General features: G+C 36.7%; 2 protein-coding genes across 2 annotated transcripts; one reads left to right on the top strand and one right to left on the bottom strand.

Annotated features, from left to right (window-relative positions):
* Positions 1–5,114: 5,114 nt before the first annotated feature.
* THAP6 (THAP domain containing 6) lies at positions 5,115–19,560 on the bottom strand. Its single transcript, XM_019720689.3, has 5 exons — positions 19,441–19,560; positions 18,407–18,509; positions 16,988–17,195; positions 12,959–13,084; positions 5,115–8,111 (listed from the first exon to the last, which is right to left on the bottom strand). Exons 2-5 carry the CDS (start codon positions 18,484–18,486, stop codon positions 7,872–7,874), a joined length of 654 nt encoding a protein of 217 aa, XP_019576248.1. The 5' UTR covers positions 18,487–18,509; positions 19,441–19,560; the 3' UTR covers positions 5,115–7,871.
* RCHY1 (ring finger and CHY zinc finger domain containing 1) lies at positions 19,273–42,509 on the top strand. The gene is made up of 9 exons (XM_019720670.3): positions 19,273–19,763; positions 23,917–24,036; positions 24,271–24,386; positions 36,851–36,929; positions 38,492–38,536; positions 38,642–38,700; positions 38,792–38,818; positions 39,716–39,836; positions 41,841–42,509. Exons 1-9 carry the CDS (start codon positions 19,674–19,676, stop codon positions 41,976–41,978), a joined length of 795 nt encoding a protein of 264 aa, XP_019576229.1. The 5' UTR covers positions 19,273–19,673; the 3' UTR covers positions 41,979–42,509.
* The last annotated feature ends 13,138 nt before the right edge of the window (positions 42,510–55,647 follow it).

Raw genomic sequence — 55,647 nt, 5'->3', positions numbered from 1 at the left:
CTTTTTCACTCACCCCCAACACCTCTTTCCATCTGGTAACTATCAAAATGTTCTCTGTACTATGAGTTTGTTTCTGTTTCATTTCTTTGTTTATTTTGCTCTTTAGGTTCCACTTATAAGTGAAATCATATGACATTTGTCTTTCTCTGTCTGACTTACTTACTGTCATTCCCTCTAAGTCCACCCATGTTGTTGCAGATGGCAAGATTTCATTCTTTTTTATGGCTGAGTAGTATCCATTGTATATATGTACCACCTCTTCTTTATCCATTTATCCATTCAGGGGCACCCAGGTTGCCTTCGCATCTTGGCTATTATAAATAATGCTGCAGTAAATATATGGATGTACACATCCCCTTGAAGTTTTGGGGTTCTTTGGATAAATACCCAGTAATGGGGTTACTAGGTCCTTCTTTTTCTCTTGTGATAGCCTTTGTTTTAAAATCTATTTTGTCTGGTATAAATATTGCTACCCAGCTTTTTGTTTGTTTGTTTGTTTCCATTTTCATGGAATATCTTGTTCCATCTCTTTACTTTCAGTCTAGACGTGTCTTTCACTTTTGTAGGCAGCATATGTAAGGATCTTGTTTAGTTATCCATTCAGCCACCCAATCTTTTGATTGGAGCATTTAATCCATTTACATTTAAAGTAATTGTTGATAGATATGTAGTTATTGCCATTTTATTATTCATATTTTTAATTTTTTTTCTTTTTGTCTTGAAGTCCCTCTAAGATTCTTTGTAATACTAGTTTGGTGGTGATGAACTCCTTTAGCTTTTTCTTGTCTGGGAAGCTCTTTATCTGTTCTTCATTGTAAATGATAGCTTTGCTGGGTAGAGTAATTTTGGATGTAGATCCTTGCTTTTCATCACTTTGACTATTTTTTGCCAATCCCTTCTGGCCTGCCAAGTTTCTGTTGAGAAATCAGCTGACAGTCTAGACTGAAAGTAACTAGTTGCTTTTCTCTTGCTGCTTTTAAGATTCCTCTTAGTCTTTAACTTTTGGCATTTTAATTATGATGTATCTTGGTGTCGGCCTATTTGGGTTCATCTTTTTTGGGACTCTCTGCACTTCCTGAGCTTGAATATTCATTTCCTTTTCCAGGTTAGGGAAGTTTTCAGTCATTATTTCTTCAAATAGGTTTTCAATTCCTTGCTCTCTCTCTTCTCCTTCTGCTACCCCTATGTTGCGAATGTTGGTATGTTTGATGTTCTCTCAGAAGCCCCTTAAACTGTCCTCATTTTTCGCGGATTCTTTTTTCTTTTTGCTGTTCTGATTGGGTGTTTTCTGCTACCTTATCTTCTAAATTGATCCTCTGCTTCATTGAATGACTGTGGATTCCCTCTAATGTATTCTTCATTTCAGTTATTGTATTCTTTACTTGACTGGTTGGTTTTTATGTTTTCAATCTACATTTTATGTTCCCTATCTTTTCATTGAAGTCTCCCTGAGATCACTGAGAATCCTTATAACCAGTGTTTTGAACTCTGCTTCTGGTAGACTGCTTGTCTCCATTTGGTTTAGTCCTTTTTCTGGAGCTTTGTTCTGTTCTTTTTCATTTGGTACATGTTTCTTTGTCTCCCCATTTTGGCTGCCTCCATGTGTTTGTTTCTATGTGTTAGGTAGGGCTTCTATGTGTCCTGGTGTTAGAAGAGTGGCCTTATGTAGCAGGTGTCCTGTGGGGCCCAGTGGCACAGTCTCCCCGGTCACCTGAACCAGGTGCTCCAGGTGTGTCCCTTGTGTGGGTTGTGTGCCCCCTCCTATTGTCATTGAGCCTTGGTTGCTGTTTACATATTAATGTGAGGTATTGAGCCTCAGGCTCATTGGTTGTGAGGACTGGCTGTGACTACAGTGGATGAATTGTGGTGCAGGGCTGACTCTACAGAGCAGGATTTGCTTTAGTAGGGTTCTGATGCCTGCCCAGTCTGCCCTTTGGGTGTGTTGACCTTGGAGGTGGTCGGGTGATCTCTGGCTCTGTCAGAAGCTTACCACTGCATGGGCCAGCTCTGAGGTTTCCTGGGAGGGGACTTACTGCAGGCCAAGTTTAGCCAAAGGCTGTGCCCTGCCCGGGGCCACCTGGCATAAGCCACAAAGCAATCTGCAGATGGCCATTGCCCACATTATGCTTGGAGGTGCCTCGAGAGGCCAAGCTGTGAACCCAGGCCTGCTGTCACTAGTGCCAGGCATAGGGCTGCTCAGTCAGAGGTATGGGACACACCAAAGCCAGAAGCTTGTTTGAGTTTTGTGGATACCTTTGAGAGATTTTAGGAAAGTCTGCAGCATGAGCCAAGGCAGGTCCTTTCCCAGAAAAGCCACTGGAAGTGGCTTAGGTGTGCCTGAAAGTTGGGTGGGGCAGGGTCTCAGAATCACTAGGGTGGGGCAAATGAATGCTGCTAGCCAGGTTGATGGAGACTCAGATATGGCAGCTGCCTCTCTGCATGCCAGGACTGAGGAGAGCTCAACAAAGAAATAATGACTTCTGCCAGCTCTTTTGTCTTGGAGTAAGGTGCCCCTCAAGCCCTTGCCCTGCAGCCATACATCTCAGTTCCTTCCCGTATGTCCCTGGCACCTTTTGAGCTGCTACCCCAGTGCTGATGTCAGAGTGAGTGAGTCTGTCAGCAAGTAAGTCATGCATGGACCCTTTAAGAGGAGTGCCTGGGATTCCAGCTGCCCTTTATCTCACCAAGCCACAAATCTCTGCTGGTTTTCACAGCCAGAAGTTATGGAGACTTCTCTCCCCGTCACTGAAACCCTTGCTAGGGAGGCTGGTGTGGGGCTGGGACCCCTCACTCCTCCAGGGGGGACCTCCACAGCTGAGATATCCCTCTCGATTTTTTTTTAAGGAGGGTGCAGGTCACAGTGGCCCATGCGGGGATCGAACCAGCAACCTTGGTATTATTAGAACAATGCTCTAACCGAGCTAACCAGCCACCTGCTCCCTCTCGATTTTTAATGGTCACATGTGGATGTGGGACAACCCCTTTTCACAGCTCTGCCCAGCCTACGAGTCTCAAGTTGATTTTTTCTGCATGGCCTTAGTTGTAGGGCTTTGGTTCAGCTAGACTTCAGGCCATTCTCAATGACGATTGTTGTAGTTTAGTTGTCATTTTAATGTGGCCATTAAAGGAGGCAAGCACAGCATTAACATAGTCTGCCATCTTGACCGGAAATCAAAACCCCTGTGTTTTAAAAACCATTAGGCTCAGATCTGCTGAGTCAGATGTGATGTTATCTTTCAGCTGCACAAGCTCTACCACAAGCATTTGGGAAGTTTATTATCTGACACTAACCTGTCAGGGATGCCTCTGCTGTCAACTGACCACAAACCAATGAGCTAAGGTTACTTCAAAGATTATCTATTTAGTAAGTGACTGGATACTCTGAGACAGTGCTATTCAAAATAGCTAGCCTATGAACTCTTTTTTCCTGGTCCAGAATGAGAAAATGTGCTTGTTCCAGAATGTAAATATTTCATTCACTAAGAAAGTCTTGTTATGAAAAAAATGTTGCCTGAACTAGCCAGTGTGCTTTGAGATGTAGTTTATTTACATTCTGGTGCATGCTCCTTAACTTGTACACTGGTCTGTGAATCACATTTTGAATAGTGGTATCTAAGGTGCTTTATGAAGTTGAATGAATGAATGGATGGATGAATGAATGAATGAATGAGACATATCTAAGATGGATTAAATGACTCTTTAGGGTTGAGGTCAGAGGAGGGAAAGGTGGATGGTGATTAAATAAAAATTTCTCTTTCAGTGGGACAATGTTCCTTTCCTGTTTTTGAGCTGCCACAGGAGGAGATGGTTATTTAAGGCACAAATAGCCTACCTGGGCACTGTTGTCTACACCACTGTCATTCCCTAACAAACGCCATTTCTTCCTCTTACTTTTTACCTTTCTTCTTGTTATGTCTGGCATGGGATTTAAAGAAACAAAAATAATATATGGATGGCTCACTGTAGTTTGTTTTGTACACAATTAAATACAATTCTCACAACTGGGTGAGGAAACTATCATTGTTCATTTTGTAAATGCTCAGAGAGGTTCAGTAACTTGGCCCAGATCCCATACGTAATAAAGTGGCAGATATGGGTTGGAACCTAGGTCTGTGTGGTTCTCTCCTGGGTGGTTTGGTCTCCTGTTCTCACATCCAAGGAGAGTGCTAACAAAATCTAAGTCCTAGGACAGAGTGCTTACATTGACACATTAATGTTCCATTTTGGAATTTTGAGTCTCATTAATTTCACAGTCTTGGCGCCTTCTTTCATTGCCACAGTCCTCCCCATTGCCCACTTCACTGTAGTTGTATTATATACTTGTATGTCCCTGTAGGTTATCAATACCTTCATCTTATCATCTTTGTCTCTCTCACAATCGTGTATGAGGCTTTGAAAGCATTAAATATGATAGGTTAGTATATTAAATGTTAGTCTATAAACTTCTTTATGTGCCTAAGGTAAATAGTAAATAAATGAGACTAAATGAGACTCACTTAAATTTTAAGATGCTGTGGTATGACACCTATTGTGTATGTGTGTCATTCAATAAAGCAGTACACAGTAAAGAGAAAGGCAACAGGCCCTACATCAGTAAAATTTTCAGGGAAGAGTGTTTAGTGATCAGCGTCATGCTAGGACATCCCCTCTAGTAGAAGACAAATTAGTACCATTTGCATCTCTTACTATGAAGATGGAAGCACAATGCCTAACAGCCCTCTTTGGGTTCTGAAGGGAGCATATTTCACACCTAAAAATACTGCTCTCTGCTCTGTACTGGGTGACATGAAAGACTGCCAGTTTTGAGGGAAGCCCAGAGCAGGAAAAGGGTCTAGGACTGGTTTTACTATGCACAGTACAGTTCTTCCCCAGGCTAAGAACTGTTCTCTGGGATCAGGGGAATGAAGTATATAGTGTGTTCAGGTATTTGTTGTGGTAGAAGCAGGCTTGCCACTTGGGTTATCTAACCCAGCAGACTCTGTGATATTAGAGTTAATGGTGGAGGTAAAAATTTGGAAGGAATGAAAGCAAAACCACTGTATATGTACACTTGATTTTTTTCTTCTCATTTTATTAAATAACTAAATACATAAAAAGCACATAGAACACATTCTAGAGAAAATACTTTATTTTTCAAATATATAATGGATTCTTCACCTCTCAATTATTTCTGTAATAATTTTCTTTTTATTAAAAGTAAATATATATATTTTAATACATTTCATCTTTTCTCAAATTAAAGACTACAGTATAATTGTGATTATCTTTAGTAACCAAAGTCTAAAGATTTAAACTTGATATGCAGAAAAATGCCATGTCAAGTCCATCATACCTGATTTGTTGCTGAGGTTCAACTAATGTATTGGTTTGTTCCAGAATCCAGAGGCCACTCCAAGCTTTAACACAGAGTGAAACCCCTAGGTTGGCCTTGGTTGCCTGAGAAACCTCTGGATGGGGATGACTGGTTTTGCTCTGCATGGCACAGTCCTCCCCAGGCTAACAACTGTTCTCTGGGAACAGTGGACTGAGGTATATACTGTGTTCAGGTATTTGTTTGGGGAGGCAGGTAGGGAGGACCCTATTTTTTATGTCATATTTCTATTGGTAATCATTTCTCTATAAAAATAAAGAGCAAGTGGTTTGCTCCGGGTCCTTGATACCAACATTTTGCCCACAGTTATCTCTCTCAGTGATACTAAGACCAACAAAAAAGAACACAGGGCTGAATTCATTGTGAACACAAGTATTAGAAGTGACTGGCAACTGTGATATGTAGCAGAAACTGGGACTTGACTTTGGGAAAAGTCTCTCAGGCTTGATTTGCTCAAAGCAGCCTATAGAGAGCTAGAATTTGGATACACTGTTTTGGATCTATGCGTTTACTTTTCTCCATTGTCCACTGACTTTAATTTTTATACTAAAAAATAAGGTGAGGGAAAAAGTCTCCAACTTTATCACAGAATCTCCATAAAACCTGAGGGCATGCTCAAGCTTCCCATCAGAGTGTCCATTATAAACTCAAAAGTAAATAACTGAAATAAATAATGGGTAGCTAATGAGAGGTTTTTTTTTAAGGTAGTAAAATAACATGACCTCAGTGATTTCTTAGCATAATGCTGATCTCAAATGTGGGTAAAAACCCATTTAGAAGGAAGGTTTGGAATCTTACATAAAAATCAGAATATAACATGCATCAACACAGAAAATTCTTAAATACAAAAAATTCAAGTGACCATATCCTTACTGATATTAATACAAATTAAATTACAATGAACATTTTAGTACAAAATGCAGTTCATTTCTAGTTAACACATTGAAATAACTGATACTCAAATTCTAACGACTATAGCACAGATGTCTGAAGAGATTCACATATGTACATGTGCTTCAAAGTAGAATTTGGCTTTGGGCTAGTAAATTTATTCTAATGCACAGTATTTATGACTCTTAATTTTGGTTGTTTTTACTAAGAAGTTAGGAGAAAACAAACATTTCTGACACTTGGATCAATCAGAAAATAGCTAAGAGTTATTTGTATATTTAGTAAGAAACTATTCTAAAGCTTTTGTTTTACTTACCTATTTGTCTAAATAAAAAGCTCTTGGGTGGTACCGTGTTTCCCCAAAAATAAGACCTATGTGGACAATCAGCTCTAATGCGTCTTTTGGAGCAAAAACTAATATAAGACCCAGTATCGTATCGTATCGTACCGTACCGTACCGTACCGTACCGTACCGTACCGTATCGTATCGTATCGACCGGGTCTTATAGTAAAATAAGACCAGGTCTTATTTAATTTTTGCTCCAAAAGACGCATTAGAGCTGATCATCTGGCTAGGTCTTATTTTTGGGAAACACAGTAATCTACTGTTCTAATTAAAGGAAAATATTATAACCCTTTCTCCAATTCCTATTTCAACTGGAAGAGTCACATCATTATTTTTTTTAAGGTTTCTTCTGTATTTCATATTTTTAGAAATGTCAGCAATATTACTTTACATAAAATACAAAGCAACATTAAAAGTATTCATTTAGTACTGGCATTCAGATTTTGAAGATATACCTTTATGATGAAATAACAGTCAAAAAACAAAATGTTCAGAGGAACTGTCAGAGTAACTAGCTATTTAAAAATCAGATTTATGACCCTTTATAAAAAATGTTAAAGCTATGCAGGTTTACACCAATGTGCTCCTAGATTGGAGAATAACGTACTGTACCGAAAAACTGAGACCTCATCATGGGTCTTCTTAACTTGACTCCAGACAACTTTAAAAGCCAAAATATCTACACCATATGCTGTTCTCAGGGTCAGTACTATGGGATGTCTTGTAAAAAGATATTTTGGTATTATCGCTAACAAAAACACCTTGGACTGGATCCAAGATGCACATGTGTTATAAATAAATTCTGCTTTATGGTAAGATATGTTTAAAGTACAATTTAACAAATTTACCATAAAGTGTACCTAAGTAAATAATAATAAACTACTCCTTTAAAGTAAAAAATCTGATGCTGCTGAAGAAATATCCAGTTCCTAATACCACAGTTTAACATGGCTGATTTGATATCATTCCCTTAGTCCTGTGGAAATTTCTTGATCTTTTAACATCTTATAATAGTGACTTGGCACTAGTTTAGGTCTACAAAAACATAATTGTCACAAGTCACACAAAAACACGGTAACTAGCACAAATTTCTGCACCGCTTTAAATAACAACTATAATGCATAATGCTGCAGAGAATCCAAAGCAGCACTCTAAATGCTGGATATTATTGAATGATGGTAAATCAGAATTATTTTCTAAAAAGTGGTACTAATGTTAATTTCAAGTAGAACATAACATGAAATTACTTCATGAAATATAGTCTCACTCTATGCTCTCTTGACAATACTCCCAACAGAAAGCTTCCAGTCTATTTGCTGTTTCTTGGCTGATGAGGCATTCATCCTTTAATTCCCTGATTGTCTTCCTCAATGATTTTTGGAAACGTTTTTCTCGGTCTAAAACATTCTGCAGACTTTTCTTGGTATCTTCTAGCTCGCTGATCACATGATCTAATTTATGCTTAAGTTTCTTTGGGCTGTCCATTACACTGTAGCTATGTTCCTAAAAACATAAATACCAAGTTAGTAAACCAGACAGACAGGTAGTTAACTAAAAGCTTAGACAAGTAGTTAACTAAAAGCTTATAAATAGACCTCGGCTGTTTCTGCATGTACTTTGCTTAGAGAAAATCTTTAAGTTGGTGATCTAAGAGGTTTAAAGAACATAGGAAAAGGATGGGGGTGGAAGCAGTATTTCAGGTGCTCGGGCCTCTTTCTTTTGTCTAAGGCTAGGCACATGTGAGCAGTGCAGAATCCTGTAGAGGGAAGCACTTCTCATTTGGAGGTTGGTATCTGCTTATGAACACCATGACACTCACAATGCCTATATACACAGCTTTTAGTCCCTAAGTGTGGGGTTGCTAAGTTTTGGTTTCACCTATCAAACAAACTTAAATTGTTAAACTAGTGACTGAGTTACTTTATTTTGAGGAATAGTTGATTTTATGAGAGAAAACAGGAAAGGAACATTGGCTCAGGTCCTCAGGCTGGGTGCTATGGATTTAGAGAGGACTCTGGCTTTGGATGTTTAAAGAGATCATTTAAGTTCTTTCAATATTTATTATGGTTATGATTATGCTTGCTGGGTATACATTTTTTCACTTGAAAATAGGGAAACTAACACTGACATATCCTATAAAGGTACTATAAAGTACTTTTGAAAAGCTGTTATTTAATACTGAAATTGGTGAAGAGGACTTTTGCTTCCAGCCAAAATGAAATAACAGAGACTGGACTGATTCCTATCTAAAAAAATCCAACACACGGCCAAAGGCATACAAAAAGTTTTGAAGATAATGGATATCAGGCGAGGAAGGCAGCAATTGTGAAGAGATGGGAAACAAAGAAATGACCCTATGATCGCCCTGGCTTACTGCTTTGAGAGAGTTTCTAGGCCTCAGTGGAAGGAGGGGAACCCAGATCTTCAGAGGCGTCCCCTACAGCATTCCTCTGAGTAAGATCAGAGCATGTGTGTGGGGAACTGCTCAAGGCTGAGGAAAGAACGACCAGAAAAGATTAGGAGTGCCCTGTACTCACAGGGCATAGCCACTACTTCCACCAGCCAGACTAGAAAGCTTCAAGATTCAAGGGGCATTGAGTAGAGGACACAAAAGGGTCTTGCCTCAGGAGTGGAGAACAACAAGCCCTAAACTGAGCACTGCCCTAGGCCTGCCCAACAAAGCAAAATCTGAAAGGATCAAATAACTTAATGGCACACAGAACAAAGCTCAAGAATATAGGATACAAAAATATCCAGCATCCAGAAAAGTAAAATCCACAAATTGTGGCACACAAAACTTACCAGGCATGTAAAGAAACGGAAACATGAGGCATAATGTGAGATAAACCAACCAATAGAAACCAACCTAGAACTGATGCAAATGTTAGAATTAGTAGACAAGGGAATTAAGAAAGTTATGAAAACTGTATTCTCTATGCTCAAAAAGTTAAGTAGAGACATGAAAGATACAAAAAAGAATCAAACAGAACATCTAGAGATAAAAATTACAGTGTGTGAGGTAAAAAATACATTGGAGGGAATTAATGGCAGATTAGACATTTCAAAAGAAAAGATTACTGAAGGTGAAGATACAACAATAGGAACTGTCAATAATGGACAAAGAAAGAAACGGGAATATTAAAAAAATAAATAAGCATAGCATCAATGACTGGTGGCACAATTTCAGACAGCCTAAGATACATGTAATTAGAATCCCCAAAGGAGAAGGAAGAAAAGTTGGGATAGAAATAAATATTTTAAGAAATCACAGCCAATATTTTTCCAAGTTTGATGAAAACAATAAACCCATAGATAAAGAAGTTCAACAAATCCCAAGCACAAGAAACGTGAAGAAAACTAAACTAAGGCACATCATAATCAAATTATTCAAAATCACTGGAAAAGAAAAGTTCTTAAAAGCAAAGAAAAAACAAATGATAGGTACAGAGGATAAAGATAAGTATGACAGTAGATTTTTCATTAAAAACAATGCTTGCGAAAATACAGTGAAGTAACATCTTTAAAGAATTAAAATCAACAAACAAACAAACCCCCAAACTATCAACCTAAAATTTGATATCTAGTGAAAATATCTTTTTAAAAAAAGGGATAAGTAAAATATCACTAAATGCTGATATTAAAAAGGAAGAAGCCTCAAGTCAATACTTCAATTTCCATCTTAAAAAACTAGAAAGATGAGCAAATTTTACTGAAATAAGTAAAAGGAAATAATAACGATTCATAGAAATGGGTGAAGCAGAAAACAAAAACAACAACAAAAAAAGTGAGAAAATCAATGAAAGCTAGTTCTTTGTCAAGATGAATAAAATTTATAAATCTCTAGGCAGACTGATCAGCAATAGAAGAGAACAGAAACAAATTATTAATATCAGAAGTAAGAGAGATATCCCTACAGATTCTATAGGTATTAAAAGGATAATAAGGAAATATTATGAACAATTTTAAGCTAATAAACATCACAACTGAGATGAAATGGATAAATCCCTTGGAAAATAAACTGCCAAGAAAAACATTCCCACAAAGAAAACTCTGGACCTACATAGCTTTGTTGGGGAATTCTACCAAATATTTATAGAAGAAATAATTTCAATTCTATATTAGCTTTTCCAGAAAATCAAAAAAGGAGGCAATATGTTTTACTTGTTCTCTGAAGTCAGCATTATGCTGATACTGAAACCAGACAAAAACATTAAAAGGAGAGAAAAGTACTGACCAATATCACCCTTGAACAAGAAAAGATTCTAAACAAAATTTTAACAAATCTAATCCAACAATATACAAAAGGGATAATACATAATTAAGAAGTAGGGTTTATTCCAGGAATGCAAAGCTTGTTTAACATTGAAAAATCAATTGATGTAATCATATTAACAAGCTAAAAAAGAAAAATGATACGATCTCTCAATAGATACAAAACAGCATTTGACAAAAACTAACATTCTGTTCTGATAAAAACTCTCAGCAAACCAGGAATAGAAGGGCACTTCCTTAACCTAACAAAGGGCATTCACAGAAACCTACAGTTAACATCATATTTAATATCATATTAATGTCCTTAATGGTGAAAGACTGATACTTTTCTCCTAAAATCAGGATCAGGGCATGGACATTAGCTCTCAGTGCTTCTATTCAGCATAGCCCTAGAGGTTCAAGACAGTGCAATAAAGCAAGAAAAAGAAATGAAAGGCCGGCCCCGTGGCTCAGGCGGTTAGAGCTCCGGGGTCCTAACTCCGAAGGCTGCCGGTTCAATTCCCACATGGACCAGTAGGCTCTCAACCACAAGGCTGCCAGTTCAATTCCTCGACTCCCACAAGGGATGGTGAGCAGCGCCCCCTGCAACTATGATTAAACACAGCACCTTGAGTTGAGCTGCCGCTGAGTTCCCAGATGGCTCAGTTGGTTGGAGCGTGTCCTCTCAACCACAAGGTTGCCAGTTTGACTCCCGCAAGGGATGGTGGGCTGCATCCCCTGCAACTAGCAATGGCAACTGGACCTGGAGCTGAGCTGTGCCCTCCACAACTAAGATTGAAAGCACAACAACTTGATTTGGGAAAAAAGTCCTGGAAGTACACACTGTTCCCCAATAAAGTCCTGTTCCCCTTCCCCCAATAAAATCTTTAAAAAAAAAAAAAAAAATGAAAGGTATTCATACTGGAAAGGAAGAAGTAAAAAACTTTTTAATGACAGACAACATGATTATCTATGTAGAAAATCTGACAGTCTTTACAAAAAAAGCTTTGATCATTATTAATATGTGAGGTTAGCAAGTTTGCCAGATACAAGATCAAAATATAAAAATCAACTGTATTTCCAAATACTAGCAGTACGTAAAACAATACCATTTATAATAGCACCCAAACATATAAAATACTTAGGGATAAATCAGTGAAAGAACAATACACTGAAAGCTACAAAACATCTCTAAGAGAAGTTAAAGACCTAAATAAATGAAGAGATATAATGAGTTCATGGTTTGAAAGACTTAAAATAGTTTTATTGAGATGGCAATTTTTCCTATATGAATCTGTAGATTCAAAACAATCCCATCAAAATTACAGCAGTCATTTTTGTAGAAATTTAGAAAGTGATTCTAAAATTCATATAAAAATGCAAAGGACCTATAATATCCAAAACAACTTTGAAAAAGAACAAAGTTGAAAGACTAACACTACCTGATTTTAAGAATTATTATAAAGCCATAATAATCAAGATAGTAAAACAGATCTGTATTCTAGGCCTGGTTCTAACACGAACAGGCAATGAGATGAATAAATAAATGCAAGCTTGAATATTCCGTATGTGTATGACTGTTTTTTTTTTTTAAAAAAATCTAAAGACATAACTATTTTTTAAATTAGGTATTTCCATGCTGAAAATATATGGGTGGTAGATGAGGGTGAACAGGATCAAATATATGATGATGGAAGAACTGACTCTGGGTGGGGAACACACAATATGATATATAGGTGATGTATTACAGAAAGGTACATCTGAAACCTGTGCGACTTTACTAACCATTGTTACTCCAATAAACTTTAATTAAAAAAGAAAATATAGTATCTAAAGGGAGGAATTAATTATTGCTTTTTCTTGGTTCAAATATCCTTGTGAAAGCATTCTTTGAACTAAAATGTAACCAAAGGATTAACTACCTCTATATTATTGAATTATAATGTAAGCAATATTATTTTGGATATTATGTATTTTAAAAAATCTCACACATCTCAACACCTAGCTTTTCAATAAAATTTTGAAAGGTTTAATACTAATGGAGAGGACAAATTCATCTTTAGAATATCAACATTAGCACAGTAAGTAATTTTACTTACAAAAATGAACTGGGATTGAAATTCTTCAGTACGCGAGGAAGCACCACCAGTTTGGTGATTGTGGTTTGTGACTGGAAGGGAGTTGAGGGTGAAGTTTTTCCTACAATGAAGCTTTTCACTTTTCCCCTGTTAAGAATAGTTAATAACAATTATTATAGATACTTCTGCCCTGTCTTAAATTTTTATCCCTTCTTAACTTTGTGTAGTAAAATTAATACATTTCTTTTCATGGAAACTATTTTTAAAAGTCAGTAAATTTTAAATTGCTCTGAGATTACTCTAAAGGAACTTCCCCCAAGTTATTCTAAAGTTCACCTGGAAACACAAATTTTCCTAAAAAAGAAGAGTGATAATGAGGGAAGATATGCCCTTCCGCGTATTAAAAACATATTACACAGTAACAATAGTAAAAATAGTTTGTTACTCTCCTAGACAGAAAAATCTAGAAATAGGTCAAGTAGGTAAAAGCCTTTAGGATAAAAAAAAAAAAGGCATTCTAAATAAGTGGAGAAAGTCTATAAATCATGTAAAAATAAACTAATTAAGAAAAACAGTTATACATAATAAAACATGATGAAATTGTATGTACTAAAAATTTATGTAAAGATGAAAACCATGAGGAACTAGAATAAAATACAGGAAATATTTATATAATCTTAAGGTGGGGAAGGCTGAAGTTAGACAACACAAGAGAAAATTAGAATTGACTACTTAAAAAAGTACGAATGAAAAAACAACAAACCAACCCCATTAATTAGAACTAAAGACAAACAACAGAAAGTAACTGTAACAGAGGTGGCAGTTAAATGATTCATATCCTCAATATATAGTATTGCTACAAAATAGCTTAGAAAAAGCTGAAAATAAGAGGAACCTGAATAAGTAACACACAAAAAAAGAAATATAAATGGCTAAGAAACACATGAAAAAAATGTAGAAACTCACTAAGATTCAAAGATGAATTAGAACAGTAAGATGTCATTTTTGCCTATCAATTTTAGCAAAGGTTAAAAACACAACTAATACTGAGGATTAGGGTAAACAGACATTTGTATGCATTGTTAGTAGGGGGTAGATTGGTACAAGCTTTGTGATAGGTCTTTGGGAGATCTGTATCAGAAGCAAAAGACTTAAAAATGTATATAATTTTTGATCCAAAAAGTTTATTTCCAGGAATTTAGTTCGAGGAAATAGGGTACAAAGATTCAGCTACAATAATGTTCATTATAGTACTGTTTAAAATTGTGAGAGATGATAACATACATATACAATAGTGAGGGCTGAGTACATAAAACTGTTGTTCACATAGGATCAACTGCTATATAGTCATCTAAAATGTTCTATTTACACCGCCAAGCACTACCGAGTATCCCTGAAAATAAGACCTAGCTGGACAATCAGCTCTAATGCATCTTTTGGAGCAAAAATTAATATAAAACCCGGTATTATATTATATTATTATATTAAAGACTCGGTCTTATTTTACTATAATATGATATATGTAATGTATTACAGAAAGGTACACCTGAAACCTGTGCAACTTTACTAACCATGTCAGTAAACACAATACTTATTTTACTATAAGACCGGGTCTTTAATATAATATAATAATAATATATTATTATTAATATATTTTAATTTTTGCTCCAAAAGATGCATTAGAGCTGATCATCCGGCTAGGTCTTATTTTCGGGGAAACATGGTATCAAGGATAATGAACCAGAGAAATTTATATGCTGATGGTGGGGCTATAAATTGGCAAGACACTTTGGAAAATTAGGGCAATATCTTCACCTGAACATACACATCCCTAGAACCCAGCAACTCCACTTCTAACAGAAGTGTACTATACTCTGCAGAAATGTGTACGTAAGTGCATCAAGACAGACAAAAATGTTCATAGTTGCACCATTCACAATAGCCCCAAAGTGAAAGCAACCCAAATGTTCACCAACAGCAGAATGGAGAAATTATAGTTTAATTATACAATGGAATATTGTATTCCATAGAAATAGTGCAAGGAAAATAAATGTACTACTATCAGATCCTACAACATGGATGAATCACACAAACAACATGTTGAGCTAAAGAAGCCAGAATACATACTGTATGGTTCCACTTATATAACTGACAGTGATAGAAGTCAGGTAAGCAGTTCTCTTTGGGGGTGTAGTGGTTGGGAAAGAGCATGAGGGAGGCTTCTGGGGCCTCCCTGTATATCTCGGTATGAGGGGAGTTACATGAGTGTATTCACTTGGTAAAAATTCACTGGTCTATGTACACATGATGTGTACACTTGTCCATATATATATATCATACGTCACTGTAAAATTTAGTTTAAAAAAATCATGTTCTCTATAGTATTCTCTTAAAAAATGTGATTCATGGATCTGCAACACAATTATGTGGGTGCTTGTTAAGTGCAGACTCCTAGACTCTAACCCAAGCTTACTGAATCAAACTCTGAACGAGGGGCACAGGATCCTGCATTTAAACAAGCTCCCTGGATAAGTCTTATGTAGGCTAAAGTTTGAAAGCCATTATTGTGAAAAAATATTTAACATGGTGGTTAAGAGTGGATTTGTCTGGGTTCAAATCTAGCCTCTGCCATTTAATAGCTGTGTAACCTGGGGAAAGGTATTCTGCTCTCTGGGCCTCAGTTTCCTCAAATGGTGAAATGAGAATACTACTAGCATTTATCTCATATGATTGTTGTGAGGACTAAATTAGTGAATATATACGTAAAGTGCTTAGAATAGTGCCTGGCACATAGTAAGCACTATATGAATGTCAAAAAAAAAAAAAAAAAAAAAAAAAAAAAGGGAGAGAAGCAAATTAAAAAAAAGGATAAACATACAGTGTAATTCTATTTTTGTAAGACTATATAAATACCTATATATGAATTTATATACAAACATACACATGCATATGACTGGAAAGAGACACACACATCAGAGTGTTAACAGTATTATCTCTGTGATTATTGTTCATTTTTATTTTATTTTCCTTTTATCTAATTCCCTATAATGAAACATTTCTTTATTAGGAAATAATTTTTGAAAGTTAGTAACTTATGGTTTATTTGATTTACTAGGCCCACATTTATTAAGGTCCTCTTAATGTTACAGATACATAACACCTTACTATAGGACAAAAACCCTTTAGAGCAAATTGTACAAGATATCGTATAGTTATTAATATGGAAGAAAGTGAGGCAGTCTCTACTTGCTAACTCAGGTACTGCAATAGGAACAACTTCAGAAAGTGACCAAGACTATATGGGAGCAGGTACACTTCTGGACTATTTCCCTTGTTTCCAGCTGTCAGGAAGGAGATACCTTTCAATGGAGATTCATTACTATTGTGGGAACCCACAGGTTCTCCCTGAAGGTTCCACATTGGAATCAGTCAGTCTATAGTATCTGGAAGCAAATACACTTTGGGTATGTGAAGTCAAGAGAGGTCCTAAGGGTGAGGCAGCCAACCTACGGCACTAATCACTGAGAAAAAACATAGAATTCAACTAGAGTTTACTTATACAACCCTTTTATTTCCTTTTTTCTGATCTCTTCTATCCTTTCTTTCTCCTGTTCTTGTCTCTTGGTTTTCTTCCTTTCAGTCCGTTCTAGGCTTTAAGCGTGAATGTATGTGGCTCTAAAAGTGGACTTTGGTCATGTTAGAGGTGCTGCTCTTCACTTTTGTTCCAGGGCGAGGAGGATTGCCCACTTGGAACTTCACTTCAACCCTCTATGTACCTCCATTTTTTAGACATAACTCTTGAGTTATACCAACTCATAAAGTGAGTCCACTCCACCAAACCTTAGTAATGTACAAATATTTCTGAGTGGATACTGGTAAAATACTCTTACATATTACAAAAGCTGAAGTAGCAGTTTACAAATTTAAAAACAAAGAAAGGGCTTTAAATGAATAAGGAAACAATAAAAAACGTTAGCAAGTGTGGTAAAGCTTCTTCAATTTTACCATAAAGAATGAGTAATGATGGTAAGCAGTATCTCATAAACAAACCTGTAAATGAGATGGGGAATCAAAGATAGAAGGTATGACTCCAGGTTTCAGTTTAATATTTGGAGCACTTTTGTCAAAATCTGTCTTCTTAAAGTGCCTTGAACACAACACATCTCCTTTCTTAGGCTCCCAAATGCCTGAAGAATTCACATCAAGTCTTTTCATTGCTAATACCCATTTTCTTTTGATGTTTTCATCTGTGGGGAATCTAGTAAAAAAATTACAAAAAGTATTTTAAAATTAAACACTATAGATATTATACTTGAATTAAGGCTGTGACTGAATTGATCCCTTAACTAGTTTGCTGTTACTCTTGGGAAATGGACTATTCAGGAAATCATCAAGATTCATGCTTTAATAAGTTTCAGTTTTAATCGATTTTTCTACCAATCATGCTGCAGACATAAGGCCCTCAGTAAATTTTTCTCATCAAGAAGAAAAGTTGCAAAGGATACTTAACACCTTATAGTAAGATCCACAACTGAAGGTTTTTCTTTATCCATAAGTGATAAAGAATATCACTGGGGCCTTTTCCTATCTGAAGTGATATCCAGAATTTATCTCAGATGAACAGAGCCCCTTGTATTTTCATTCTTCTGTCAGCATTAGAAAATTGCTTAGTACAGCATTTAATACACTACAGGTCTATAAATGCTTAGTGAATGAATGCAGAGAATACCTGCAGACTTGCAGTTCTGGAGATCAGAACTGTTTTGAGATCTTGTGACCAATAACCGTATCTTTTCCAAATTTTTTAAGCTGATTCAAATCCTTTCCGGAATAAGGTAGGGTACACAAACTAACTTTTTATTTCCTCATACCTAGCAAAGTAGTAAGTATATTTTCGCTAGCACATAGCATAATGCCTGGCACAAAAGCAGCAAAAAAATCCCTTTAGCAAATGAATTATTATTAAATCTTATTGCTCCTTCTTTCCTGTGTTGTCAGAAGCATGGCTAAAATAGTATATCAGGATCAACTTGATTTATCTGCATTAAAGCAAAAGAAACGTTGGTTTCAACTTGTAGTTTGTATTTTCTCTCTTACAACCTAGGCTTGACCTATTCTAAACAGAAAGGACTACATTTGGGCAAAGATCCTTCCTTCGTTTAGATTGTAAACTACATGTAAACAACACTGAATTTCTTTGAAGGTATGTTAAAATGCAAAGTAATATTAACAAATGTGAGTTTGATGATATTTTTGTTAACCAGCCTCTGATACCTTGGCAGGTATCTTAAACTTCTAAACTAAATTATAAAAGGTGTAAAGGTATCACTGTAACTTCAAATTTAACTAAAAATGTTATTTAAAATAACCTGGGAACTACTAAAATTCAAAACTGAAGATTGAAGTAGAACTGTCTTTTGCTTTTTATAATAGTCAAAAGTACTTGGCTTAACTACAGCAAAATCTTACACGTGAAATGTCAGTCCTTTTAACTTGGAATTTGGCAAACAGCGAGAAGCACATCCAATGGCCGAGCAACATTTCACCATGATTTTAGCAACTCATAACAGAACTGAAAGAAAATTAAAATGGTCAGAGTTAGTAACTTCAAAGCTAAGGGGTACATATTTACCTTTCCCAGTACGTTTTAGGTAATGTGAAATCATGTTAGAAAGCCAAATACAAATATTTTCTTCCAACACCTGCAGCTTTGCTCATAAAATTTTCCAGGGATTTGGATCTTTAATAAGGCAAGTCATATTTAGCTTTCCACTCTGCGCGTTTGCCTTTAAATTTGTAGACTTGTACATTTCCCTTCCACGGCTTCTTAAAATGACCACGGTTCTCTCTGTCACATGGCTTTTGCATAATAAGCATACTAACTCACCTTTCAGCTCAAATGTTGCTTCCCCAGGGAAACCTTCCTGACACCAGATTGTCAGATCCCCTCTAGGTAATAGCTCTAGTAGAACACACACTTCTCCTTCCTAGCATTTCTCAAAGTTGTAATCTTATATTTATTTTAGAAGTTCTCTAATTAATGTCTTTCTCTTCCACCAGTCTGTGAGTTCATGATGGCACGGTGGAGCGTGTGTTTTTCCTCACTTTTTGTCCCTACGGCTTAGCTGGTGACTGGCATATAGTAAATGTAATACCTATTTTGAAGGAATGAGGGGCAAGTAATGGGGAAGGGGACAAGAGGAAGCAGTTCCAAGCTCCGGTGAGCGCCTGGGCGACCAGCAGTAGCAGCGCGCGGGAGCAAAGATCTGCTCTTAGCCCAGAGGCCCGGCCGAGCTCCGCCCCTTTCTCCAGGCTCCGGGCCTCCGCCGGGAGAGAGGGAGGGGCCGCCCTGTCACAGGTGCGGATGCGGCCGGAGAGGGTCCCTTCCCCGGGGCTGCCGGGCGTCTCCGCGCCGCTGCCATCCTCCTCGCCCCGAACCACGCCCAGGGGTTGGGCGGGTAGCTATTGCGGGGGAAAAGAAGAGGCAACCTAAGAGTTATTACCGTTAGCAGCGAAGGAAGAGACTAACGTCGACGACAGAGATTGCATCTCCCTTCGCTTCCGCCCTGTCGCCCCGGGAACCGGAAATCCGCCTGCCCCGGGTCACGTGCTTAGCCGCCATATTGGCCCTGGTGGCTACTGCAGCCGGGAGGGGCTGTGCTAGAGCGGCACTGCTTCTCGGCGTAGTTTTTATCCTGGGAGAAGGGTCGTTGGAGTGTGAGGGGAGGTGGAAGAGATGGCGGCTTTGGTGCGGGAAGATGGCGCCCGAGGCCAAAAGAAAGGGCGGCGGGGCTGCGAGCATTATGACAGAGGATGTCTCCTGAAGGTGACGACTTCACTGGGCTCTTCCTCTTCGAGCTTCCGCTGGGCCGGGCTGGGGGTGAGGTGGGAAGAGCGGTTAAGTTTGGGCTTAAATTTGAGGCTAAGCTGTTTATTAGGATACCTTTTCCACCTTGAACCTGGTTCCTGCTGTAGAGAACGCTTTTGGCAAGGCGTCCACAGGACTTACCTTTTCTCCTGGTTTGTACTTTGCAAGCACAACCCTTGTTTGGGAAGAGCCTGGGCTTGCCCATCGGCCACTTTATCAAAGGGCTTATTTATTTAGTCTTTTGCTGCTGGAAGTAGACTGAGGCAGCCGCAGGCTTGTGCTGGCTTTTTCCCAAGATCCCTTCCAGGTGTGTGATGAAATAATTAAAGAGGGATAAGGAAGTGGAGACTCAGAATACGATTTCAGCTCCTGTAATAAATAAGTTTGACAGCTTGCCAGCTTCTTTTAAGAGTCAATCAGTTTGCTTAAACCTGTCAAGGAGAAAATGTACGTGTGAAACAGACAATCATGTAATTGTCACTAAATAGGAAATTATGGGTAGAACAGTGCCTAGTATGCGTATATTGTCACTTTTGCTGTTTACTTTGAGAAAAATTCCAGGTCAATCTAGAATTTTTAAAATTTGGCGCCCATCCAAGTCAGTTACCTGATTTTTCGTGCAAAAAGCAGTTAAAAGATTTTGCTTAGAAAATTTGAGCTTTGGAGTCCCACTGGGCTACACCCAAATCTTAGTTAGCTCTGTACCTTAATAACTCATTGCTTTTGAGCAAACTACCCTTTAAGTGCCCCACAGATAAAATACGGGTAATAGAAGTTCCTGTTTCATAAGAATATATGCGGCCTTTAAGGACAACCTAAAGCCTTTTCTGTAGGCCTTGGTTTGGGTAACATTCCTCCACTGCACTCAATGAAGCTTTTTTAGTATATGTGCTGCCCAAGCGAGCACCCGATGAAGCCTTTTTAAAGTTGGGCATTTACGAAGTGTCACATAAGGAATTGAATGACCCTTATGATTCCATTTCCACTGAGATGTTCTGTTACTCTTTCAAACTTGAGATGTAAAACAGAAATCAACATGTTGGCCCTCTTTTCAACTCCCAAGAAACCACACAGATATTGTATCGTTTCACAGCACAGAGATACTGGGTTTGAGTATCAAGTGCTTTTTTGTCCTTCCTCTCTGACTTCTTTAAATACCAGAAGGCAAGTGAAGAGTTCTGAAGAGGAAGTAATCAACAAAATCAAATGCTGCTGTTTGAGTAAGATAAAAACTAAAAATTGACCTTTAAATTTGACAAGGAGGAGGTAACAGGTGATCTTGAGAAGTGTCTGTGGAGAAATTAGGACAAAACCTGATTGGATGGATTTAAGAGAGAATAGGAGTAGTGGGATGGGAAATAACCTTTATCGACAATTTTTGGAGTTATGCTGTAAAAGCAAAAATATGAGGTTACTGGAAGATATGGGGTCATGGGATTTTTTCCCCTTTAAGATGGGAGGTTTGCAGCACGTTTGTATATACTTGGAAATGACCCAATAAAGTGAGATGATTTTGTAATTCAGGAGGGAGAGGGAAAACAGTTGGAGCCAAAGAGAAGCCAAAGAGAAGATGGGATCCAGTGCACAAGTAGAGGAGTTAACTAAAAGCATGGACTGTAGAGTCTGTAACAAGGGAAGACAGACTAGGAAATACTTTGGCTCTGAATGGACCACTGGTGATTCCTGAGGCCCTTTCGGGATTCTCAAGGTCAAAACTGCTTTCTAATACTTGTCGTTTTTTAGTGTGTTCAAAACTAATGATTAAAACTGCTGGCACGTTAGCATGAATCAAGGCATTGGCACTGAACTGAACTGTCCTACACCTACAGTTTTTATTTTTTCTTAAAAAGCCGGGTTCACTTAAGAATGTCATTGATAAAGTTAAAGCAGAAAAAATATTAACTTTATAAAATTTCATCTGTCGAATACCTCTTCTCACATGTTTGAGGAAATGGGATGTTTTCATCAAGGACTTCTGTAAACTGAAATTAGATGGTTTTGTGAGGAAAAGCCCTTGTGCAATTGGATTGTGGACTGAACTAGTCGCATTTTTCATGGAACAACTTGTTTTTGTTTACCTGAACTATGATTATTCAGGCTTAAGTATTTGGTGGACAGTTTCTCAAAAGGAGGTGAGACTATCACTATAAGGAAAATAACAGTGATACTTTTCAAGCTTTCATGTAAAGATTAGAATTTTGGAAAATTTATGTTAGCTTCTGTGAGCTTGAAAGCTTCCCAATACCTAAAGACTTTGCCGATGAGATAGGTAGTGATATTAATGAATATGATTTTTTTTGATATTGCATGTCAAACATGGCAACATTTGGAAGATCTTCATAACTCCGTGAACTGATACTTTCCAAAAGACCAATGCATGCATAAAAGATCCATTCAAAATGCAAGAGAGATCAATGGATTTTAATGTTTAACAGAAGGAGAAAAGTTTACTGATGTGATTTCAGAGTCCATGTTGCAACTAACCATTTATAAGCATTGTTGAGTTTTTGTGTATCAGAGAATATCCATAAATCTCTGGAAAAGCTATTAAAGTACTTCTCCCTTTTCCAATTAAATATATGTGTGAGGCCAAAATTTCTTCATATACTTCAACAAAAACTGAATGCAGAAGTAGAACTGAGAATCCTCTATTTTGGGGGAAATATAAGTTATTTTTCATTACAGTATGTTTATGTTAAGATGTTATGGGTTTGTTATTTAAAAAAGTAATGAATATTTAAAAACCTACCAGTTTTAATTTATAATATGATGAGTATAAATAGATATAATTCCCATAAGCAAGAGCTCTTTGGGATCCTCAGTAATTTTTAGGAGTGTAAATGGGTCCTGAGGCCAAAACGTTTGAGAACCACTCTGCTGTGGTATGACTGAGAATATGTGGCTGAGGAGGTTTGGAGGACAAGGCCATTGGAAGTGCGAAAGTAAAGGAACTGAGAGTTCTGAGCATTGGAAGGATTGTCATTGTGGATTTGCAGATTGCTAAGATTTAGGGCAAGAGTAGTGTTGGAGAGAAAGGCAGCCAGTTGAATTAAAATCTTTAAGGAATGAACTATATTATGCTAAGTCACGTTATAAGAAGTCTTCAGAAATGAATGGATCTGAAAGATCATAGTGTAATGGAAAGTATTGGCTTAGCTTACTGGCCTGGTAACTTCCTGATGCACTAGTTAGGGTAAAGCTAAACTGCTGTAACAAAAGGACTCAACAGTAAGGTGGGTTAAAGAATAATGAATGAATTTATTTCTTCCTACCTAACAATTTGAAGGTGAGTGATCTGGTTTGGTGATGAGGATGTTCCATATGGTCACTAGGACAAATTTTTTCCATTGTATTATTTTGCCGTGTTTTAGGGCATATAGTTATCATCTGGGTTGTTGCCATGTCCAGATTTCATCTTGTGGAGAGGGAAAAGAGCATGAAGGAATCATGCCCAGGTTCTTAATATTCAGGCCCAGAAGTGACACTGATATCCTCTGCTCATATTCTGTTGGTAAGAACTTAATCATTTGGCCACAACTAACAGCAAGGAAGGCTGGGAACTGTAAGATAGCTGGGCTGTCATCAGCCCAGGAGGAAGGAGAGAATAAATTTTGATGGACAGCTGTCACTCTTTGCCACTTTTCAAACCATTTGTTAACATTTATTGCATGCTCTAAAATATCAGGCATATAATTGACGATCAATAAACACATATGAACTAAAATGTATAATATTTAATGTTTAGGGATTGAAATGGGTAAATGAATTTATCTGGAAATGTCTATAAGAAGTTACCTACCTGCCATTTAGGCTGAGAATGAGTTTAGGGTTTTGTGGATTAGGTTTTCAGTCTAGGGATTTTCATCCTTCATGATTCGTTTGTCTCTAAGGACAAGGTTGTATTCAACTTCATGTAGACATATAAATGTTGAAGAGAATAGTTACAATATGCCAAGAAACTGTGAAATGTTACGTTTGGGATCGGTTTACCCAACTGATCCATTGGTTGTAATTTTTTACTTTGTTTCAGGATGAGGAGGAAGAAAGTTTCTTTTTGCAGTACAAACTTGTCTTTTGCTTCTTATAACTCTTTTTTTTCCCCCGGGTATAGGCACCTTGCTGTGACAAGCTTTATACTTGTCGGTTGTGTCATGATAACAAGGAAGATCATCAGCTAGATCGCTTTAAAGTAAAGGAAGTGCAGTGCATAAACTGTGAAAAGATTCAACATGTAAGATTTTATCACCTTTTTAAAATTTTTCACTAAGGTGGTTTAAAAGTTTTAATCAAGAATAGTGCATGTAAGACAACTCTTAAAGTAAGCAATATCTTTGATTTAAATGTTTAAAAACTTGTAAAAATAAAACTGCATATACTTTAACATAAATTCTGGATATTTTAATAATAATTCAAAATGTTTTGGTAAATTTTTATCCCAGTTTTTACTTACATGTATTTTTTTTAGGCCCAACAGACTTGTGAGGAATGTAGCACATTATTTGGAGAATATTATTGCAGTATATGCCATCTGTTTGACAAAGACAAGAAGCAATATCATTGTGAAAATTGTGGAATTTGTAGGTACTGTATGTAAAATGTTCTTTTCTAATTACTTGTATTTGGGCAACAGTAGTTTTTTAAAATCAACTTTATTGGTATATTATTTACATCTAATAAAATGCATACATTTTAAGTGTCCAGTTCAGTAAATTTTGACAAATACATGTAACTCTGTTACTACCAACACAATCCATTATTCTAAAAAGTTTCTTCATGGTTCTTTTGCAATAATCATTTAATTAGCCCAACTATTATGAGGCTATTTAACATTTTAACTTTGGGATATAAAATACCCTCGTATATGAAGTGTTCTATAGGCAACTGAGGTAGGAAATTAGGGTGGATTTTTCCCTTTTAAGAATTAGTTTTTAAAAAGATTATTAAAAATTCAGATGAAATCAGAAAACACAGAAAAGTAGAAAGAAGAAAAGTAGACTATAGTCCAATCACCCTCTGACAAGCTACTACTGACATGTTGGTATATAGGAATTTTCTTTATAAAAAAATGCTGAAGTATTAGATATATACAAAAGCATACATGTAACATATGTATGTTTTAAAGTATAGTAATACAACAAATAAGCCACTCAGTTTAAGAAATAGAATGTTACTAATATTGTTGGCACTTTAAGTGTTTTATGTCAATCCTTTATCTTCCTTCTCATTGTACATAACCACTGTTTGAATATTTTAAAGCACTCTTGCTTTTGTTTTATCGTTTGTTTTTAAGGAAGGATAATATACCAAGAGATGCAGAAATCATAACCAAACAGCCTTATGAATTTGCTCATGAACACACCCTTTTAACCATCACCCAGATCAAAAAAACAATAGTCATAACACTGTAGTAACCTTTCTTGTGCCCCCTCCAAGTCAACACACTCTAGTCTAACTTTTTGTGCTTTTTATAAATGGAATCATATAGTACATGCTCTTTTGTGTTTTATATTTTAAGGCAATATCATTAGGTGCATACATAGAATTGTTGTATTTTCTTTTATGATTGATCCATTTATCATTATATAATGTCTTAATGTTATATAATGTTTCCTGCCTTAAGATATATTGCATCTATATCAGCTTCCTTTTGTTTAATTATTGCATTTATATATCCTTTTTCATGTTTTTTATTTCCAAACATTGTGTATACTTACATTTAAGCATATGTCTTGTAAACCGAATATAATTGAGTTTTACGTTTTTATTGAGTTTGATAAAGACTCAGTTTTCACTAAAGTATTTAGTCCATTTGTTAATATATATTAATTTCAATTTAGAATTTTACAATTTTATATTGCTTTAGTATCTATCTGTATTTTTTTCTCCTTTCTTGACTTCTTTTGGATTAATAAACAATTCTTCTATTTTTATTCTCTGTAGCGTATTATACATTCTTCCATTATTCTCTGTTTATCTTAGAAATTATAATATACATCCCTGGCTTACTAGCGTAATATGTTTGTCATTTCCTGGACAATTTAAGAACCTTAAACATTAAGAGGATTTACATGCTGTTGTTGTCATGTATCTTAATGTATGGGTTTTTAAAAAATACTTTTATTAAAATATAGCTAACATACAGTATTATATTAGTTTTAGGTGTACACCATAGTTATTCAATATTTACATACCTAAAGAAGTGATCATCATGATAAGTCCAGCAACCATCTGATACTATGCCATGTTATGACAATATAATTGACTATATTATCTATGCTGTACATTATATCCCCATGACTTACTTGTTTCATACCTGGAAATTTGAACGTCTTATGCCCCTTCACCTTTTTCCCCCCTTTTAAAATTTTTCAATTACGGTTAACATTTAGTATTATTTTATATTAATTTCAGGTGTACAGCATAATGGTTAGACATTTGTATCATTTAAGAAGCGATCCCCCTGACTAATCTAGTACCCAACTGGCACTATACGTAGTTATTACCATATTATTGACTATATTCCCTATGCTTTAATTTTATTTTATATTCCCATGACCATTTTGTAACTACCAATTTGTACTTCTTAATGCCCTCACCTTTTCACTCTGCCCCCAACCCCGTCCCATCTATCACCACAATAAATCTAGTACCCATCTTACACCATACATAGTTATTACACTGTTACTGACTATATTCCTTATGCTGTACCGTACATCCCCATGACTACTTTGTGACAACCAATTTGTACTTAATCCCTTCCCATTTTTACTCACCCCAAACCTCCTCTCTGGCAACCATCAAAATGGACACTGTATATGTGAGTTTGTTTCTGTTTTGTTTGTTTATTTTGTTCTTTAGATTCCACATATAAATGAAATAACATCGTATGCATCTTTCTCTGTCTGACATACTCCAATACTCTTCAGGTCCATTCATGCCGCTGCAGATGGCGAGAATCCATTCCCTTCCCTAGCCTAGCAATATCCCATTGTATGTATGTACCACCTCCTCTTTATCCATTATTCTATCAGCGAACACCCAGGCTGCCTCTACATCTTGGCCATTGTAAATAATGCTCCAATGAACATATGGATGCATAGATCCCCACAATATAGCTTTTTGGGTTTCTTTGGATAAATACCCAAAAGGGGGATTACTTGGTCCTTCTTTGTCTCTTTTTATTTATAGCCTTTGTTTTTAAGTCTGTTTTGTCTGGTATAAGTATTGTACCAAATTTTTGTTTGTTTGTTTCTATTTTGTGAAATATCTTTTTCCAACCCTTTACTTTCATTCTGTGTGTGTCTTTCGGTCTGGAGTGAGTCTCTTGTAGGCAGCATATGTAAAGGTCTTGTTTGCTTATCCATTCAGCCACCCTATCTTTTATTGGCGCATTTAATCCATTTACATTTAAAGTAATTGTTGATAGATATGTAGTTATTGCCATTTTATTCATATTTTTTATTTTTTTATTCTTTTAGTCTTCAAGTCCCTCTAAGATTCTTTGTAATACTAGTTTGGTGGTGGTGAACTCCTTTAGCTTTTTATTGTCTGGGAAACTCTTATCTGTTCTTCAATTGTAAATGATAGCTTTGCTGGGTAGAATAGTTTTGGTTGTAGAGCCTTGCTTTTCATCACTGAGTATTTTGTGCCAATCCCTTCTGGCCTGCCAAGTTTCTGTTGAGAAATCAGCTGACAGTCTTATGGGTGCTCCCTTGTAGGTAACTACTGCTTTTCTCTTGTTGCTTTTAAGATTCTCTCTTTGTCTTTAATTTTTGGCTTTTTGATTACCGTGTTTCTCTGAAAATAAGATCTAGCCGGACAGTCAGCTCTAATGCGTCTTTTGGAGCAAAAATTAATTTAAGATCTGGTCTTATTTTACTATAATGTAACACTGCATATAATATAATACGATTAATATAATTAATATAATAAATATAATATAATATAATATAATATAATATAATATAATATAATATAATACCAGGTCTTATATTAATTTTTGCCACAAAAGGCGCATTAGAGCTGATTTTCCGGCTAGGTCTTATTTTCGGGAAAACATGGTATGATATATCTTGGTGTTGGCCTCTTTGAGTTTATCTTGTTTGGGACTCTCTGCACTTCCTGGGCTTGTATGTCTATTTTCTTCACCAAGTTAGGGAAGTTTTCTGTCTTTATTTCTTCAAATAGGTTTTCAATTCCTTGTTCTCTCTCTCCTCTTTCTGGTATCCCTATGATGAGAATATTGGTATTCTTGATGTTGTCCCAGAGGCCCCTTAAACTGTCCTCATTTTTTTGGATTCATTTTTTTGTTTGTTTGCTGTTCTGAGTGAGTGTTTTCTGCTGCCATCTAAATTGCTGATTCGATCCTCTGCTTCATCTAATCTACTGTTGATTCTTTCTACTGTATTTTTCATTTCTGTTATTGTATTCTTTATTTCTGACTTTTTAAAAGTGTTTTCTATCTCCAATTTTATGTTTCCTGTCTCTTTGTTAAAGTTCTCCCTGAGATCATTGAGCATATTTATTACTAACATTTTGAAGTCTGCATTTGGTAGATTGCTTGTCTCCTTTTGGTTTAATTCTTTTTCTGGAGCTTTGCTCTCTTCTTTCATTTGGAACATGTTTCTTTGTCTTCCCATTTTGGCTGCCTTCCTGTGTTTGTTTCTCTGTATTAGGTAGGGCTGCTATGTCTCCCGGTCTTAGTAGAGTGGCCTTATGTAGTAGTAGGTATACTGTGGGCCTCAGAGGTGTAGTCTTCCTGAGATCAGTCTTCACTTGAGCTGGATGCTTCAGGTTTGTGTGTCCCTTGTGTGGGTTGTGTGTGCCTTCCGGTGTAGTTGAGCCTTGGTTGCTCTTTGCATGTTAATGGAAAGGATTGATTCTTGGGCTCATTGGTTGTGAGGACTGGCTCTGACTGTAGTGGAGAAGCTGTTGTGCAGGGGCTGACCCTACAAAGCAGGGCTCTGGTTCCTGCCCAGTTTATCCTTTGTGTGTTGTCCTTGGAGGTGGCCGGGTGATGCTCCAGCTGGGTCCGATGCTGGCCACATAGCATGTCAGCCCTGGAGCCTCCTGGCAGGGGCCCTGCCACAGGCTAAGTTCAGCTGCAGGCTATGCCTTGCCTGGGGCCACTTGGCATGACCGACAAAACAATCCACAGATGCCTGCCACCCACGTTGGGCTTTGAGGTGTCTCCAGAGGCCAAGCTGTGAACCAAGGCCGTCTGTTGCTATTGTCAGGTTTAAGGCAGCTCACCCAGTACTAATGGGACAAACCAAAGCCAGAGGCTGCTTGTTTGGGTTTTGTGAACCTTTGAGAGATTTTAAGACTGTCTGCAGCATCAGCCAAGACAGGCCATTTGTCTGGAAAAGGCTGGGGTGTGCCTGTAGTTTGGGTGGGGTGGGGTCTCAGGGAATTACCAGGTCAGGGCAAATAAATGGTTTTAGCTAGTTTGATGGAGACTCAGACATGCCAGCTGCCTGCATGTGTGCACAAAGGAGGAGGGCTCAACAAGGAAACAATGCCTCCCCGCCCAGCTCCTTTGTGAGCTAGCTACCCCCTCCAGCCCTTACCCAGAAGCCAGACAACTCAGTTCCTACCTGTCCGTCCTTGGTGCCTTTTCAGCTTCCACCTCAGCACTGGAGTTCAGAGCGAGTGAGTCCATGAAAGAGTAAGGCTATTAACGGGCTTTTAAGGGGAGTGCCTGGGATTCCAGCCAACCTACTGTCACTCAGCCACAATCTCCACTGGTTTTCATAGCCAGAATTGTGGGACGTCTCTTCCCAGCACTGGAACCCTGGGCTGGGGAGCCTGGTATTGGGCTGGGACCCATTGCTCCTCTGCGGGGGGGGGGGGGGGTCCCCCGCACCTGAGATACCCCTTTAGATTTTTAATGGTCACACATGGGTATGGTACCAGCTGATTCTGTATCTCCACCACGAGTCTCGAGGTGGCTTCTATTGTATGACTTTAGTTGTAGGGCTGTGGTTCAGCTAGACTTCAGGTGATTCTCGATGTTGTTGTGTAGTTTAGTTGTAATTTTGATACGGTTGTGAGAGTAGGCAAGCACGGCATTTAGTACTTTGCTGTCTTTATGGGGAAAATGACATATAACCTATGTATATGTTAAACTCTGTAAGACATTGTTTTGAACAGTCAGTATTCTCTTATATTTACCTATGTATTTATGATTTCTATTGCTCTTCTTTTCTTTTTCTATCTCCTTTATCTTTGGTATAGTTTTCCTTTGAGTTGAAGAATTCTCTTTAGTATTACTTTTCATGACCCTCTGCTGGTGTCAAATTGTTTTTTGTCTTTTTGCAAATGTCTTTATTTTTAAATTTTATTTTTGCTGGGTGTAAAATTCTAAGACAGTTACTTTCCCTTAAGACTTTAAAGATATTCTTGTGCCATGGTTTCTATTTAAAAGTCACCTATCAGAATTATTATTACCTCTATGAAGGTAATCTTGTCTTTATGCGCCTCTCGATGTTTTTAAATCATTAAATTTTAGCAGTTATTCCACAGTGTGTCCAGGTGTGTGTGTGTTTTATTGAAACAAATGGAGGAAAGTGTGGACAAACTCAGAGAATGAGTGGCCCAGGTGTGTGTGATATTTATCTGGCTTGCAGTTTTTCAAATTTCTTGAATCTGTGGCTTGATGTTTTTTGTCAGTTGTGAAATGTTCTTGGCCAGATGATGTTTTTAAAAATATTCTTAGCCAAATAATTTTCTTCAGGCAATGTTTCTCCCCTGTTCTCTCTCTTTTGGGAATCTAAGTACAGACCTTTTCTCTCTTAAATTTTTCCCACTTATTATCTTTTTTTTTCTTTATGCTTAAATTGGATAGTTTCTACTGATGTATCTTCTAGGTCTCTGTGCTGAATCTGCTATTAAACCTATTGAGCCTTGCATTGAAGGTTTTCTTTAAATTATAGAATTTACATTTAACCAACCCCCCCATAGTTTTCAGTTCTTAGATGAAATTCACTTTTTTTTTCCTTGAGCATATTAATTACAGATAATTTAAAGGTTGTGCCTGATAACTTCAATATCTTGATTACTTGTGGGTCAGTTCTGTTTTTCCCCCTCCTTGTGTTTGATTCTTTGGTTCTGCTTTTTGATATGTTTGATATTTTCTTTTAGTTGGTTGTTGGATATAATATGTAAAAGTTTGTATAAGCCCTGACTGTTATTTTTCTCCAAAGAGAATGTACTTTTCTTTTGGTGGACAGTTAATATATAGATAGACCAAATTAATCCAATTAAGGATTGAGGTATTAGAGGCTAAATTTCGGTTCTAAGTGCTGTTCTATTTTGTTTCCCCTTTTACTCAGGCTCCTAGGACATGGCCTCTCAGGGGTCTTGACTTAAAGCCTGGAGTGTTTACCTGGGTTTCTCTTTTGTTGTGGGACCTGGACTCCAATTTTTGCCTCCTTAACACAGGGCAACTGCCGGAGGCTTTATAGTTCTTGGCCTCTTAGCCTCTTACCTGCTGCTTGCTGCTTAGCTTGTTAGCTGCTCCAAGCACAGTTTAGTGTCTGCAAATCCCCCAAGGAGGAAGAAGTAGAATTGGCTTTGCCTCAGTGTATTTTCCTTTTTTATGGGACATTGACTCTTTAAGCCTTTAGTTGCTCTTCACTGCTTTCAAACAGGTTGTTCGTTTTCTTTAAATCCAGCCTTTGCAGTTTTCAGTAGGAGCTTTGGTCCTTTACAAGTTACTTTATCAGAGTGGAGTGGAAGTTACAATCTATGTTTAGTTGTACTTATTTTTTAAATTGTTCTGTATATATTCTTCTGTGGCTTTTTGAAAGATCGAGCCTTGTTTCTAAGCTTCATCCTGTTGATTCATGAGCTTCAGTTCATTTTCATTGTTTATGGTGTTATTTGGCATATCAGATCTGCGCACAGAATTTAATTACCACTAAAACCATGGAATCATCACATTTTATAATTCATTTATTAACTTTCAAATGTTGAGACTGCAAAATACACATCTCATCCTACCTGGTACATATTAAGCTTCATGAAATTAAGATATTTTCAAAGTTTAAATTTCTATACTGGTAAATATTAAGCTTCATGTAATAAGGTATTATCAAAGTTTAAATTCCTATACCTGGGAGTGCCTTGTATACAGTAGGTGCTCAATAATGTGTACGCAGTGTATCTTTGACAAAATGTTTTCGGTATTGATTTCTCTATATGAGGAAAATTTGTCATCAATTTACCATTTAAGTCCAATAGATTCTTTTTATTTTTTAATATTCTTAAGTTATTTTACAAATAACAGAGAGAAATAAGAATAAATGTAGTGAAAATAACTTCGTTGGAAATTTTAATAAGAATTACCTAAATTTTTATTCTATATTTTTCCAGTTTTGAAGATACATGTACTAAATTTAGCAATGTCCTTTGAATGTAACTATTTACTGGTCAGTTGCCATGTTTGAGTCTGCCACATGTCCATTAACTGATTCCAGGTTTTAGACAGTTCTAACAGGTTCTAGCTTATAATTACTTCTGGTTCTTCTATTTGCACTTACATCATCAAAATATAGTGCTGACTCCAGGTCTCAAATATATCACAGATAGATTCTGGCTTATTACTACTTCTGTCTTATGTATTGCCAAATTCAATGCTTTTCCTAATTTTGTTTAAAGGTGGCTATCTTCTTAGCTTCAGCAAAGCAAAACATTTTTTTTTTTTTTCAGATTTATAAATACCCAGGGTAATCAGTCCTGTGAATTTGTTCAGTTTTTACATCATCTCTGTAAGTGCTTTATATACACACTTTCCTTCATTTGTCCACTTATGAGCCATATCAAGTAAATTTTGGTGTACAAGTACCATAAAAGATGGTCATACACCCTTTTAGCAAAATGGGATGGTCCAGATTTTTGTCAAAAATGCTGTGAAGTAAAGTCTTTCCTATTGAGTGACTAACTAAATGAGGATACCATATTTTTGTCCTTAGAAATATATTATTCATTCATTTTCTTGAGTAAGACCATCTAGGATATCATCATCTGAAAGCTGTAATCGGATTTATTGCTTATATTATCAATTTCATCATCATCATTAGATTTTAGAACAGTGGTTTTTCTACCAGGGATGATTTTGCCGAGGGATATTTAGCAATGTCTGGAGACATTTTTGGTTGTGACAAATGGGTTGGTGGGGGCTAGGTAGTCTGCTACTGGCATCTGCTGGATATAGGCCAGGGATGCTGCTAAACATCCTACAATGCCCAAGACAGTTCCCACCCAAAAGAATTACCTGGCCCAAAATGTCAGTAGTGCCTAGGTGAAGTCCAAATCTAGAGTGCTGCTGTCTGTCTCTGTGTAGTTATTGTCTGCTTTATCTAAAGTTTCTCTTTCAATTTTTTTCTATTTGCCCTTAATAGCAAAAAATGAAAAATTCTGATTTTTTTTTTAATACAGAAATTGTTTATTAATGTTGAAAATTATCTGAACAGCTTTCTAAATGAAAGAATCATTTCCACGTTATTTTGCATAATTATATTTTATATGTAATATAAAATTATTGTATGTGTATATTATATATATTTTATTTTATTTTTTTTAACACAAGATATGTTTATTGAGCACTAGCATACATACAGAGGGTTCCCCCAAAAAATGTATACACATTTTTTTTTTATTATTAGTTTCAGGTGCACAAGACAAAGCAAAACTTAGACGTTTATCATTTATATCCCTCATACTGTGTGAACCCCCCTCCCCCCATCCACTATCCCTCTGTACGTTCCCCAAATTAAAAAATTCTGATTTCTTAACTGCACTCAAGGAAAACTAAAAAGGCTACAAGGAAGATATATCCAGACTTAAAAGATGATGTAATACTTTGAGCAATGAAAAAGAAAACTGAAGGATGGTGTAATAGTAATCATTTCTTTCATTGTGTCACCCTTTCAGATGTTTCTGCCTTACTTCCATTTTGTAGCATACTTTGCATTTTAGTTTTTTTTGTTAGGATAATTAGGAGTAATTGATGATTAAAGTAAAAGAATTCCTAGGATGCCAAAATAGCAAAATATTTCAAGATACAGGAAAAATAAGATCACTAAGATCCCATAATGTGTCAGATTTGTAAAAGGGTGCAATAGACCCATATGGTAATTGCAAAATACAACAAGTTTATGCTATTAAAAAAAGATCTTTGTTCTTTGGAAGATGTCTGAGAGAGACTAAAATTCTTTAAAACAAAATTGATCAAAAAAGAAAATGGATTCTACTACAAAATGGATATTGTATGAAGAAGGCTTTCGTAATTATATAACTTTTGTAAATGCTGCATTTAATCTACTTTTCTTCTCAAAAGTTTTAACTTGCTAATTGTGCTGTATAAATCTTTGAGATTGTAGGGTTTCTAATACTTGGTTATCAGATCATTTTGGGAATGTCACATTCAGTGAAATGTAATTGGGAAATGCCTAGTTAAAATATATGAGACAGCTAAGAAATTTTCAAATAAAGTTTCGTATTTTATACTCTTGGGTATCAAAATAATATGAGTCAGATTTTAGACAAATGATTACGATCACTTCAGGTAGGTATTTTAGGCATATTTGTTGTAATTGCTCAAAAATCTTTGAAACATTGTATAGGTCTTTCAGTGAGTGCCTATGGCACGCTGTAAATTCACCCTTCTGAGAATTTTCAGAACTGTTTGTATTTTTTTATTTTTTTAAATTACTGAAAGATTTTGTGAGCAAAATCTGTTAAGATTGGCAAATACTATGTTTAGTCAGAAATGACATGACCATCAGATAATGATAATTTTTTTAAACAGTTAAAAATATCAAAAGATAAGTTAAAAATTATGCAATGGCAGCATTCTTGGAAATTCTACCTTCTCACAGTAACATCTAAAAAATTTATGTCATGTGTTATATGAATTCTTATATTTTTATTGAAATCGCAATCTTTTTACTTTGTAGCTATACCTTCTTGATAGTTTTTTTGCAAATGAGTCCTCTTTTGAATGTTAAAAACACTCTTGTCTTAAGTATATTATGAAACTTAGTTATTGTTCTTAGTTCATTAAACAAATCTGCAAAATCTTCTTGGCATAATTCTACCCAGATTTCTCCTACTCTTGGTGCTTACAGCGCTTCTAGGCTCTGATCTGGAGGTGTGGGCTTGAAAAATTGTTGTTCATCCTTAGGTAGTAATCACTGTAATGAAATCAGTGCTTCTTACGGAGTTTGATAACATATTATTCCTGATTTTATGTTTTAAAATAGCTGTTGATAGTTATAGATTGTCTTTTTTACTGTAGCGGTATTTCTCAAAAAAGTCTTTGCCCTAAAGATAGGGTTTCAGTTTTTATTTAATCAGAAGCAGACATCCGACCTAGAATTTTTTGGCAGTGGGTGCCTATCCTTACCAAAATGTACTAGAATGAGTTGTTTTTTTTTTTAAATGGGGAAATATCATCTCATTGTTATTAAACAATCACCAGAATACTTACTCTTTATGACAATATGATATAGCAGATATGGTTCCTATGTTCTTATTTCTGATCTTAAAAAACGTTCCAGACCTTTGTGTAATTCAATGATTAATATCCAGTATATTTAAAGAGCTCCTTTAAGTAAAAGACAAATACCCTAGTAGAAAAATGAACAGAGCACATGAACAGACAATCCACAGAAGAAACCCAAAAGGTTCATAAACATTAAAAAATACTCCCTGTCTTATAACCTGAGAAATGCAAGTTAAAATGACATCTTTTACTTGTCTATCTTATAGGTAACCAATGTTGGCTAGGGTGTAGGGAACATGGGAGGTGTCACACACTGTTGGTGGGAGTATAAATGTGTACTGTCTTCTTGGAGGTCAGTTTGGCAGTATCAAAACTGATACCCCTCTGACCCCATAGTTTCACTTTTAGGGAATCTTATAAAATATTATCAACATGAGGGCTAAGTGATGTCTGTATAAGGATATTTATTATATCATTGTATTAACTAAAGACAATAAATTGTATCGATAAGGGAATATTTTTAAAAATTATTATATATCCATAGTGTGTTATGTAACTATGAAGAAGAATGAAGTAGTTCTATATAGACAGATATAGAATAATCTTCAGGATATACTCAGTGAAAAAAAGTTACAGAACAGGATATATAGAAAGAATCCATCTATGTAAAAGAATTACTATACGACCCAGCAATCCCTCTCCTGAGTATCTACCCCAAAAATCTGGTAACATTTATCCATAAAGACATATGTACCTCTGTGTTCATTGCGGTGTTATTTATGGTGGCCAAGACATGGAAACAACTAAGCTAAAGTGTCCTTCAATAGATGATTAGATAAAGAAGATGTGGTACATATATACAATGGAATATTACTCAGCCATAAGAAAAGATGAAATACTGCAATTTGTGACAATATGGATGGGTCTTGAGATGATCATACTAAGCAAAATAAGTCAGACAGAATAAGTCAAGAATCATATAATTTCACTCTTGTGAGATATAAAACTGAAAGCAATAAACGACAAACAAACAAAAACTCATAGACACAGACAACAGTTTAGTGGTTACCAGAGGGTAAGAGGGAGTGTGGTAGGGTAAAGGGGGTCAAATGTATGGTGATGGAAGTGATGGAAGGAGAACTGACTCTGGGTGGTGAACACATAATCCAATATATAGATGATGTGCTATAGAATTGTACACTTGAAACCTGTATAATTTTACTAACCGATGTCACCCCAATAAATTTAGTATCTAAGCAAACAAATAAAACAAGAATTAAAAATTAAAATCAAACTCAGAGTGTGCACGTGTGTGTGTATGTGTGTGTGCACGCATGTGCAATTTTATAGAAAAAAGACTGAAGAGTGGATACCATTCTGTTTACAGTATTTACATTTGGGGAGTGATGTTGAGGTGGAGGTTTACCTCATATTCTTCAGTGTGGTTTGAACTTTATTGTGAAACTAAACTTACAATGAACAAATTATCACTATAGTAAAAGCAAATCTAATCTTTTGGCTTTCACATTTTTTTTAGGATTGGTCCAAAGGAAGATTTTTTCCACTGTTTAAAATGTAACTTATGCCTAGCTATGAATCTCCAAGGAAAGCACAAGGTATTGGTTTGCATACATTTTAAAAGCATTATAATGATTTTGAAAAGGAGCGTAAATCCTAGTATGTCTGGAAGCATGCTAATTTTCAAATTTTAACAAGTGTAACTGTCGCTTTTTATTTTTAAGCAGTGGTAAAATAGATGTTCTAAAATTTATTCCTCAGAATATTTCATCTACAATTCCTTTTCTTTATAATGTGTAAGAATACTTATATCTGTTATTCGCATAATGTTGACAAGTTCTAAATTGGTTTATGGATTTTTATTGTTGGTACTGGTTTTAAAAATAGCTTTAAAAATGCATAGTACAGGAGAGCTACAGAGCAGTGTGAACTGTTACCATAGCAGTCCAAGAAAACTCAAAATATTTTTATATTTCCTTTTATAATTAGAAATATTGTTAATCTGGGTGTAGTAATTATATCATGATCTTTGGCCCTTTCAAATAATTTTTTATTATTTAGAAAAAAATGTAATAAACTATTTATAGTACTGTGTTTTATCTAATATAAGAATTTAGAAAATGGGGAGACTAATGAGGGTTTTTTAAAATAGATACTGGATAATAACTGACCTAAAATAGTAAAGTGGTAAGATAAAATGAGATGAATAATGAATATATGGGATATGGTGACAAGGTATGACAGAAAAGGAATAGGGCTGAGTAAAGACGACCCTCAAAGTTTTTAGCCCTGGCTTATGGTATTTGTTTAATATTGTGAATTTGTTCAAGATAAAAGATTGAATTTGGTTTTATAGACGAGTTTGGGGTGATAATGAGATATGCTGTGTTGTATTTCAAAAATTAAGTACACATTTTCTCTTATATTTTTGTTTCGTTTCTCAGTTATTTTTTATTGTCTGTGTAGTAAGCGGTCCTACCGTCTACTCAAGTGCTTACTTTGAAAACCTGAGTATCATCCATGGTTTGGTGCTTTCCCTTACCTCCCACATGTCATCAGACACTGTCTTGTCAAGTTAAGAATTCAGGCCCTGTAGGAGCCTGTTGGAGCTCTTGCACATCTTATAAGCATGTAATTTTGGAAGTTATTTAACTTTGCTAGGCCTCAAGTACTGCATCTGTAAAATGGGGTAATGATTATACCTGTTTCATTTAGAGTTGTGAGAATCAATTAAGCTAGTACAGATACTGAGATTAGCATATGGCATATAGTAAAATCTCAGTAATATGAACTGTTATTATCAGTATTATTAAGTAGTTTAGCTTTGAAGTAAAACACATATGAAAAAGAAAGGTTCCAAACATTATCTCTGCATGTTTGGTAAATCTTGACTCTCTGAGTTTCCTTGTCTATAAATATAGATAATTTGAATAATTAAGATGTATTGAGCAATTTCATTGTTTCAGGTAATGTGTGAAGCCTGAAATAGTTGTGAGAGTTAAACTGTTCTTGTCTGACTCATAAGAAACGTATTAATGTTAATTATTATCTTTAGTGAAGTGGTATTGTTTCCTTTATTAGCTTTTATTATTAACAATATTGTTAAATTTGTCATTTCCATCTAGTTGAGCTTGGTAATTTGAGTTTCTCTTTTAAACAGTGTATTGAAAATGTTTCCCGGCAGAATTGTCCAATTTGTTTGGAGGTAAGCTTAATATTTTTTTGCTTTGGAAATATCCCCTTTTGAGTTTAAAATACTTATATGTTATATTGTGTCCACGCAAGCGCTAACCTTTATTTCATTTTGCAGGACATTCACACATCTCGTGTTGTTGCTCATGTCTTGCCATGTGGGCATCTTTTACATAGGTAAGGTAACTTTGGCTTCTTTTCTTAAGAATGTTTGATAATAGTGGAGATAATTTTTGCTTTACTAAAATATTGTTATATTTTCTTTCAGAACATGTTACGAAGAAATGTTGAAAGAGTGAGTGTTTGGATTTAAAAAAATTATAATTATGTCTGGGTTTTTTTTTGTTTCTTTTTCCTTCATTGCTGTTTCCATATTGTGTGACAGATATTTATCTTGAGATGGGTATGGTAGGTGAGTAATGTTAAACTGGGCAAAGCTTCGTGGGGATGTACATAGGAGTATACCTTTGTCCCCTTATCTCACTCGTCCTACAGACTGAGTCAGATACGTCTGATTTTCTAGACTTACCAGGGAGCACAGTCTCTACCAGAGGCAGTCATAGCTTTGTAAAAATGCTGAGACATAATGCTCAAAATTCTTTTAAATCGTTATGTTGGCCTAGTATAATGATCTACAAAGAAAGCTGGTAACTAGACTGTCTAAATCTCACACTTTATTGTGAGAGAAAGGTGTTAAATTATAAGAATACTTAGGAAAGAGGAGATTGTGTAAAATGTATTGGTCCTGCAAAATGATGAGCAGAAATTTTAATTTACTATAATAGTCAGATAGAAGGAAACTTTTTCAGAATTTTTAGAAAGGAAATAATACCTGAATAAGTTTTATGGAATGTAGTTTCTTTGCTTGACTATATTTAGAGATTGAGGTTGTTTAGCTAAAAAGCTGTTTAGTTGTTTTTTAGCTATATTAAATATATTCTACAAAGACTATGGACTAATTTCTCTCCATTTTAGAGAACTGAGAAAAAGAAATAGGTTTAAAAAATACCATATGATACAGGATTTAATTGAAAGTTTTCATAGTGTAAAAGGTTTGTAACAGATTGTCTTGAAATAGAATAATGCCCTGTCTTGAATGGTTTATATACCAGTTAGTACGCATCGTCTTGTGTACCTTAGTTGATATACTCCCTGTTTAATGTTTGGAAAATAACCTGTCTATCTTTTCTAGAGGCTACAGATGTCCATTGTGTATGCACTCTGCTTTAGACATGAGTAGGTACTGGAGGCAGCTGGACGACGAGGTGGCCCAGACTCCTATGCCATCCGAATATCAGAACATGACTGTGGATGTGAGTGGAATCAGTGCTTAAAACTTTGCGGGTTGCTTATTGATGTTCCTGTTTATTTTTGCCCTCTTTTGATCAACTCTGTCTACAAATACTGCTTTGGTATAGATGCCAATGCGATGATTAATGGGAAGGACAAAATAATCTTTAAATTCTAGTTGCTTTGAACTCAAAAGACCAGGAATAAAAAGATCTAAGAATACCTTTGTACAGTTCTTCCCAACACTAGATGGCAGGCAAAAACTTTATTCTGAATTATTTACACGTTACTTGCCAGAATCAGTCAGTAATGTAACGAGATAGAGGCGAATTACTGGTTTGATGTTTTATTTTAATTCTATTGTATATTATTTTAAATTTATTTTGAGTAAACATGTTTGCTGATTTTTGGAGATTTTTGGTTTTTAATATTTATTACCCTGTTTATGTGAGACTTTTAAAATTTGGTTTTAATTAGCCTGCAATCTAAAATATAAGAAGTATTTCTGTGCCTTTTCCCTTATGGAAAATGATCATCTTTTCTCCACTAATTGGGATGTGCTGCTATCTATTCTCAGCATAGTATATTGAATTATAGATAAGAATTGGAAAGCTGGATAGCTTTCTGGTGTTTTAATATTTTTTGGATATCTAAATTTTCTAAACATCTTCAGTTTAGTTCAGCTCCTACACAAAAGGATCAGACCACTTAACCAAAGCCAAATAAAAAATATTTTTTGTTTTATTCACACTGGAGCATTTCATAATTCATAATTGAATTGTTAGTAAGATCAATGATTGATCACTTTTGGAATGCTAACTGATAATTATGTGATATTTTATTAGAGGCTGCATTTGCTATGTTTCATGTAGATCATTTTTTAAAATAATAGCTTTAATGAGATATAATTCACATACCATGCAACTCATTCATACAATTCAGTTCTTTGTAGTATATTCTTGGAGTTGTACAAACATCATCACCATCAATTTTAGAATATTTTCATCACTCCAAAAAGAAACCCTGTACCCATTAGAAGCCATACTCTAATTCACTGGCTCTAGGCAGCCACTAATCTGTTCTCTACATTTAGATCATATTTTTAAGAGAATTGTTTTCCAAATTATAATTTAAAGTACATTTGGAAGTTTTCTACTTATGTGTAACTATTCTAAAGATAATGCTTTTCTCACATAGTATAGATCAATTTTCAGGTTAACCCCTTTTATATTTTTCAGGATTTTAGTTATTACAAGAGATGAATTCCTAATTAGCATCTTATTGTCATTTTAGGGATGAGACAACAGCTTCTCTTTGTTCAATTTTAGGAACTACTTTTGGACTTTAATTCATTCCTGAGGCATAGAAGACTAGGAACTTAGTATATCAAACCTAAGAATAAGCAAAAATATTATAAGTATGTAAAAATTTGTTTTATTGAGTAACAATTTTCTAAGCATCAGTAAAATAATGAAAACATGTATGTTATTTTGAATTGTAAGTACAAATGGTCCTGGACTTACTGGCTGACTTACGATTTTTTGACTTTATGATGGTGCAAAGGTAAGACATACTCAGTAGAAACCACCTAGGCTAAGCTGTGATATCTGGTAGGTTAGGTGTATTAAATGCATTTTCGACTTAACAGTATTAACTTATGATGGGTTTATGCTGTAACCCCACTGTAAGTCAAGGAGCATCTGTATAGGTGTTGCTTTCATTATGCCTTTGTTAATTTTTGTGCTAGTTCAATTTATACAACTTGGGAAGTATTTTAAAATAAGACTTCTTGGCTCAAATCCACATTTTCATTTTCTGAATTGAACGCTACATTAATAGCCTCTTAGAATTTTCATTGAACAAATAAAAGGTATTTCTGCTTATGGAAATGTTTAGACATATATATGTGTATGTTTTCACTTCTTCAGTATGATTTTTGAGAAATTGTTTTAAGCAGACAATGCCACTTTATATCTATTATATCAGGTTTAATATACTTAATTTACATTTATCTCTTCACTTTTCAGATTCTCTGCAATGATTGCAATGGAAGATCTACAGTCCAGTTCCATATATTAGGCATGAAATGTAATATTTGTGAATCCTACAATACTGCTCAAGCTGGAGGTTGTAGAATTTCACTAGATCAGCAAAGACCAGCCTAAACTGCATTGGAAAACTCAGCATTTTCGGATAGAAAATGCTGTCTTTAGTATCCTGTGGTCATAGGTGTGAGAATCGATGCATTAGAGTTGATGTGTTTTGTACTCGTGCCACAACTTAAAATCATTACAAGTGCTTAAGGATTCAGGGTCTCTTTACAGAATTATCATAGCTCTATATTTAATGAAAGCCATTTTGCTTGTGGTTTGATTGGCAATTCCTTTAATGTCAATTGTTTGGAAGCCAATGACGTTTGCCACTGAAATTAACATCCATAGAAGTATGTTATACTTTCATGGAACTTTGCTTTAAGTGGCACCATGCACGCAGAGTTCATTTCTAGTTCTTAATAGAACTGTACTTAATTCTCAGTATTCTTGACTTCTTAAGGGCTGTGCTATAATGAGAATATATTCTATCTTACTGTTAAAATCTGATTACATATGCTTTAGAATTTTGTAAGATAGTCCTTTGGATCCTGTAAATGTGAATTTTGACATAGTACCTGTTAATAAAATTATATTGAAACAGTGTTTTATAGGAAGTTTTTTCAATGTTACCTGTTTTGGGCTCAATTAGGGCAGTATAGTCATAATGTAAAAGAAATCCTCTTTTCTTTCTTTTGAGGTAATTTTCCATAAGTGTAGTTGGGAAAAAGGTGAAATAATAGAACTCTTCCAAGCCTTAAGAAAACCATCAACATTGAAAATAGTTTTGTTTTGGTTCCCAAAGTTATTTCTTCGAAGAATAATTCAGTTAGTAAGCATTTAGTGAGCAACGACTTTGTATTGGGTATGGTTCTAGATGCTGTAGAGACAACAGAGAACAATATAGACAAAGTCCCTGCCCTTATTTGTGGTACATTCGCGTGTTCCTCATTCTTAACTAGCTTTTTACTTGTTTTTCTTTATGCATGCAGTGCTTGTCTTTGTTGTAAGTCGGTGGATTCTTTCTCTTATAAATGTTTGTAAGTAGGTATGGATGAGTAGAAGGGGCACAGAATATTCCTGGCAAGATTTTATAATACTTTTTTGGACTCATGTAATGGAATTAAATATACCTCTTAATTCAGGAATACTTAGTGATCCTAACTTTTTAGTATCCCAATATCCAACTTAGCCTCTTTATAAAAAGGTTAGGAAGTAAAATGTGTACTTATCAATCAACAGGTATTTATTAAACACCCATTACATTTCTAACTTTGAGCTAGTTGAATCTTTTTGTGAATAAGGAATATAGTCTTATAACTAGAAATCCTAACATTTTTGATATATTTATTTATTCTTTTGTTGAAATATCTTTATCTGGATAAAGACAGCAGTATTGATTTCCAGTTTTGGGCCCAGATCTTATCTATTGTGTCTTGCCTTCCTGTTCTGTGTCCTACTCTTCTTGTGATTTCTCCCTTCATCTGTTTCCTTGGCCTGGGCAGAGCAGCAGTACTGGTCTTAATTCAGGGAAGGAATGAGATCTCTTGTTAGGTGTTACCACTCAGTATACAGATAAGGAAAGAGTAGTTTTCCAGATGTAATACTTTCTGTTTCTGTTATCTCATCTTGCTAAACTAGTGTAAATCATATTATGGCTTTTAATCATAGAGTCATTGATTGGATCTTTGAGTAGGTGTGAGTATAGAATAGTAACAAAGTTCTGTGTTTTGAGAATCTATGTGCTAGGCTTATGCATTAATATTAATCATTACAATAATTCTGTTGTTTTCATTTTATAGATGAGAAAGCTGAGGTTCCGAGTTTAAATGACATGCTCAAGTAAATGATAGGTACTAAATGTTGGGACTGGGAATCAATTTCAGGTCTATGACCCCAAACCCACTGTACTACACTGCGTTTGTACTACACTTCTGTGTTGCTAAACTACCCTTGATAGCTAAGTCATTTATTATGGAGGTGCTCATGATTTGATAGACCTTCCATTTTTAGACGTCTTATTTTAATTCAAAATCTGATTACTTGTATTTTCAACTCAGGATCTAAATTTGTCCAGAATAATGCAGAATTAGTACAGAGTTATTTATTTATGATATCTAGTCAAGTACTTGAAGCAGTTTTCAAATGCCCTTGAAGTCTAGGCTATAGATCCCCGGGTTTCTTCAAGGATTTTTCCATGACATGTCAACTCAGTGCTTAAAATTCTTCAACACATCTCATTCACAATCACAAGTTCCTTAGCACTCCGTATGTAATAACTTAAAATAGAAAATCTTAAAATTTTTTTGGCTTTTTCTTATTGAAAATATCTTTATTGTAGGAAATAATATAAGAAAGTAAAAAAACACCATCTCGTCTTCCAGAGATAACTACTGATAACATTTTGACAGATAACTTAATTCTTTTCTTTTCCTGTTCGTAGAAATGGTTCAAAGGTTTACAGGAACCTTACATACTTAGTCTGATCTTAGGAATGGTAGAATTGTCTGTCCCTAAAATAAGGTTGCCGTGCCAAAAAATTTGTATTTTAGTGTATTTATTTTAAAAACCAGTAACTCAATATGGATGAGAATTTCTTGGTGCACACAACCTCCTTGTCCACTTTTATCATATAAGAAGTGTGTATTAAATTGTTGGTTTATTTTTATCTTGCAGTTTCTAGAGTCTTCTTAAGCAGTCTGTGGAGTTCTGTATGTTATTAACTTTAGTTCACGTTTGAAGTATGTAGTATGTTTACGGTGTCATAGATTTTTTTTTAAACTTTTTATTTATTTATTTAAGTGTGTTTTTCCAGGACCCATCAGCTCCAAGTCAAGTAGTTGTTTTAATCTAGTCGTGGAGGGTGCAGCTCACAGGAGCCCATGCGGGGATCAAACCGGCAACCTTGTTGTTAAGAGCACCATCTGAGCTACCCAGCCATTCATGGTGTCATAGATTTTTAAACCTTGGTTTTTTTCACTAACACTTATTTTCATATTGTATACATGGTTAATTTTTTAATTTTGAAAAATTTTGGTCATGAATCAAAATGATGTGAGTACTGAGGAGCCAACAGCCTTATTAGTGCCTCGTACTTAATAGGTGTTCAGTAGTGAGTAAATTAGTTTGAAATTAATTAATTTGAAATAATAGATGTTCAAAATTTTATGCCATTTTTAAAAGTAATCATCTCTATTTAAGTTCTCAAAATTTTTGCTGTTTGCATTATAGTTACTGTAATTTTCATGTGGATTTTCCCCTTGTGTTTAACATTCGGGAATCCTTTGGATTGTATGCTACCTATGGGCAGGTCGGCTTTTTTCATTTGTTCTTATGCATCCCTTTTCATTCCCATAATAGTCTTATAGCTGGTTACCTGGTTATCTTACGTCTGATTTCACTCTGTTTCCCTTCACATCCATCCTGCTAGATTACTTTTCCTAAATTTATTAGACTTGTTCTAATTTTGGTCAAAATAAAATACAGGTTTGGAGCTGTGTATTTAATTAAGCTGGGATGCCTCACTTTGAAGTCTTAACAATATTGTTACAATTTTATGGTTTCAATTTTATTTTTCATTATTCATTTATATGTACTTAAACACATCTCTGATTTTTCGCTCCTTGCCTTTGCACACATGGTTTCCTGATGGAACAGTCATCTTTAGAAAAATGTAGTTGGTACAGGCCTGCCTCCTCTTCACAGTCCAGCTCAAAGTTTACCTTTTCCGTGAATGCTAATTAATATCCGAAATTCTTTTGTAACTTCTCCCTCTTCTACACAACATCACTTTGTATCAGTCTTAAAGGACTGAGCATTTCCTTCAGTTTCTGCCTTCCCCCTCCTCATTTCAACATTATATAAGAAACAGTGTATCTAAAGCTTCCTGTGGACAAAGCAGGGGTGGTGGTGGGGTACAACTAAAGCTGCTGAAAGCCCTTTAGCAGGAAGAAAAACACAGGAGATTAACTGATGGGTGCTAAGGTGGAGCTAAGAAGATGGGCTGTGGAAGCACTCTTACCCAGGGAGGTTGGGGGTGAGAGAAAGGGTCTGTTACTTTTTTGAGGACAGTGGTGGGGATTTTCATCTCATAATAGCTTGCTCGTAAGAATTTTTTAAATTCCTAGTGAGAGTGAAAAATAACTTGTTACCAAGTTTTCACTGTATTTAAGAATCTGATAGAAATGTGTACACATATATATGCCAAGATTTCTTGAAAAGACCCCCAGAAGATAGGAATCAATTAAGTCATGCTGGAATCTGGTTGGTAGGTTCATGTATTCATTTATCCCGTTTAACAAATTTTATTTGGCACCAGTTATGTGCCAGGCAGAGTATCTAGAGCTGGGTTATTTAAAAAAAAAAAAAGTAAAACAGTAATCTCAAGCTATTCCTGGCCTAGGAGAGGTGGATGGGTGACAGTGCTACAGGAGTGCTTTTGCTGATTTCCAACAGTGGTGTCAAGTGACTCAGTAAGTCAGGAGATCTTAGAAAGCCTTTTGTAGACAACTATTTGGCTTGGTTCTGCCAGGCTCCCACACTGACCCACAAAAGTACGGTCAGTGTAAGTCTGTGATTTACATGCTCTCTATTTTAGAATAAGCAGTTAAATTCCTGTGGATGTCAAGTTAACAGGCCCGCTCTGTGATATGTAATACACAGCGTCTCTGGGGCAGTGCCTGCCATTCCCCGATTTATTAAGCAGTGCCCTTGCTCAGATTTTGTTGCTTAGGCCTGCCAAGCATGTACTCCTGTTAACCTCTGATCAGGATCAAAGCATCAGGCTGGTTGCACTCCCCCCCCCCCCCCCCCCCCAGAGGCAAGCAACATCTGATATTCAAATTGGAGTCAAAACATCCCTTAATCACCCATCTGCTTCCAAGCTTTCTGTCCCATTTTAACTCTTTGTCCTTTTCCTCATCTTGCATATTCTATTTTTCTTCAAGTCCAACCTTGAAATGAGCTAAGTATGGTGAAACAGTCCTTCAGCCTGTGTAGAGGCTGCTGCGGTTCCAACCATTGCCAGTAGAGGTGGCTTAGGTGGGGCCTGGCCGTTGGCTCATCCTCCTGTGGGGACTTGGAGGAGCTGAGCCTGCCAGAGCCTGGAAAACTTGGAAAAAACAGTTCTGGGTCTTCTCCCAAGGCCTGGTCACAACATCAGATGTCTTTTGGAAACCCATCCCTGATTGCCCTGGACAATCCACCACCCTATCTCCCCACCTCCCACTTGGCATCACAACAGCATTTGCTTGAAATCTCCGATTGGCATTTGTTCCAGTCTGCCTTGCTTAGACTATTTAAATGTTAAATTGATCTCCCTTGTTGAGTTCTGATTTCCGTTAGAGCAACTAGTGCCTGATATGGAACTTAATATGATCGGTGCCTTCTCTTAAAGTTTTAAGGGTTATATTCCTCCGAGTTCTGAATCAGTTGAGATGTAAATCTGCGAGTCAGATATTGCTGGTAATGGGAAAAGGAGATTGTGACTTGGAACCACGACCAAACTGAGTTTGCTTCTTCCTTATTCTAAGTTGAATTTACTGGTATAGTCGCGACAGCCCTTCCTTCACAGGGGAGGCTCTGCCCTGCGAAGGGAGCAGTGAGTCCTATACACTGCCACAGCTCCAAGCAAAGCTAGAGCTGGAAAGGGCTTAGGCTACCTACACCTGTGCAATGGCTTTCCCCCAAATCTCATCACTGTCAGGGAACACCTCTGATGGGGTGGGTAATGAAGCCACGGAGAGAAGGGTGGAGGCTTTCACCCTTATGCAGTTGACCCTTGAAGGGGGTGGGGTGGGTAAGGGGCACAAACTTCTGCGCAGTTGAAAGTCCACACATAACTTAAGCCGGCCCTCGGTGTGCACGGATTCCCAACTTCCATTTGACCCTTGAACAACGCTGTTGAGAAAAACCCTTAGAAGTAGTTCCATGCGGTTCTAACCTGTGTTGTTCAAGAGTTACGTGTACTTCCAGAGGGGGTAGAATTGATTAGCCGAGGCAAGAATACGGAGAAATCCCTGTTCCAAAGACCCTGAGGCAGCCGTATTGTCCCGGCATCCTTTGAATCTGGTAAGACCATGTGGGCCGAATGACTTGCAGAGGATGAGATAAAAATAACCTCTTCTGGTACAGACTCTGAAGTTGCCCTGACCTCCAGGGATGGTGGGCTATGGCAGGGCACCTTCCACTCTGTCATCTTGAGAGAGTGGCAGTACTGGTCAGTGTAATCTGTGCACATTTTTCTTTTTCAATCAAATCATGTTGATGTCCTAGGCAAACAGCAGTATTTGTTAGAATTAATCTCTTTGGCCTTTTTCTTTGTGAACTGATGTATCTCTGGGGCAATTTCATTGTGAAGATTAACGGATTTCCTTAAATAATGGAATCATAGACTTTAGAGCTGGAAGGCCATGTAGTCCCACCCACTCTGGTTTTGCTTGGATTCCAGCAAACTTCAATGCGGTACTTGCCCAAGCTTTCTTGCCCAAGGCCTGCAAAGGAAGAGTTTTTCTGTATTTTCTGCACCATTATCTCCTCCGAGACTCTGTATGTGTTGGAGGCTGGAATAAATATGATTGTCCCTTGGATTAACACCTACCAAAGACATACAAGAGGTGATCTGGGTTGGGAGGAGGGAGACATGAGGAATATGGGCAAGTATGGAAAACATGGCGGAAGAAATAGGAGAGGTACCTTCTCCAACTGTACTTCCCAATTGCAGTGTAGCTGTATTTGTATAGCTAAACATTTGGGCTAGTCTGAAATTTTAGTGGAGGGGCCAGAAACAACTCTGAGTTGCCTAATGTCATGAATTGTTTGTGGAATGAGCAGCTTGATGACATAGAAATGGCTTGGACAATGGAAGCACAGAAGTTCAAATTCTGTCAATTTAACACATACTAGTGTGTGACCTTGGGTCAGTTCATCACTTCCCAGACAGTTCACTCTTTGTGAAATATGGTTAGCAGTGACAGCCTCATAGGGTTTGTGTTGTGAGGTTTAAATGTGATAAAGTGTGAAGCACTAAGGATAGTGCCTGGTGCATACTACGCCTCAGTAGCCATTAAGGTTCACACCCTTCCTGTTTGCAGCATTGAAATGATCTCCAGTGCTGCTGCCAGTGAACTATGCCAATGTCTCCAAGTCTCCAGCCACCGGGACGGAGTCTAGGCCCTACCATTTCACCTGGGTTCTGACTGAGGAGGGCTGGGGAGTCTGCCCAGGGACAAACGGCCTCAAGTAGATTGGCCTTGGTCCTTGCTCTGCCTAGAAGACCTCACAGACTGCGAGGCTCTTCTAGCACCATCCCTGGAATTGGGTCCTGTCTATTCTGCCCAGAGCTCTCCAAACCCTTGGCATCCCTCTCCTCCTGGCCCAGACCTGTTTTTCCACCAAGGAGGACTGGAGCTAGTTGCTCTTCCTCTAAGAGGAAAGGGGTTTTTCTCCCTTCTCATACAGGTTTCACGTGGCAAGGGAGCCGGTCTTTGGATGTGAAACATTCTGAGTGTTTGCTCAGCTGACTGCCTGGCTGGTGGATGAATCAGTTTGGTTGTGTAGCCCTTGAACTTGTGGGGGGAATCCATTCTCTTTGTAAAAGCAGCTGATGGACTTCAATGAGATTGTGATGAGAGACATTACTCTTGGGGTCATTGTAATACATTTTGATTTCTCAAAAGACCAAATTTTTTCCTAAGTTTAGAAGGGAAAGAATCTTCTAAACATCAGAATGGTTTAATTGTGGATGGGAGATGGATTACTCCCCAATTTCTCTGCGCAGTATGAGGCAAGTAATTTTCCTGGCATTCGGTTTTCTTTTAGGTAAGAGCAATAATACATAATAATAATTCTTAATACATTTAGAGAAGATGCCCCACTCCATTAGTAATCATAGTTATTTATTAGGCAGTGGAGTGGTTACGGGCACAGGTGCTGGAGACATTGCTGGCGTTTGTATCCTGGCTGTGCCATTTGACTGCTATGTAACCTTGGGCAACTTATTTAACCTCTCTCATGTTTTATTTGTGAAGATTAACTTTATTTCTGTAAAGGGTTCAGACAAAGTTAGCTACATTATGATTTTGCTCATATCTGCTACCTTTTGCGATTCCCTACCTAGCTCCCCTTTGCCTTTCCTACGTACTACCATTCAGCTGCAAACACTGATTGGATGTTCTTTCTTTACCTTGACTGTGTTACCCAAATTAAGCCCCATAACTTTCCTCTCCTCTCTGATTCGTGCCTTTACATCTGGGTAAAATGATTGGCAGCCCATGTTATAAGGATGCTGGAGAATCCTGCAGGGAAATGAACCCAGGATACCTTTAAACTTTGCTTCCTGACAGCAGAGGGTGCCACAATGTTTCTGGTGACAGGAATCTTTTGTGTGGAATGATTTTCTACCTGGTACTTAAAAGCAAGAGCTTTTCTAGGATATTGACATTGAGGAATTTTGTTGTCCATTGTATAATAATGACACAAACCAACATCAAGAATGCATTGTCATTGAATAGTCTTAAATTTTAATTAAGCATGTCTATTAGCATCATATTTCATATCTTCCTATTTATATTCTTTGGGTCAGATACGTACATATGGAATATTTTCAAGAGTGTATAACCAGTGTTATCTGCTAATGTTATGTCCTTATACATTTTGGGGCAAGAAGAGGGAGGAGAAGTGAGGGGTCGGGGGAGCAGGCAGCACTGGTGCTGGGATGATGTGAATTTTGGAGCCGTGAGGAATCTGCACTCTAAGCAGGAGCAGATAGATGATAGTTTTAAGCAGAAAAGTGCTGTTTGGCCTGCTGATAATTGGAAACTGGTCAGAGGCAGAGAACCGATGTGTATACCAAGGGGATCCAGAGGGTGGCAGATTGAATTTTTTTAAGATGGCTGCAACAAGATCTTTCTTCCATATGCTCATTTACAATGTGACATTGACACTCCTTCCATTAAGATGTGGGACCTGGGATATATTGGGATGCTGGCTCTTGGAACCTCACCACCTTTCCCAGGTCACATCGAGAGCCCACACATACGTCGGTGTTCTGGATGACAGCCTCAGCTGACATCCCAGCCAACCACAAGCATTGATGGCCAGACTCTAGTCTCATCATCTCCTCATTGTAACTACATGACAGACTCTGAGTGTAGAACTGCCCAGCTCAACGTAGTCAACCTCCAGAACCATGAGAGATGATAAGAAAATGATTGTTGTTGTTTTAACCTATCAATTTCTGCGGTGATTTGTTACGCAGCAACAGTAACTGAAATGCAAAGTTAAGGTCCATCAGCCAGAGGGTCTGGAATAAGAGAGTTAAGTCAGGAATGCATTTCCAAAGTTCAAAGCTAAATAGCAGAAAGGATTTAGCACAGAAGGAGGATTCAAGATCAAGGATGGGGTAGCCAATTAGGGAATCTATAATGAAGCATGGCTGGTCAAGGTTCTGTGACGTGGCAGACTACTTACTATCTTGCTCTTTTTAAAAAAAAGTTCCACAATTGTAGTCTCCCCTTCTCCCCTCTAACTTTTTATCATGGACAATGTTAAACATAAATAAGCAAAAGCAGAGCAGCTAGTACAGTAAACCCCCCATATTCATTGTCCAGTTTCAACATGATCAACTCCTGGCCAACCTTACTTACCTATACCTTCACTCATGTTCCCCCTGCACAAATCGGTCATTCAATCACCAAATATTTATTGAATTTCTCTGACTCTCATCTAGGCACTGGGGACACAGTGGTAAACAAACAGACACCGGCTTATATTGTAGTGTGTGTATGGGAAGACAAAATAAACAAGCAAGATTATTTCAAACAGTGATAATGCTATGAAGAAAATAAAACATGGAGGGAACTACTTTAGAAAGAATAGCTGTTTGCGGGGGTCTCTGGCTAGATACTAAGTTTGAAATAGTTGAAAAGTATAAAGAACAGGGATGAAGGAAGCAGACAACAAGGCACCAAAGTAGATGAACATTCTATTGGTAGATGGAGAGAGAGAAAACATTTTAGAATTAAAAGAGGTGTTCCAAAGAGACACTTAATGTGAGAGAGTCTGCTGGTTTAAATCCGCTGGTCATATAAAAAGAGTCTCAATATCACTAGCCACCAGGGAAATGAGAAAGTCACAGTAAGATACCACTTCACACCCACTAGGATGGGTATAATAAAAAAGACAGTAACAACTGTTGGTGAAGATGTGAAGAAAGTGGAATCCGCATACATTGATGGTAGGGACATAATATGATGCAACTGCTTTGGAAAAGGCAGTTCCTGGAAAAGTTAAACATAGAATTACCATACTATCCAGCAATTACACTCCTAGGTAAATAAATACGCAAGAGAAATAAAAACATATGTCCACACAAAATCTTGAACAGAATCGCAGAATTACTCACATTAGCCAAAAAGTGAAAACAACCTAAATGTCTATCAATTGGTGACTAGACAAGCAGATGTGGTATAGCCATGTGATGGAATATTGTGCAGCTATCAAAATGAATGAAGTACTAAAACATGCTGCAACCTGGATGAACCTTGAAAACATTATAGTAGGTGAAAGAAGCCAGGCAGAGAGGACCACATACTGAATGATTCCATTTACATGAAATAGAATAGACAGAACCATGGAGATGAAGTAGATTGGTGATTGCTAGGGCCTGGAGGGAAGGGCGATGGGCAATGACTGTTAACGATTATGGGGTTTCTTTCTTGGATGATAAAAGTGCTCAAATTGATTGTGGGTCACATTTACCCATTTAAAGTGGGTAAATTTTACAGTATGTGAGTTATATCTCAATCAAGTTGTCATTAAAAAAGACCAGCTGGCACTACATTCAAGAAATGTTTTGAGATGGAATGATATACCTGGAATTTGCTTCAAAATAATCCATTATTGGGATAAGGTTCTAAGTGAAACAAGATTGGACATGATTTGATCATTGTTAAAGCTGAGATGTAGATACAAGGGGTGTTCATTATACTATTTTCTGTACTTTTCTGTATATTTGATATTTCCCATAATAAACATGAACAATGCATTTTTTTTTTTTTTTTTTAATTTAAAGACCTTTGATTCTAGCACAGTATTAGCAGGTCATAACCATGAGAGTCGGAATATCCTGGTAAATAGCCCAGCCTCTAGAGGCAGTCTACATATTTTGAATCTTGGCCATGTAACTTCTTTATGCCTCAGTTTCCTCATCTATAAAATGGCAGCATTAAGCACCTACCTCACAGAGATGTTACAAGGATTAAATGAGCTAATATTCACAAAGTGCTTGGAACATTGTAACTTAGTAAGCATTATGTATGTTCCCCTTTTAATTTACAAAAGAAGGGAGGGAGGAAAGGAGAGAAAAACCCTGATAAAATGAGAGAGCACCTGTTAGCAAAAGGGAGAATTCGTCTTAAGAATTTAAAGCCAAAAGATTTTGAGGTAATTCCCACCCCATTCATTTTGGTGAAGCAAGAAGGGGGCAAAAGGCATAATCCTCAGAGGTGACAAGGCTATATCTCCTTTTGGCAGTGACGTTTTTGTTGTATTAGTAGGCAGAGAAATAAATCTTCAGCCATAAACACAGAAATCTTTGCACTTTATTTTTAAACCCGTGGTATTTATTACCCCAGTATTAATGCCATGGCAAAGCACGACAATTCTGACCATCATGTTGTTTATGCAACTTGTCACACTTCCTCAAATTCTGCTTCCTGCCCACGTATTAACTGAGATGCATGTATAGCCTACAGATACCAAGAGCCAACTCAAAGAGGGTACTCGGGAGAGTGTAGGCATGCTTTGATTGCCTCCAGGACACATGTGGGAGCACCAGGGATAGACCGGGAAACTAAAAAGCATTTTTTAAAAGATTTTCTAAGTATGTTTTTAAAATGTTTTGTTTTTTTTGGCTTGGACAGTTCACAGTGGAAAGGACCCATAATGAATGCCTATCCTTTGTGTGAAGAACAGGATTTAAAGTAAGTGTCTAAGTTTTCAGATGAAAACCCAAAGTTGTTTGGAATGGGAGTTCGCAGTCACTTTTGGGTGATTTAACCATCTTTCTCCTTCTGACCATAGCATTTAAAGTTTTGTGACTTGCAACCACGCAGTAAGAAATACAATTTACATCACAGTTCAGTTCACACATAGGTATGTATGACTGAAACAAAATTTTCAGGAAACAATACCCTTAATATGCTAGCTAAACTCAGAGATCTCCTATTCTTTTCATTATCTCATTTAAAAATTGCTGATTGCAACCCATTACATTGATTTTATGACAAGGAATTCAGCTTTGGCAACATCACTCACTGCTGTCCTGGAGCTCAGCAGTTTCCATCTCATAACCCCTTTCACTTCATATTTCTAGTCCCTTGTGCTGTAAGGGTGGTGTTAGCACCTGTACCTCCATCCTCTTGCTTCCTGAGGCTGGGTGACCTGAGTGAAATGAAAGATGTTAGAGTCTGCGGACAAGACCATCTCACTCAAGTGAAACCCTTGGGTTGAACACAGATAGCTGATCAGAGAATGATTTCCTCCTTATTTTTAGAGAAAGAACTTTTTCTTCTTGTCCCCTCACTTTTAAATTGACAATACAGTAGTCCCCCATTATTCGTGATTTGGCTTTTTGCGGTTTCAGTTACCCATGGTCAACCACAGTCTGAATATATTAAATGGAAAATTCCAGAAATTAACAATTCATAAGTTTTAAATTGTGCACCGTTCTGAGTAGAGTGATTAAACCTTGGGCGACTCACTTCAGCCTGCCAGCATCTCCGTGCTGGCAAGTCAGATGTGCCAAAGGGAAGTTGTAAACTGCTCCCTCTAAGTGAAAAGGTGTGTACAGTATAGTAAGATATTTTGAGAAAGAGCGAGAGACCACTTTTACATAACTTATTATAGTATATTTTGTAAGAAAATATGTTCTATTTTATTATTAGTTGCTGTTATCTCTTACTGTACCTAATTAATAAGTTAAGCTTTGTCATAGGTGTGTATGTACAGGAAAAACATAGTCTATATAGGGTTCAGTACTATCCGCAGTTTTAGGCATCCATTGGGGGCCTTGCAATGTATCTCTTGTGGATAAGGAAGGACTACTGTATGCTTTTGTTCTGTAAACATCCATACTTGCTTCTCATCTATGGGGAAAAAAGTGCTGTTGACATGCCCGAAGGAAAGTGCTGCTCAGACACTAAAGCAGATCAGGAACTGATGGGTGACTTGTCCTCTTCAGCCGGCTGTTTCCAGACTCTTGCATCATTTGTCAGATGCTCTGGGAATGCATTCCCATAGAATATGTCGATATAGGCAGGTTCCCTCTGGCTGTTGTTCAGTGCCACCTTAGCTTACAGCTGACCCTAGCAGCCATTTTCCTGCTCACAGTGAAGTGGGAGGAGAGAGGAGATAATTGTGCTTCTCAGCCCGTCATTATGTTAAGTATTTGCTGCTCAGGTGCTTGAAAATGATCTCTGTACTGAAAGCATGCAGTAGCTCCAGTTAGAAGATGAGGTACAGGTTTCCTTTTCTCTACATCGGTGGGTATATTCGTGGTGTCATATCCGTTCTTGTCAGGAAAGATTTTCCACTGCCTTTTCCTCTGTGGCTGAAGCGTGATTCTTGTTTTGGAACTACTTACAGGAGATATTCTTGACTTCCTCCTTTCCTCCTTCAGAGAATACAGAAATACATCCTAGCATATTAGTGCATATAAGAGCATTTAAAATGCAAAAAGCTGGTA

Source organism: Rhinolophus sinicus, chromosome 1 (assembly GCF_057876585.1).
Source record: "Rhinolophus sinicus isolate RSI-liver-muscle chromosome 1, RSI-T2T, whole genome shotgun sequence".
Lineage (NCBI taxonomy): Eukaryota > Metazoa > Chordata > Mammalia > Chiroptera > Rhinolophidae > Rhinolophus > Rhinolophus sinicus.
Note: the sequence above shows the minus strand (reverse complement) of the source record. Positions and strands in the feature narration are given on the sequence as shown.

Coding starts and splice junctions, on each gene's coding strand:
- THAP6 (XM_019720689.3), bottom strand. CDS start 18,486: ATGGTGAAATGTTGCTCGGCCATTGGATGTGCTTCTCGCTGTTTGCCA. Junction 17,196..18,406: donor AAAGGACTGACATTTCACGT/GTAAGATTTTGC, acceptor TTTTTTTACTAG/ATTCCCCACAGATGAAAACA. Junction 13,085..16,987: donor ATTCCCCATCTCATTTACAG/GTTTGTTTATGA, acceptor TATTCTTAACAG/GGGAAAAGTGAAAAGCTTCA.
- RCHY1 (XM_019720670.3), top strand. CDS start 19,674: ATGGCGGCTTTGGTGCGGGAAGATGGCGCCCGAGGCCAAAAGAAAGGG. Junction 19,764..23,916: donor ACAGAGGATGTCTCCTGAAG/GTGACGACTTCA, acceptor CCCCGGGTATAG/GCACCTTGCTGTGACAAGCT. Junction 24,387..36,850: donor GAAAATTGTGGAATTTGTAG/GTACTGTATGTA, acceptor CATTTTTTTTAG/GATTGGTCCAAAGGAAGATT.